This window comes from Schistocerca nitens, chromosome 4 (genome assembly GCF_023898315.1).
Source record: "Schistocerca nitens isolate TAMUIC-IGC-003100 chromosome 4, iqSchNite1.1, whole genome shotgun sequence".
NCBI lineage: Eukaryota > Metazoa > Arthropoda > Insecta > Orthoptera > Acrididae > Schistocerca > Schistocerca nitens.
In genome coordinates this window covers 780,351,154-780,423,242 of record NC_064617.1, presented here as the reverse complement: position 1 = coordinate 780,423,242, position 72,089 = coordinate 780,351,154, and positions in this window count along the sequence as shown.

Genomic DNA, 72,089 nt, shown 5'->3' with positions numbered 1-72,089 from the left:
TTCAAATCTTATACTGTTGCAATGAATTAGAAAAACGTTGTGCATAGAGTTTTTGACCTACCCTAATACACCCAGTCGTAGAGAGATCACTGGAAACGACAGAGGAGTTTTTTTTCCTGGTAACAATGATTTCTACACAAATCGTGTGAATGGCATCGTCTTTGTCTTCTTTGGCGAGTTTGACTACTCGGTCTCGCCTTCACATCCTCTCCTAAGAAACGGCTATTTTGCGAAATTTTCCCGTTACAGAGATCATGCTGGTCCTTCGCTCACGTCACTCAGCGTTTTGAAACTACATGATCGCGGTACTGTAACTACTAACTAATGCGCCAGAATTTTCAAATAAAGCAAATGTCCTCAACATTCTACATCTTTGCTATTCATGTCTATATACTTATTTCTCAATACAGTCACGCTGATGATGAACACGTTTCTCCCAATGGGAGATCAGTTTGGTGATATCGTCACTGTAGGAAGTCTGCCTTTGTTGACCGAGCCACAACCTCCCCTTTTCTCGAAGGCGTTCTTAAGGTTTTGGAAACATGAAAATCTGATGGGACCAAGTCAGGACTGTATGGAGGATGATCAACGACCCAAGGTGTCCGATTGTTGCAGATGTAGCGATCGCATGTGGTCTTACGTTGTCACACTGAAGTCGAGGGTGCTCCACTTGTGGACGAACTCGGTTTAAGCGCGTTGTTTCTGACGTGCCGGATAGTTATATTACACACCACCTTGTTACACGTTACAATGCGGAGGCCTCTTGCGGCAAAGGACTGTAATTATGTAGGCATGAAGAATAAAGATATAGAATGTTAATAACGTTGGATTTATTTAAAATACTTCATGAGTTTACATACACCAAATTCGAAGGCATTACTTTTCAGCACATCCTCGTACAAAAATGGTAACAGAAACGTGAAGAATGCTGGTAAGAATTTCGCATGTTTACGACACACAAGGACATAAACTGGCAATTACTACAGTATCAAGACCCTGTAGATTGAAAATAACTTCCTTGAAATGTGCTCCGCACACCTGAATGCGGTGCTTAAGGTGTCACGGTAAGGCTTCCCTAAAAGCCTTAACATATACTGCAGAAAGGCTCTTATTACATAGCTAATGGCAGTTTCAGTCAGTTGTGGAAGATCTTTCGCTTCACATAACTGTAGAGCAAGTGTTCCAGAGCTGTTGGAAAACCGAATGTTATTCAACACCTCTTTGGCCTGTAACCAACTTGCACACCACACCACAAAATTTTGAAATCGCCTGAGTCTTTTCGCACAAACGTCGTGGATTTTCCTAAGACCAAAACAAAATATTTTGCTTGCTGACGTATCTAGTCATGATCTGATGTAGTTTGCATCACAGCAAGTCAGCGGTGTCGGGAGAAACTGTTCTTGTCGTAAGAACATCTGTGCAGTTTCCGAGACGTTCCTGCCTTTCGATGCCTCTAACTCTTGAACCACATGCAGTTTCAGTTTATTCATTTCATACCCCAACCAGTAAGCAGCCCAACGAACTTGACGACAGTTGTAACGTTAGAGCGTGTCGCTGTGGTAAAAGTTTGGAACGTGTTCACGTGGTACGCGTACTCGCTCTCACTCCTCTCCCCTATCCTGGTGAATAGCAATTGAAAGTATTACTGGTGACCCTTCACTGCCTCATCCACCTGAAAATAGGGCACCTCTATGGTATAACCAAATGGCGACCGTTAATGTTATGCCGTAATTTCAGTTAAACCTCTTTCACAAACCCAGTTCGGATAAAGGATTCCACAGTCGCAACTCGGGTCTGAAAAGACCGCTGCTTCCTGATATATGAACTCCCTGATTTCTTCCTATTCACCGATGTATGCATTCGCAGCATTCAACGACCATTGGGTACAGATTTGCCACCTATAATTGGTAAACACAATACGCGCTACATTGTATGGCCTAAAATGTGAAACACTCAGATGATATGGGTGAATGTCGAGGTAGCTTCGTAGGCACGACCGTAGCATCTGACAGATGAGGCGCCTCACTGTGTGTCTCCATTTTATCATCTGTTGGGATCATGCAATAGTCAGAGTTGTGGGGCATTGGTAGGTGACTGTGGCCCGATATCTGATGTCTGACCACCACCATAGAGGATCTTTTTGGATGGCCATCCTTCTAATTGAACGTTTGAGGTGAAAGGGTCCTGTAGCCACCTTTCATTGCCAACTCTCGTAGTGGTCAAATCGGCAAAGAGGTTTCCGCTACTTGTGAGAAATCCACCTGCGTTAGGTTGGTGGCGGAAATGGCATCCTGGGGTTTTCCGGTCCACGCGGAGCGTGGAAGAGGCTGGAGAAGCGGGAGGCAGTCTGCCGCCGGTACGGGAAGCGTACACAGCTGTGCTCCAGTAGAAGAAGGGTGAGTTGGACTGACCGCGTGGCGCGTTGTCACATAGAGAGGGGAGCTTTTAGCTTTTGGTCTCGAGTTTCGTCTCATAAAGATTTATTTGCTGGGTTGCAGCAGGGAATGCAAGGCTTTTGTAAACTTTCAGTTTGATTCCCAATGCAGTCTTGACTTTGATCCGTGAGAGGAACGCAGCACAAAGGAGTTGCATATGTTGAATTGCCCTCGGTTCAGTGTGAATGTTTATGTGCCTACAACTGTGTGTGTATGCTTCTAATCTTTTTCGGATCTTGGTAATTTTTGTGTATTTGTGAATTTTCTTTGTCTCATGTGATTAAAATTTGGCCACGGTCCATAGAAATTGTCTCCGCGGACCGAGTGGGCACGCGAGTCTGTTATGAAACGTATAGTATTTCACAAGCAATTGTACATAGTTAGCATGCAACAGCAGTCTATAGCTGCACTACATCAATGTTTTAAGGAATAAATAATTTTGCCTTCAATCTTATCTTGTGTACCGATGTTACGTCGCCGTTACCTTCGCCATTTACCTTGTAGTTTTCCTTGTTGGCCCACCTATAGCGTTTCCATGTGCACAGGTGTAGTGATTAGTGTCATTTTTTTTATCTGAAAGAAGTGCTCTGGAATAGATCGTGTTTTCACGAATCTTGCTGCCGGCTGCGCTTACGCATGGTGTTCACGACCTATTTACTTTACTCAATATTTGATTCACGGGAAGAATGCCTGGATCATATTAATAACTACATCCCATTCTTTATCAATGACGTTACAATGAATGTTCTTTTGTGAGTTTCTCTTATTAATAAATTAAGTAATTTTCCGACTCAGTGCTACTTCTTCTTTGTCGTGTGGCTAGAGTTGGTGGCGACCCTATCTTTTATATTGATTTCAGTGTCAAGTAGCATTTTCTTATTCAAAGTGCGCGTGGCTCTTTTAGCTATCAGGATACATTCAAAGGGCGCTTCATGCTTCTTGCACATAGCGTCCTTTTATTCACGCACTTACACATGGCTTACCCTGCTCACGGATTTCGGTAAACCAGAGATCTTCTGATGCGCAGTGAGGATTAGTTATTTTCGGTTGGATGTACTAATTGGTATATTGTCTTTCTGTGATACAGAATTTACGTGAATTTATGATATAGGTGTGCATTTTATTACATGTTGTATCTTGTATATGTATTACTGTATAGATATTGTGATTTAGTATTCAATTGTGTTACAAGTGTGGGTTGACTCTTGTCCTGTGGCGTGTATCGGTGTCATATAGTAAATCTTGGGTGCTTTGTGGGGACTGTGAGTCCATTAGGAGACTTTGGCATTATTCTTGTTGTATTTTGGAGCACGGAGTAACTATCCTTATGATGGAGACGCGTAGCTGTTCAGGGAGCCGTGATCGGAAAAACCTGCCAGACAATAACCCTGAACAAGGACGAGGTCAAAACGTCGAGTCCGACCTGGAACGAAACGCGGAAAACGCAAGTACAAGTGTTGTCCATCCTGAGCCCGCTGTAGTGATTTCGAATCATTCGATAGATGCAAATTCATTACAGGCTATGCTACGACAATTACTAGACAGTAATAGGAGACATATCGAGGAAGTGAATAAAAAACAAGCAGAAGAAAATAGGAGACATAGCGAGGAAGTGAATAAAAAACAAGCGGAAGAAAACAGGAGACATATCGAGGAAGTGAATAAAAAACAAGCAGAAGAAAATAGGAGGCATATCGAGGAAGCAAATAAAAGATTGACTAGTGAAATAGTACAGGGTGTTGGGGAGAAACTGGCGATCATTGACCAACGCATCTCCGCCTTAGAAGAGGGGCACCAAGTCATTAGCAAGCAGGTGATGGAGCAAGAAGAAAGGTTCGCTGGGAATATACGTATACTAGCAGAACAATGCCAGAGTGAACGAGCGGCTCTTGAGTCCCGAGTAGGACAAAATTCCGCCAGGGATCTCCGCGCGTTAGCAGAACAATGCCAGAGTGACCACGCGGCTCTTGTGTCCCGAATAGAGGACCCTGCGGCTAAGTGCCCGGTCCATATTAGCGCGCAGGTAGAAACCCTCAGCCAGGCGATAATAGCTCTCGAGCGAGAGCAAGGGCTTAAGCAAACACAACAAGACACGGCCCACCGAGAGATGCGAGAAGAAATAGCCAGGATCTCAGACGCAGTGGCGCGTAAGTCTGACAATAATAGGGAAACGATTACCTCGTCATCAGCGGATGCAGACGAAATACGGTCGATAACGAAATGTCCGCGTGGACAGTGTGAAATAAAAATACAACAAAGAGGGGTTACCGAGGGAATATGTGAGCGCATGGCCCGTTTAGAACTTCACCTAAAAGGGTTAAAGGCCCATGAAGTTGAAAGAAATGAACGAAAGGGCCATTATTCCGACGATGATTCCGGGAACGATGGCGAATTTGATCATCGTTATGATCACGGATCTCGTACCAGGTGGGAACGGCGCGGATCCCCTCAGGAACGTTCGCCAAGGGAAACTCACGAAGTTGACTTTAAACATTTTCTGACCGTGAGGAAGTTTGAAGTCTTCCGTAACTCGGCTACGGGGATTCACCCGCGGGCCTGGTTACAGCAGTTCGAGTTCTCCCTCCCTCCTACGTGGCCCAGTGCGCACAAAATAGAGTATATGTGCGGCTACCTCGAAGGTGAGCCAGCGGCGCGGATGAGGTCAATTGCACGCAATTGCTACACTGTTGGGGAGTTTCGTCAACACTTCCTGTCGATATATTGGTCAGTGGCAGCGCAAAGTCGTGTAAAACATGGACTCATTATGCTACCAGAGTTAAACAGGTCAAAATTCTCCAGCCCTGTGCAGATGTTCGAGCACATGCTGCAGGCGAATGAACATCTTGACGATCCTTATGGACCTGTAGAAATTATTCGTATTTGCCTGGGGAAGTTTCCAATGCAGTTGCGGCACGTTATCCTTGCAGGACGATGTAAGGATGACGTAGAGGGGTTTCGCAATTTCCTTTTAGAGCTTGAGTGCGATGCGAATGGCACCACGCAGAATTACGGTCAGAGCGCCTACGAGCAGCGGCCGCGCGAGCGAAGCCGCAGCCGTAGAGGCAGGTGGCACTCCAGACGTAACGGGTCGCCTCAGAGTTACAGGGCGCGCGAGCGTTGGCAGCGTCGCGATTCCTCACGGAACGCGGGCAGAACGAACGATGCCAATCGTCATCATTCGCCGAGAGTAAATCAAAGACACCCCCGGGAGTTTAGAAGATATGGTAATGGGCAGAGATATTGGAGTAATTATAGCGGACCTAGGAACGATAGTCGCAACCGACCACAAAATAATTATCGAACAAGCGACAACAGGGGTGCTCTAAACAGTACGGGTGGTCCGCCAGTGGGTGTTGAAATTCGTTCCGCAAACCCGCTGCACAATCAGCCAAATACCTCTAATCAAAGGAATCAATGACTATTGGCTGACTCGGTTGGCGTCAACTTAATGAGGACCGGTGCTATTGATGATATTGATGTGCATTTGATAAAGGAAGGTGATATTAGGGAAGATTTGTTCAGGGAGGGCCACAGTATTGATGTGCCTGCGGTAAACCCAGTCGTGTCTGTATAGTACATTTACAGTGTATATTTTCCAATGTTTTGATTCACACTGGTGTGTTTAAAATTAAAGTGTATATTTTCTATGGATTGTAAAGGGTCCCCCAATACATGTGTAGTTATTTATTCTTCTGGGCAGAAAAGTGTAGTGTTGTGCAGCTTTATAACGTTTCAATGTAAATGATTATGAGGCTCAGATCAAGCGTTTCCTATTACAGTAAGATGACTTTTGTTTTTTGAAGACTAAAAAGGTATCGGACGTATTGACGTGGCGAGGAATTGGACGTAAGGTAATTCTTGTTGAGAAATTACAGTTGTAGTGTTCTTATTCCCCTTAGGTGAGCATGATTCAGTGAGATTTTTCAAATGTACTGCGATGTTAATGAAGCAACTTGGTGACTTGTAGGTGAAGGAGTTGTGTATGAAGGGAGAATAATAGTGTTTGATTTTCAGAGTTGCCATCTTATAAGATATTTGGAAAGTGTAACTTGCCGTCACATACTACTAGGTACGGTTGAGGACACCAGGGTGTGAAACCCCAGAAGATGTATATGGAAACAGCTTATAAACTCAAGCAGCTTGATATTTAATAGAGAATCAATGCGACTACCTCCAAGCTAAAATAACATGACGGTAGGTGAGGACCCCTGGGGACATGTGGTGAGTAAGTGTGTAATCATTATGAGTATCTTATGATAGCAGTAAGTTGGGTACTCATGGCCCTGGACAATGGATTTCTTTTGACAGTATTTTTTTATGTACTTATAGGACGAAGTGTTTATGTGTTTGCTAATAGGATAGGATGATTTTTATTTTCATTTTTATGCCCACTGACCTTTTGCATTAGTCTGATGAATAGATGTTGAAACATTTACCATTCCAGATGTAACTTGAATGAACCTTCTGTGTCTCATTAATCATAACTTTTATTATGCAATGTCCATAGAAAAGAAGTCTCGGAAATTTTTCACAGATCAGCAAACATGTTCTGCAAACCTTGGAGGAGCAGTCAATGAACAACGATATGGGTATTGGTGTTGAAGGAATATTTTGTTTATATGTGGGAATTGTAGTCGGACTATATGGTGATGGTGACTAGTACGAGCTGTGTAGATTGTGTGTGAGAGCGTAGTTAGGAGTAGGTAGAGTTTTGTGTCTGTAGCTAGCAGCGGCGCCAAATCCTATCCAAATCCTGACCAAACCTTGTACAAGATCTACCCTGAATGACTGACAGCAGATGTAATGCTGGAACTATATTTTATAAAAAGGATTTTTTTGTTTGTTTGAATATTGGTTATTTAATTTTCCTCATTGTTTTTTTTTATTAGTAATGTTAAGAAGGCCCTTTTTGTCAAGTTAATTTTGGGCACTATTCCATGTATTGATCAGGAGTGAGAAACTCCGAAGATTTTGTGGTAGTCGGTAGACATGATATTTTGTAACTATCTCTGTGAGCGCAGTTCTTAAGTGGGTGCAAGGCCGCCTAGGGAGCCTCCGCATCAGAAAGCACAGGGCTTGGTCCACCGGCAGGCGTTGCCGAACTCTGCTATCAACGGCGAAGCAGTGATGCGGCGAGCGGTCACAGCTGTTTCCCCGTCAGAGGGGAGGGGATGCTGGTCTTCCCCCAGGCGCAGGCTCACACCGGAGCCCGCAGGCGTATCACCACGGCAGCGCCAGCTGATGGCCGGCGTTCCACCCCATGCGCTAGTCATCTGACAAGCGAAAGGGAAAGTATGACGCACACCAGGCGAGGCCGCCGATCCCTGAGCGCCGCTACTCCAGACGGCTGCTGCGGTGAGGTAACGCCCACTGCCCGGAGGGACGCGGGTCCCACCACTGACGCATCAGCTGAGACGGTGCAAAGAGGTGATAAGCGGGTCTCAAGCTCGACACCCGCACGAGTTTACGTCGACCTCGATGCGACGCAGAAGAGCACGAGTCTCCCCATTGACACGACAGGAGACGGGGGCGTGTGTCAGTAAAACACATTCCTCCACAACACAGGGACAACGACCGCCAAGCCGCCTTCTCGATGATGAGGCAGGGCCCACAAGTGGCGATGTCCTGCAAATCTGCAACGCCGAACCATCCCACAGTATGGACGCATAGGGTGGAAACGGGCACGAGGCAACGTCGCAGGGTGCTGCCTAGGATGAGCAACCTGGGTTACAACGGACGTTACAACCAACGCCGCTGCGAACTCCCCAGTTCAGTGTTGTGGTCCCCTAGTAGCTTATCCTCCAAGTCGCCCTTAGAAGAGACGCCCACCCCAGCACCTAAAGAGAATACCCAGTGAAACAACCATGTGGCGAAACTGAAAGATGACAGCGTGTCAACGAGTTGATTTCTGGATGTGTTTTTGTACTCATGTCTTATTTTCCATAGGTGATTATTTACCAGCTGTCATACCATTGGGTTCATTAATGATTTTGTATCACTGTATTTGTCGGGAATATTGTATTTTAGCCGAGCGAGGTGGCGCAGTGGTTAGCACACTGGACTCGCATTCGGGAGGACGACGGTTCAATCCCGTCTCCGGCCATCCTGATTTAGGTTTTCCGTGATTTCCCTAAATCGTTTCAGGCAAATGCCGGGATGGTTCCTATGAAAGGGCACGGCCGATTTCCTTCCCAATCCTTCCCTACCCCGAGCTTGCGCTCCGTCTCTAATGACCTCGTTGTCGACGGGACGTTAAACACTAACCACCACCACCACCACCTATTGTATTTTGCACTTTCACTTGCATGTTTTTATATATGTCAGCACCAGATGATACTGCTTTTGTTCGTGATAATGATTTTGCATCATTGTATTTGTTTATATATTTTTATATCTTGTGTCCCTGTTCACCTATGTCTCTATGTTAACTTTTGATAGTTGGTTAAAGCAATTTTAAAATAATATCTCATGGTTGTGGTCGTAGTAGGTCAGATGACATGATGTTAGCGTAGTATATCACGCTTAATTTAATTTGTTCTGTTTGCTTTGCGGACCGCATGAGGTCACAATTATTGACTAAGGTCAGATAAAGCTCACTTGGATATAAGAGATTAATCAACTCCTTTGTGCTGCTGTTTACTGTTGCAATTGTTACTCGTTAGGGTATGTTTGTTTCGAAGGCTGTTGGCGAATCTCCTAGCATGGCGAGAAAATTCGCGGCACATTCTCCGGGACGTTTGGGGTGATGAAAGGGTCCTGTAGCCACCTTTCATTGTCAACTCTCGTAGTGGTCAAATCGGCAAAGAGGTTTCCGCTACTTGTGAGAAATCCACCTGCGTTAGGTTGGTGGCGGAAATGGCATCCTGGGGTTTTCCGGTCCACGCGGAGCGTGGAAGAGGCTGGAGAAGCGGGAGGCAGTCTGCCGCCGGTACGGGAAGCGTACACAGCTGTGCTCCAGTAGAAGAAGGGTGAGTTGGACTGACCGCGTGGCGCGTTGTCACATAGAGAGGGGAGCTTTTAGCTTTTGGTCTCGAGTTTCGTCTCATAAAGATTTATTTGCTGGGTTGCAGCAGGGAATGCAAGGCTTTTGTAAACTTTCAGTTTGATTCCCAATGCAGTCTTGACTTTGATCCGTGAGAGGAACGCAGCACAAAGGAGTTGCATATGTTGAATTGCCCTCGGTTCAGTGTGAATGTTTATGTGCCTACAACTGTGTGTGTATGCTTCTAATCTTTTTCGGATCTTGGTAATTTTTGTGTATTTGTGAATTTTCTTTGTCTCATGTGATTAAAATTTGGCCACGGTCCATAGAAATTGTCTCCGCGGACCGAGTGGGCACGCGAGTCTGTTATGAAACGTATAGTATTTCACAAGCAATTGTACATAGTTAGCATGCAACAGCAGTCTATAGCTGCACTACATCAATGTTTTAAGGAATAAATAATTTTGCCTTCAATCTTATCTTGTGTACCGATGTTACGTCGCCGTTACCTTCGCCATTTACCTTGTAGTTTTCCTTGTTGGCCCACCTATAGCGTTTCCATGTGCACAGGTGTAGTGATTAGTGTCATTTTTTTTATCTGAAAGAAGTGCTCTGGAATAGATCGTGTTTTCACGAATCTTGCTGCCGGCTGCGCTTACGCATGGTGTTCACGACCTATTTACTTTACTCAATATTTGATTCACGGGAAGAATGCCTGGATCATATTAATAACTACATCCCATTCTTTATCAATGACGTTACAATGAATGTTCTTTTGTGAGTTTCTCTTATTAATAAATTAAGTAATTTTCCGACTCAGTGCTACTTCTTCTTTGTCGTGTGGCTAGAGTTGGTGGCGACCCTATCTTTTATATTGATTTCAGTGTCAAGTAGCATTTTCTTATTCAAAGTGCGCGTGGCTCTTTTAGCTATCAGGATACATTCAAAGGGCGCTTCATGCTTCTTGCACATAGCGTCCTTTTATTCACGCCACTTACAGAGGGACTTCGGTCGTTCACTTATGTAATAAAATGGAGCACCTGTTGCCGTCATTTCGATGTTATTTACTAAAAGGCTACCAGTTTCCGTGATTCAGCATCATCTTCAGGCCTTAAATGACGCTGACGGCGGTAAACGATGTTGTGTCTCCAACCCTTAACTGTTGGAGACACAACTTCCTTGTTACAGTCTACGGAAACCAGTTCATAACTGTTGACCACTGATGGAATCGTGTATACAATTGTAGTTAATCCCCTCAGCGTTAGTTAAGACCTGAATATCGTGTACTGAATCACTGAAACTGATAGTCATACAATAAATAGCACAGAAAGGACGGCTGTAGGTTTTCCATTTTATTACAGATAAAGGAAGAGCTACTTATTGTCCACCAGACACATCGCAACCCTTCAAATCTGCGTCTGGCATCGGAGAAGAGGCATTGTACTCCTTGCAATATCCTGTGTCATGCCGCACCATTAGTCGGAGATTAGCAGCTTAGAAGCAAAAGAAAAGGAAGATTAAGGTTCAACGTTCCGTCGACATCGAGGAAAGAGTCGGAGCACTATCATGGGTTTTGTTAAAGGATGGGAAAGGAAATCGTCCGTGCCCTTTCAAAGATACCACACTGACGTTTGTCTGACACGATTTAGGGATATCACGAAATCATAAATCTGAGTGGTCGGACGCGGATTTGGGCCCCGTCCTCACGAGGCGTGTCCAGTGTGCGAACCACTGCATCACCTGTGAAGAATTAGGACATTACCGTGAGCTGCCTTTAACACCACAGCACAAACGGCATCATTTGGAATCGTGATGTTACAGGAAAGCTTGGACTGCTGATGAATGACTTCGCAGTGCGTTCAGCGAGGAGTCGCGGGCCTGCACGGCGGCGTGTATGGCGACGACCTACAGAGAGGTACCATTCCTCCAAAGTTTTGAAGAGGTACAGCGACGTCACTCCTGGCGCCAGACCATGGGTATCTGTCGGGTATGACTTAAAGTCACAGTGGTAGTGATTGAGGAGACTGTGGCGGCAGACGGAACCACTCGCGGTACCAAGTTTCAATTCGTCCACACGAGGCAAGTGTCTGCGATGCACTCCTACGGCCTGTCGCTAATAGAACATATGTGGGACCAGAACAGACCACAACTTCCTCCCACTGTCAGTATCAAGGATAATGAGGATCAGTTACCACAACTGCGGGCCGGCTTGTCTCGGAAAGGAATCAATGGCCCTATAACACCCTTCTCAATTTTGTCAGTGGGTCTGTCCAGGTCAGAAGCGGTGCAACGTCACAGTGGGGTCACACTACCAAGTTCTTTATGAATCACTCAAGTAACATCACACAACCTCTCGAACAATGAAGTTTCGTTTCGCATCTTCCATCCCTTCTAGAATTTTAACGTTCTTTGTCAGGCAGTGTATAAATGTGGAGTATTGTCTCTTAAACATACGTCCTGCTGTATGTTAACGAAACAAAGCGTTCGCACCACTACATGATCTCTTTTGTTTTATTCACAGAAATTTTAGACGCACTACGATAGCTACTCCGTAAAATGAAACGTTGACCTACGAACTTTGCCGCCAACGCAGGCGTCTACGACGGCTGGAGGATCTCCAGGAGAGGCAAACTACGCCAGAAGCGAGTTTGCTGGCGGCAATAGCGAGGAGACTTAGTGCTGGAGAGGAGCGTCGGCTCCAGGGAAGGCGTGGGCGAGCGCCGGGCGCACCGCTGCGATCCACCGCGCGCTTCCGCCCAGGGAAACAATGTAAGCGGAAGAGAATGCGAAAGAAAGCACAGCTACCAAGGAGCGCCGCGCCGGCTGCGCGAAATACACGGCTCGCTCAGAACACCCATACTGGCATCCGCCAGAACTATAATCTCTTTCGCCATTCTATCTCTTTGTCTTTCTCTCTGTCTCTCTCTCTTTCTCTCTCTCTCTTTCTCATCCTTCCAGAAGCATACAAAAATGCAAAACACTCTCAAACACATACACACGCACACGCGCACACACAGCTTCATTCCTGTCTACTTTCGCACACCTGTAAGTGTGGTTTGTATGCTGTGCAAAATTCGTCGAAGAATCTCACTACTTATTAAGAAAAGTGTACCTATAGCAACAAATGCAGCCAATGGTAAATGAAAAAAGGTGAAATACAAATGTAAAAGAATAAATTATTTTCTTATATTTTTGAACTTCCACCACCGTAAGTGTAAATCCTGAATCCTTTCTAGTCATTCTGACGAAGTTTTATGAATTTATTTTTAAAAATATCGACAGTGGAAATTAAAATGTCCTGTGGTGTCTCTCCTGCTCCAAGTCGTCCCGTTTGACGTCCTACCTCCCTTAAATAAAGTTTTGTCTGAAATGCATGATTTCCAAGTTACGACACATAATGTCATTTATGGTAGGCACTACATTACGAGCCAGTACAGGTGTTTGGCGTGTCGTGTTCGCGTGTAGCCTGTATATTGACTAATGGAGCTTTCTGAACGGTGCCCTTGCACATTTCAGTCCGTAGGTAAGAGTGCAGGACCAGTTGCTGGGCCCGCCAGATCACCGGATCTTAAACCCTGGACTTCTACCTTGGGACCGCCTCAAGGAGCCCGTGTATAGCGTTGCAATTGAGGATGTTGTATCGAACAGACAAAAGCTGTGCAACAGTGCAGAATAGAAGAACGGAGCCTGAAACAGAGATCCGAAAGAAGTCGAGCACGTCACTGTCTTCATGTACACTGACATCTTTGTGAACATGTCCTCGGGTAAATGTACAATACGTAACTAAGCTGAATTTCGGGTCCCTCCTTGTCGTTACTTTCTGAGAAAATTTTCTGTCTTGTGATCCCTACTCTACTGCATAATTCCAAAATAAAGCAGTTTCAGACAAAACTTGGTTTAACATTTTACTCTTATTTTGATGCATACATTACACCCACGAAGTATGTACACTTTTTCTTAATCGCCCTATATATGCACTGCCTTCGGATCTAAGCAGTATCGTCAGCCTACGTGTTTGTGGTGTCACCCTCGTGGTGTCGACTGAAAGCAAAATTACATGTTCCTCCATACCGCATTCGCACGACGCGGCATGGCAGAGGATGACGCGTCGGCCGGTTGATATTGGCCTTCAGGGTCTTGATGAGGAGCTCGTTGGACCATCTCATTATCAGACACTAAAACAACTATAAACCGACGTTTCAACCGCCACTACTGCGGTTCTCTTCAGGGGGATTAGACGTTAGCAGGTTTGGTGTTTTTTAGCTGCTGCCACTAATAGTAATAATAATTATTATTATTTTTTCTTTCCTTTCTCAGACGTTATGTATGGTTAAAAATGGAAAGTGACGCGGACCTTGATCAAGCGTGACTTCCTTTTAACTGTACGGTATATGTTACATTGCATTTAGGAACTTTCGGGTAATTGAACATGTATCAGTCATTACAGATTTCTGTAGTTGTATATATATGTTTGGATTTAGCTGTATTGCCTTGATGTACTGGTGGATATTGTGTGGTATGACTTCTGTAGTTGATAGTATAATTGGTATAATGTCAACTTTATCCTGATGCCACATGTCCTTAACTTCCTCAGCCAGTTGGTGTATTTCTCAATTTTTTCTCCCGTTTTTTTTCTGTTTATTTGTTGTATTGGGTATGGATATTTCGATTAGTTGTGTTAATTTCTTCTTTTTATTGGTGAGTATGATGTCAGGTTTGTTATGTGGTGTTGTTTTATCTGTTATAATGGTTCTGTTCCAGTATAATTTGTATTCATCATTTTCCAGTACATTTTGTGGTGCATACTTGTATGTGGGAACGTGTTGTTTTATTAGTTTATGTTGTATGGCAAGTTATTGATGTATTATTTTTGCTACATTGTCATGTCTTCTGGGGTATTCTGTGTTTGCTAGTATTGTACATCCGCTTGTGATGTGATCTACTGTTTCTATTTGTTGTTTGCAAAGTCTGCATTTATCTGTTGTGGTATTGGGATCTTTAATAATATGCTTGCTGTAATATCTGGTGTTTATTGTTTGATCCTGTATTGCAATCATGAATCCTTCCATCTCACTGTAAATATTGCCTTTTCTTAGCCATGTGTTGGATGCGTCTTGATCAATGTGTGGCTGTGTTAGATGATAAGGGTGCTTGCCATGTAGTGTTTTCTTTTTCCAACCTACTTTCTTCGTATCTGTTGATGTTATGTGATCTAAAGGGTTGTAGAAGTGGTTATGAAATTACAGTGGTGTAGCCGATGTATTTATATGAGTGATTGCTTTGTGTATTTTGCTAGTTTCTCTCGTTCTATAAAGAATTTTCTTAAATTGTCTACCTGTCCATAATGTAGGTTTTTTATGTCGATAAACCCCTTCCTCCTTCCTTTCTGCTTAATGTGAATCTTTCTGTTGCTGAATGTATGTGATGTATTCGATATTTGTGGTATTGTGATCGTGTAAGTGTATTGAGTGCTTCTAGGTCTGTGTTACTCCATTTCACTACTCCAAATGAGTAGGTCAATATTGGTATAGCATAAGTATTTATAGCTTTTGTCTTGTTTCTTTCTGTCAATTCTGTTTTCAGTATTTTTGTTTGTCTTTGACTATATTGTTCTTTCAGTTCTTCTTTAATATTTGTGCTCTACCGCGAAAGGCAAAGGTCCCGAGTTCGAGTCTCGGTCGGGCACACAGTTTTAATCTGCCAGGAAGTTTCATATCAGCGCACACTCCGCTGCAGAGTGTAAATCTCATTCTGGAAAAACAGATATGTTCCCTTTTCTGATTTTGCCCTCTAACCTGCGTCAAGCTCCCCCACTACTCCTTCAAACAATATTTTCAAATTACACTCAAAGATCTACGTCAACGTTTGAGAACCAGAACACTTTACTGAGAATTAGCACAGAAGTCCTGAATACTGTTCATCTACGTGTTCCAGGGGCTGTCTCATGCTTCATTCTCTCGATAAAGCGGACAAAGGAGTGATGCTGTGTCTTCACAATATTTGTAGTTATAATGGCCTTAAAAATTTCGTGGACAGTTCCGTGTCGAGCGATGAAGTTTGCGGCTGGTTATCGCTGGTAGGCGGCTCCGCTCTTATCGCAACTGTCTTAAGCAGCGTAATATACAACGGTAAAAATTACAGCCACAGCTAATATACACTATAAGATTTAAATTTGTCCTCTACACAATTCTTCGTAAAAAAAATTTTAATCTGTGGCTCCGTATTCTGATGGGTTGAAACGTCAAAAAAAGTTTTTGAACAGTAGAGCAAAGGAGTATCTCGCATGCAGTTTTGTATGGTAACGCGAATTCATCGTTTAAAGGTTCGACACTGCGATAGTCCATACTGAGTTTGTGAAAGTGTACGCCAATAACGTACCGTAACTTGACAAAATGTCTACATGACGCGGACACTTGAAGTGCGATCAAGCAAGTCCGAAGAAGGGTCAGACGTCTGTCTGTGAAGAACTGGGAATCTCAAGTCCATTTCTGCTCGAAGATCGACGTCTCATAATCACGGCGATGGTGGAACAAGTGAAAAATAGTCATGGATCAGTTTTCAACATCTAGTGTGACTTATTGAACCATACAAAATTCAGCGCTCACTGTATTCTACGACAGCTCAAATCCATTCTAAAAGTCCGTCGTCAGCAGCGGAAGGGTTGCAGCTTTATCAGACCGATCTTGATTACTTCTGTAAGACCCTAATCACTGTGGTGTACGACCATATGTACGATTGTGACTCTGAGACGAAGGTGCAAAGCAGGCAGTGGAAACAGGGTGGTGGGGGAGGGAGGGGTAATCAACGCTGAAAATGACGAAAACAGAACCACCGTCTGGCAAGATGGAGCTGCGTGTGGTAGTGACAGATTTATGCCGCCGGCCGGTGTGGCCGAGTGGTTCTAGGCCTTTCAGTCTGGAACAGCGCGACCGCTACGGTCGCAGGGTCGAATCCTGCCTCGGGCATGGATGTGTGTGATGTCCTTAGGTTAGTTAGGTTTAAGTAGTACTAAGTTCTAGGGGACAGTAGAGCAAAGGAGTATCTCGCATGCAGTTTTGTATGGTAACGCGAATTCATCGTTTAAAGGTTCGACACTGCGATAGTCAGTACTGAGTTTGTGAAAGTGTACGCCAATAACGTACCGTAACTTGACAAAATGTCTACATGACGCGGACACTTGAAGTGCGATCAAGCAAGTCCGAAGAAGGGTCAGACGTCTGTCTGTGAAGAACTGGGAATCTCAAGTCCATTTCTGCTCGAAGATCGACGTCTCATAATCACGGCGATGGTGGAACAAGTGAAAAATAGTCATGGATCACCACAGCTGTTAAGTCCCACAGTGCTCAGAGCCATTTGAACAGATTTATGCCCGTATGAAGAGACAAACTGTTACAGGAGCATACTACCAAAATCTCTTACTGAGGTACTTGGAGGGTGCCACGGGAATGATTGCAGTATGGACCAGGGACGAGGCTCAAAGCTACGAGATGGCTACAAATGTCGATTAAATTAGCGTGTGCGATTCAAGGCAAACATGAAAGAAAAACGTGTCACATGTTAATGCAGATTTACAGTCGCACTGCACTGTTTCACTTATATGGGCAACAAAATGTAAATTAACACACCCGTCTGAGAGCGCCGAACATATTGCTGTCCCACGTTAAAAATTCTTCTTCTTCACAGTACGACAGAGAATTATACAACTAAAGAACTGTATGAAATCACAGGATCAATTAACCTCACGTCCCGGGAAAGAATTTAAAAGCAGATAGGAGTTCTTTTTAATATTGACATAAATGTGAAAAATATACTCATTTTCTTTAAAGTTTGCTCTCAAATAAAGAACTGCAAAATAAAATGTATGCAGGTGAGGAAATGAAGGTAATCACAGGATGTCAGGTAGCAATTAATTAAAAATTGCTGATTATCGAGTTAATCAGCATATAGACTTCAGTGTTCCCTTAAAATTAAAGAAAAAAGCCCTAGCTAACTTTAATGTTTGCACTGTAATGAATATCTATTGAACGCAAACAAATTATGCGCAGCTCGACTTAAGCGAATGGAGAAGGACTGAAATGAATGATATTAACTACTTCATTGAGAATGACAGCAACACTATTCCGTTTCCTCTCTTGGCTTCAGTAGCAATATGTATAATTAACGCACAATAACTGTTCGTATTATAGTTTTTCAACTGTATATTTCGTGTGCTCAGTAATCTGATCGATCAGTGATAGAGAACTAGTGATATGGCGCTGGCTCTTTAGCGTAGCAAAAGGTGCGATACCGAAACTGAACAAAGAGGCGCTAGTTATTGGGACCTCAACTGATCCGTCTTCTTGAAACAGAACAAAATAACGCGTTCTACTCAACATTCGTAAGTCACTGAATTGCGTTCGTTTATTGCTAGCTCTAATACACTTAGTATCTACGTACAAACGCCGATGTGTCATTTGAGTAACGACAATATCAAGTGAAGCTGAACCCTTCTCCGATCACATAGCAGAAAGCGGCTGCCACTGACCTCTGCTAAACGCCACTACAATGTACAACAGTCCTTCTGATTTTAAAGCGTTAGCCATACTTCCCATGCTTCGCAAACACGATTACATTCATCAGCACGACAGCCGACAGGACTTCATCCGGTCAGGCGACATCACAGCAGATTCAAAAATTACGGAAATATCAGCGTACGGAGCATTAGTGAGCAGGAGATCTTCTGCAAACCCGTTATCAGCAACGGGAAGGATCACTGCAGGTATTATACTAAGTTAAGTCAAAAAGTAGTTTCACTTTCGTCGTAATCGTCTTTACGTTGGCAGTAGTATTTAGTGCGCTAGCCCCTTCACTTCGCTAGTGATTTATGAAAGGTAAACATGGCGTTGCCTCTCTTCGTTTGCAACATTGAACAGCAGCGTTCTCTTATCAGAATGTTCGTGATCTAAACAACCACCAGGAACTTCAATCTTCAATTCGTAGACGACATATAGCAAAATACAAGGACAATTTTTCACGATGCTCATTTGTTTACCAGTGGACTGCATAATTCGCGAAGGACGAGGAAAGAGCAGGACCATCCAATCTCATCCACCAATGATACCAACATTAACGAAGTTCGTGATCTGATTTTCAATGAGCGACGAGTGACTATTCTTAAAGTAGCAAACCATACATACGTTAGTCACTGGATGTGCAATCATTCGTAACAAGCTCATCTTACGTAAAGTCGGTGCAAGATGGAGCCCGAACGACTTCAGTGAAGAGCACAGGTGCAATCATGTAAGATTATTTCAGCAGCTACTGGTCTGTCATGCTAATGCAGAAATGTTTATGAAACGAATCATCAATGCAGATGAAACATGGGCTCATCACAACCAACCAAATAGTAAATCATAGAGTATGGGATGGAAAAACCCCGAATCGAGAGCCTAAATGACATTCAGGAGTCAACCGTTTGCAAGGACACTTAAACTCATAGCTTTATTCCGACGCTGAAGGGTCAATTCTGGAACATGATATGGCTCAACAGTCACATTGCTGTCTATTTTTCTGTCCAGCATTCCATGAGCTCCATTGCTCTTTAGAAGTGCTCCAGTCCCGGGAATTTTGTTGAAAATACTCCTTCAGCTGGTGACTCAGCTTTTTATAGTCTCAAGTGTGTGATGGGTTGGGACATCGTCTTGGATCTTACACTAACACACCATCGTCTCAAACAGCTATCTTTATCTGGACTGGATAACAGAAAAGAGGGGGAGGCATAGTTTTATATCTTACGTTAACATTTCATGGATCACATATAGCTATCTTCATATTGACCAGATAGACAGACCTAACCAAAAACAGCGACGCTAATACGTCCAAGGTATGATGCACCTGACTGAAATATTTAGGAAATAATCTAAAACAGCATCGTTAATAGATTCATAAAATATTACACCTAACTGACATATTTAGAAACGGTATAACGATCAGCAAGATCAATGGCATGAGGATGCAGAAGGCAATGGAAACGACTGCTTCAAAGACACATGATGTGTATCCACAGGACATGCGACATGTAAATGAGAAAGTATCATTCTGCTCTCGCCAGTGGCAAAAAGTTCGAAATAGTCCACCTTTCGAATATCCGACAGGGGACTGCCAAGGAGAAGGTGTCCATGAGGAAAAGAGTGAATAACTAACGAAAGGTAACGTTCTACGAGTCAGTGCGTGGAATGTTGGAAGTTCGATCCTTTCTTGCTCCAAGTCGGCCCTTTTAACGTCCTACCCCCATTAGATAGACATATCGTCACTCTGTAATATGAACTGAAACGGCGATGTGGTTTCCACTGTAACGAATTTTGATAACTGATAATCTGGGAATAGTCCTGCCGTAGGCGTTTGAGGCAAATAGAGAATTATGGTTATGAGGTGACAGAAAAGTCGGCCAATTATTTACGAAAACAAAGAAAGGAGAAGTACGGTTATTAGGCGACAGGAAAGTCGGCCAATTATTTATGAAGAGTGAGGGAAATGAGGCAAAAAGGCCGGCCGCTGTGGCCGAGCGGTTCTAGGTGCTTCAGTCTGGAACCGCGCGACCGCTACGGACGCAGGTTCGGATCCTGCCTCGGGCATGGATGTGTGTGATGTCTTTAGGTTAGTTAGGTTTAAGTAGTTCTACGTTCTAGGGGACTGATGACCTCAGATGTTAAGTCCCATAGTGCTCAGAGCCATTTTTTTAAGGCAAAAGGCGACTTGTAAGTCTGCTAATAAGTAGTATTTATGGGCAAAGTGCTTTCCGCCAACTAACTTATGACGTACAAGGGAGCAGACATATCGTCAACATAAGACACAAAACTGACATGGAAATGTCATGAAACACTAAAACTTAGTAAATAAGGTTTAAACAGAAAGCCATAAAATATGAAGTATAGAGAGTTATGACACACTCTGATCTTAAAAATGAACGGAATGTAGAATAAAGGTCTAGTCACGAATAAGGTAATAAGCTCCTACATATTACAGAGTCACATACTGCGTCTATGAAAGTAAGTAGAAAATACACTATCGTTAAATTAATACTGTTCCACTAGTACGGTTTGTAGTAACAATGGCACTCAAACACAGAAGGAATGAGTTGGGAAATGAGTGTGTGTGTGTATTATCCTTGAGGCAAGATTGTAAGAGGTTCTCTCATTGTATCTGTGAATCGCAACTGTAAGCCTCTATATGTAAGATTTAAAGAGCATAACGGGAGACGCCGGGTAGTGACGTGAGTCATTACCGAAACGGGTCTGCAGCAACAGCTGATGCGAGCAACCACCGAGCTCTTAAGTATGCGAAGGGCTTCACTGTTTAGTGAACACAGCTGAGATAAAAGCAAAAAATGATAATCCATTCTCATGATAGGATGTAAACACTGGAATTGTTGACAAACAGCAGAAATAAAAACAAAAACATTATGTAGTGCGTAATTATATTGTAATAGAATATCAGAAAATTTTTATTTAAAATTTATTTAAAGTTAATAGGAAACTAATTTAAGGCATTTTGTATTGTTATTTGGAACTTTACTGGAACTGTTGTAAGTAGAAGAATGGACTGACCATGGTTGAACTTACGATCAGTTGAGAAAGTCTGGAGTTCCACAAGGCGATACCACATCGTAGACAACAGGATCATTAATATGGATTGCTGTTGTGGGCTCCCTACATGTGTTATAGTAAAAGGTGTGAGTGTAATAATATCCCATCTCAACGTATTTGTGAAATGTATGGGTGTTGTGGGTGTTTTATTTGTGACTACGTAAAGTGGACGTCTGTATGATGCATTCAAATATAAATATGTTCGAAACGACATGGTACCAACCTAATAGTGAGGAAAAGTGGAAGGTGTACAGAATTACATGTAGACATTCGAGGGAGGACTGTACCCGCAGTTCACTACATGACGTATGGAAGCGTATGATAATGGAGGGTCCGCAGCTCGTGGTCGTGCGGTAGCGTTCTCGCTTCCCACGCCCGGGTTCCCGGGTTCGATTCCCGGCGGGGTTAGGGATTTTCTCTGCCTCGTGATGACTGGGTGTTGTGTGATGTCCTTAGGTTAGTTAGGTTTAAGTAGTTCTAAGTTCTAGGGGACTGATGACCATAGCTGTTAAGTCCCATAGTGCTCACAGCCCTTTGAACCATTTGATAATGGAGGAGTGTCGAAGGAATATGTACAAGAATTCTGTTCAGCAGACTTCGGCAATGCAGAGGGATGGAGATAGGATGCATTCCGTAACCAGCATATGCTCATGTGCATGCACAAACTGCAGAGATATTAACCATCAAGCATTCACTCTCCCAAAATGCAAGAGACGTCCAGTTGATGTCAATTCGCTTCGGTCTAAACATATTCATATACTCGGTATATACCATTGAAGACCATCCTGCAGAATGTGTTCTATCGATGAGTTATTGGTGTATGACCGCGAGGAGTTTAACAGCAGTGTAGTTTGCAAGCATACAGCCGAGGACTGCCCCCATAGCCTCCTACATGTGGAATGGAGGCGCTCATTAATGCTGGAATATATGAACAAAAATGAGAATACTGTCCTCCAAATAAATTCTTTGCAGTGAGATGCTTTAAAAATGCATTACCCATCTCATGGAGACATCTGCTACTGTTGTAACTGCTTGCCTTTTCTAAAACCTACATGTAAGCTCCTAGTCCAGAAGACGACTGCCTCTCATCCAGCAGAGCGAAGAACTGATCTAATTCACGAGTTCTCCGCAAGAGGGCACTTCGATAGCTCACGTGGTCATATCATTCAGCCAATAGGAACACAGCATCATGATTACGTAGTTGGCTTCTACGTATATAAGGAGGACTCAGCAGCTCCTCGATCTCTGTTCTAGTGAGTCAGTCAGTCAAGATGAAGCCCACTCGCCGCAGCAGAATAGGAGGAAGAAGTAGCAGAAAAGCAAGTCCCAAAATTATTATTATTATTATTATTGTGCCAATGGCACATTATGCTTATGAATATTCATCTTTGTCCTGTAGCTGCACCCGCGACGTCAGCATAAGCAGGTGCCAACCTGTCCTGGTCCTGTCCTTTAGATGCACCCATGACATGAGCATCAGCAGGTTCCAACCTGCCACAGTTCACACACGTGAAGACCTCAGACTCGTCCACGCAGGATCCTGTAGCGCAGCATCTCAGCATGCTGTAGCAGGATAGCGAGGTTTCAATGTTGGTGCTGGAGGCTACACTTGACGGAGCTTCACAGTACTGGGCTCCTTCATACGCACCACCCATTGATCATCGTCCAAGAGATTGCCGCCATCAGTGCAAGAACAGCAGGCTAACCTCACTGGTGGGGATGTCGTCAATGAGAAGATACCAACTGCCAGTGCACCTCAACATTTACTATTCGCCTCAAGATATGCGTTAACAGTTAGTGCTTGAAAATGTCTTGATGTAGGACTTGAAGTTTCACAATACGGTAGCCTGTCAACTGTTTTAGTGCTGGAAAATGTGCTCAAAAATATTAAAGTGAAATTTTCTGACTACGAGTGGCATGAACTGTGTCACGTAAAAACACATATCAAGAAACATATTTCTACCGAATATTATCCATCCCAATCCTTGCAGGACATGTACTGTGGCATTGTCCTCCAAATAAATTCTTTGCAGTGAGATGCTTTAAAAATGCATTACCCATCTCATGGTAACATCTGCTACTGTTGTAACTGCTTACCTTTTCTAAAGCCTACATTTAAGCTCCTAGTCCAAAAGAGACGACTGCCTCTCATCCAACAGAGTGATGAACTGATCTAATTCACGATGCTACACTAAGAATTAAAAGTGCGGATGGTTATAGTACTTTCATGCAGCACTCGACTGTTGATAACTTGTTCAATTTAGACATGGCTGTAACTAGTACGATGGAGAGACTAAATAGATGGTGTCCATACGTTCAAGCAGTATACAGTGATATCATTAACTGGCTTCACACATGTAGCATCCACATAGAAGATGTAGAACATTGTTTTAGTACCTGTATAACACCAGTGCCCAAGTCTTGTGCTATTCCTCGAATAGGTGTTGAAAATACTGATGTCAAATTTACTGATGGAATACTAGATCGTTGCAATGCACCAATAACATTACGAGATATACGTGCTGAATTTGAAGCGTATAAAAAGCAGCTTTTTTCTAAATACTGTACTTCTGCTGCACCATTTAAAAAAGAATCAAGTTATTTTTTCTCATGCTGATCATATTTTTAAATCTTTTTATAAATAAATATATTTATAATATTAAATTTGTGTTTGTGTTTTTATTTGTCAAGACAAAATGTCACCTACGTTAATCTATATGGCACCCTTCCCTTTAAATATACCACTTGGAGCTCATTTTATCGTGTAGCTGTTGTAGCTCAGTCGGTAAGGTGACTGCGCTATAGTGGCTACACACACACACGTATTGTTTATCATATAAAAGCCTATTGCACGCCAGGACCCAGCACAGTAGGTATCATGGCAGGCTGGATGAAACAACCTCGCCGTATGGACTTTGTTGTAGGTGACTGGTCCTGTGATGATGACCAAGACCAGAAGACCAATGAGAATCGACCTCTCCTTCCTGCAGCATACGAGCGATAATTGTAGGCCCTTCCAGCTGTGGTAAGACAAATGTCCTCATGGCTCTGTTAACGCACATAGACGGAGTCCGCTTCGAGCACCTTTTCGTCTTCTCCAAAACACTCTTTCAGCCCAAGTTCCAGTTTTGATGAAAATATTAGATGGAGTAGATGGTGTAAGGTACAGAGCATTCAGTGAAAGCGACGACATCCCCCCACCTGAAGAGGTAAAGCCTAACACTGTCTTCATATTTGACGACGTCGCTGTTGAAAAGCAAGATCAAATCGGTAAATATTTCTGCTTTGGCCGTCATATGGGTGGTGATGTATTTTATCTGAGTCAGACGTATTCCAGGATCCCAAAACAGTTGGTGAGGGATAACGCCAATCTCATTATAACATTCAAACAAGATAATCTCAATTTAAAGCACATTTACCGCGCACACGTAGGGACTGACATGTCATACGATGAATTTGTAAAGATATGCACTGATTGTTGGAACCACTCACAATACAGGTTTCTCGTTATTGATAAAACTCACAAACTGAATGACGGTAGGTATAGAAGGAACTTCCAAGACTTTCTCCATATATAAACGTGCAAAATAGCTTAGTGCGTCTTGACACTACAGCATGGACAAATTCGCACGCATGGCGCATGCTCAGTCTGAGAGGTTAGGTGTGCAGAGACAGAATGCTGGCATGTACACCGATATGAAATTTAATAGTCTTGAGGCGAGACTAGTTAAGGTTGTAAGGGAATTAAAGGACACTCAGAAACGTCTTGCGATTAACCAAAACCGGATAGAGAACAGAATTAGCGCACTTGAGCGGCAGGTAGAAGCCGAGGCTGTTGTTATTGAAGCAGGTAGTGTGGGAAACAAGAAAAAGAAGAACAACAAAGCAAATACAAAACCACGTGATATTCAGAGCTCTGATTAGTATCCTTCGAGATGTCGTCAAAGCATAAAGTCATTCAGGCGCGCAAAGCAGTTCGACATAAACTACGTTTGCTTAAGTTGGGACATATCGATCGCGAGCAAACACTAAAAGAAACTTTTAAACCTGTTACCGAATCTACCACCAAGATGTCTTCGCGTGATAATGATCCAATCGAAGAATTCACCAACCAGTATCCACCCGTTAAGATAGAACATTTGGTGTCAGTAGGGAGAGACCGTACATGCTAGGCTCTCAAACTATAAGTTTATCCGATACCACAATACGCATCGGGGATACAGAGTTTAAAAGAACGCCTGGCTTAATGAACCTAATATTCTTAAGGCCATCAAAAAACTTAAAATACTCTGCCTATGATCGCAGAGTCTATCGTGAAATACTTCACTTGACTGATCTGCTTAAAAATCATGACGGAACACTGAGGAAGCCGGAAAACTCTAAATACACGACCATTATGCAACCTTTACTGAATGAACAACCTAAAATCATCGGTGAGGATTTAGACTTACAGCATAAAGGAGTGAGCAATCAAGTCCCGCAGTATATATATTACGAGGACCCCGATGAACTAATAGACAGACTTCGACTGTTGATGGCTTCGGCTGTTGCGGGCAATACAGCTCTTTCGAATGAGGTTGTTTCGATAATCTCTGAGCTTCGAGAGAGAGGTATCATCGAATAAGTATGGAGACAGTAGTTTGAGAACTGCACAAGCCAGCATGCAAAACATACCCTCGCAGGCATGGTATGATTAAAGGGCTGGATGACTTGTGGCAAGCTGATCTTGTATATAGGAGTCAATATTCACATGATAATAATGGATTCAAATACATTTTGATGGTTATTGATACATACTCCAAATTCGCATGGGCATTACCTAAGAAAACTAAAGCTAGTAGAGATGTTGCTTCGGTGTTTCAGCGTTTTCTACAGACAGGAACGAATCGATGCCGGGACAATCTTCAAACCGATCACGGTGGCGAGTTTTACAACGAACATTTCAAGACTGCTAAGGAGCGGTAAAGGATACATCACTGCGCTACATTTACCGACCTGAAAGCTAGCATCTTGGAGCGTTTGAACAGAACAGTCAGAGCTCAAATGTGGTTGCGGTTTAATCTTCAGGGTTCATACAAGTGGCTAGATATCATCCCACAGATAATTTCATGGTATAATCGAACCAAACATAGTACAATTAAAATGAGGCCGATCGATGTTCGCGATAATTCACTCATGGACACAGTATATTTCCGCATTAAAATGTTGGACCCTCGCAAGGGACGTTCAAAGTAAGCGACTTAGTACGTATTTCAAAACAGAAGAAAGCGTTCGAGAAATCGTACTTACCAAACTGGTCCACGGAGATATTCACAGTATCCAAAGTGCAGAGAACGAACCCTAGGACATATATCTTAAAGGACGTCAAGGGTGAAGAAATTGCAGGATGCTTTTACACGGAGGAATTGCAGAAGAGTTCTGAACCAATGTATTTCTCATCGAACGCGTGATAAGACGTCGCGGGAATAGAGCGCTAGTTAATTGGTTAGGATTTCCATCATCAGAAAACAGTCGCATTGACGCCGACAAGTTGGTATATAACAAGGACCTCTATCTCCTCAATAGCGTACCATGCACGATAGGAGGCACATCATAATAAGAGATGGAGGTGGTGTTCTCGACAAATTGCCTGTTGAATTACACGTCTCTGGATATAATTTGTGTGGTCCTGGAACAAAGCTTCAGAAACGCCTGGCACGTGGTGATCAAGGTATTAACCTACTAGACGAAGCCTGCCTTGAGCACGACCTCGCATATGCTGCAAATAAGGATCTCTCAACACGCCACGTCGCCGACCGAATATTAGCAGATAAAGCCAAGCAAATAAGGCGAAGAAAAGATCTCGGAATAGGCCAACGCTTTGCTGCATTCGTAGCTCATAAAACAATGCGTGGAAAAATTAAGTTGGGCTTGGGGATGATGAATTTCAAACGAATTATGAAAGCAGCGCGAACAGCTTTGAGGACGAAGAACAATAACAACAAGCCCGGTTGTTTTAAAAACTGTATTCTCACTTCGATGTGTGCAGCTAAACGTGTGTTGAACGGTGGGACCAAGAAGAAGAACGAGAAAAAGACTTCAAGAGTCCTACCACTACCAAAGACTTCAGGTGGAATTATCCCGTTCCTCGTTCCAGCCCTTGCAACCCTGTCCGCTGTAGGTTCGCTTACAGGTGGGGCCGCAGCTGTCACCAAAATGATGAAAAATGCGCAGAATGCACAGACCCAACTAGAGGAAGCCAAAATACACAATCGCGCTATGGAGGCAGCGGCCATCGGAAAAGGTCTCTACTTGAAACCATACAGGAAAGGACTAGGTCATTTCATAAATAAAAGAAAAGTCTTTTAGTTATCCTACCCTACCGAGCGCTCACGACTAAAGATCTAGATAAAATTCTTAAAGAAAAACTTCACATTCCCGCATCCCGAGGGGTCTTTATGCGCGATACATTACCGAAGACCATGTGGTGGACTAATGAGAGCGGAATTGTAAATTTAGATGTTGCTGGTGGTCCAGGGACCTATTGGGTGGCGTATGTTAAGAAAAGTGCAAATACAATGCAGTATTTCGATTCATTCGGGGATTTACAGCCACCTGAAGAATTACAACGATACTTCACCAGGAAAGGACGCGTCTTGTTCAATTTCCGGCGGAATGCGCGCTATATTTAGACCGATAAGTCCCGAAAGTGCGCTATCTCATGTCCTTGTCAGAGCAGGTGTGCGACATATAAAAGAGATGTCATTGAACGGATGACTATCATTTCATGTTTACATGCAATTTTGTACAGTCTCACTTTAAAAAAGCAAGGATCAGTATTACGTGCAAATTACTTTCCACCGATTGATTTAAGCGCACGGGTGTGGAGGTTTGCGTAAATTGGTCTAGAGACATGCAACAGTATTCCAAATATCACAAAGAGCAACAACAAACTTCATCTTGAAATTGACGTCCGGAAGGAGATTCTACAAATATAACCTTGTGCCTGCGATATTGATGATTTAAACAAAGTCTTAAAACAATCAGGAAAAGGTATTGAACTACGGGCGAACATTACTACCCTTAAATCCGGAATACGGACAGAGAGTGCTACGATTGACTTTACACAGAAAGATTCAATAGGTCCACTGCTAGGTTTTGCATACGGTCATGTTCTGGTGAAGGACACCACTAAATTTTACACATCGAATCAAGCTGTAGATATACTTCCAGTGAGCACAATCCACGTTGAGTGTAATATTGCCACAAACTCATACCTGAACGATAAGTTGATTCACTCAATTTACGGATTCTTTCCTACAGTCAGTACAGGGTATAAAATACACTGCTGGCCACCGTAAATGCAACACCAAGAAAGACAAGAGGTAGCACAACAAAATTTATTTTGTAGATAACATGTTGACCAAGTATCAAATGATTACGTCTACAGACGTCTGTGACATGTGGTTCCTGCCAGAATCAGTAGCCAGAGTAGCCGCCATTGTTGGAGATCACCGCTGCCACACGTCTCGGCATTGACTCAAAGAGACGTTGGATGTGTTGCTGGGGTTCAGCAGCCCAAGCAGCTTCCACACGTTGCCAAAGATCATCTGGTATGGCACCTGGGGATGTAATCTGGGTCACTCGTTGAGCAACCATGGACCACATGTTTTCTATTGGCGAAAGATCCGGAGAGCGAGCCGGCCAGGGAAGCACTTCAATCTGGTTATTGACGAAGAACCTTTGGACAATGCGTGCCACGTGTGGTCGCGCATTATCCTGTTGAAATATGGCTGTGGCCGAGCTCTGAAGGTAAGGAAGGACAACTGCCTCCAGCACCTCGGATATGTAGCGCCGGCTATTTAAAGTACCGGCAATGCGTACTAGAGGCGTGCGAGAGTAATATCCAATACCGCTCCATACCATAATACCCGGTGCAAGACCAGTGTGGCGGTGCATAATGCAGCTGTCCAGCATCCTCTCTCCACGGTGTCTCCACACTCGAATCCGACGATCGTGGTGCTGCAGACAGAAGCGTGCCTCGTCAGTAAAGACAACGTCATTCCATTCTGCCGTCCACATCCGTCTGTCATCACACCATTGGCGACGGAGACGTCTGTGGTTCTGCGTCAATGGTAGACGAAGCAATGGACGTCTTACGGGCAGACCACTCTGCTGTAAACGGCGTCGAAGAGTACGCGCAGACACTGGATGATGCGTTACAGACGCAATGTGCTGTGCTATGGTTCGAGATGTCACTGAGCGATCAGTCACAGCCATGCGCACAATTTGCCTATCAGCACGTGCAGTGATGCACCGAGGTGAATGCGATCGACCACGTCGGTCCGTCGTACCCTCCTGCATCCAACGGTCACATATCCGCATTACAGTTGTTTGGTTTCGTCCAACACGACTAGCGATTTCTCTGTATGATAATCCACAATCTCGGTAAGCCACTATCCTTCCTCTGTCGAACTCGGATACTTGATCAAACGATGTTCGCTGTTGTCTACGAGGCATAACTGATCGTCTTGTGAAACAACCACAAGGTAAACACACGTGCCGAACGTACACTCGTCGAAATCGCCAAGCCTTAAATGGCGCTATGAGGTGGCGCCACAGGCGCGCGTGATGTGCGTCTGTGCTGAAATTCTAATCAGTTTCATATCTCATCGCTGCAAACCCATGGTGTAAATTTCACTTGATTCAGATGCTTCCTTCAGGGTGTTGCATTTACGGTGGCCAGCAGTGTAGTTCAAGCCCCCACAAACGCAATATATCTCGTGGTGACAGGTCAGACATTGGACTACCTAGAACTGCGTATTGTGGACCAGAAAAATCAGCTTATTAACTTTAGAGGAAAAGAGATCATCGTATGCTTGCATCTAAGGCGGGATGGGAACAAGGTATAAAGCTAGCACACTGAGCTCACAACCCATCAGTGCATCACGAAAGGGCAAGGTGATAACACGCCTTTATTACGAATTCCTCATTTCAGTAGGTTAAAATCGCAGAATGACGTCGCTCAACGTCACTCAGTCAGTAGAGTATGATGACAGGATTATACGTCATGAATACCACTCACACAAACCCTATGCATCAAGCACATTAAACAAAAAATGATGAAATTAGGATTGTTATCCAGCATCAGGACACGGTAACACTGCCTTGCAAGAGCATCCTGTATCTGGATTTCACGTTTAAGAAAGCTGATGGGGCTGCGGTAGCGCTCTCGAAGCTCACTCGAAATGCTGCAGCATTCCTGTTTCAAGAGATACGTTATGAACTCAACGGAATCGAAATCGACAGCACACACAATGTCGGTATTACATCAACACTTAAGATGTATGTTTCAGCCTCACCCTCTGATTCAAACAGCTTGGAAAGTGCTGGGTGGTTCATAGATGCGCCGGATGGTGAGAGAGGAAACAGCCGATTAACCGTGTGCATACCAGTAAAACTGCTTATGGGTTATTTTGAGGATATGCAGCGAATAATTATCAGTGCTAAACAGGAACTTATTTTGGTGTGGAGTGCAAGTAACATGAATTCATTCTCTCAAACAGCTGCAGAGAATGTTCAAATCAAGATTAATAGCATAACATGGAAAATGCCTCACATCACTGTTGCCGACGAGGAGCGCTTGAAGCTCTTAAAAGTTCAGAATGCCGGCACCTACCTACCACTAACCTTCCGATTCTTGATGTTTTCTTTCTGTGATACCTACATCCGTAGAAGTAAGTTTATTGGTGGTACTGTGCATTAAGCGCATTCCACTGGAGCTGTCTGATCCAGTTTACTTGCTTCCACCTCGCCTGCTCGGCGATGCGTCTGCCGTTGAAAGTGAGAGTTGTGGGGCGCGCTGTGTCAGATGTCTGTCATTTAAAGTGACAGCCAGCAAGCGCTAGGGGGCTGAAAGAGAGTGGCGGTGTCTGTTCGTGACTGGCGGACGAAGTCCACCACAAGTCATTCAGAATTCATGTGTGTCTTTAAAGCAGTGCACTGTGGCTGTGTGCAGGTTTTTTGCATACATTTATCATATTTTTTTATAAAAAATGATCATGATTGAGGGTGAAATAATAAGAAGATTGGATATTATTTTTCACAATAAAATAAGTGAATTTATTATTCAATTCGGAATTTTTTACAGTGTTTGCGAAATATCAGTACAATGATTCACTTTTTCACATTATACAATTTTACAGATACATTATTTCTTTTCACTTAAGCAATATGAAATTTCAGCAGATAGGTGTTTTTACATCATTCATAAACATTGTGCCGATATATATATATATATATATATATATATATATATATATATATATATATATATATATATATATATATAATTGAAAATACATTTCATTCAAGTAAGTTAGTCCAAACTTTTTTTTCCACTACAACAACCAGGTGAACATATATTAGTCGTTATAAACATTTTTTCCAATAGAATTAACATACACTCCTGGAAACTGAAATAAGAACACCGTGAATTCATTGTCCCAGGAAGGGGAAACTTTATTGACACATTCCTGGGGTCAGATACATCACATGATCACACTGACAGAACCACAGGCATATAGACACAGGCAACAGAACATGCACAATGTCGGCACTAGTACAGTGTATATCCACCTTTCGCAGCAATGCAGGCTGCTATTCTCCCATGGAGACGATCGTAGAGATGCTGGATGTAGTCCTGTGGAACGGCTTGCCATGCCATTTCCACCTGGCGCCTCAGTTGGACCAGCGTTCGTGCTGGACGTGCAGACCGCGTGAGACGACGCTTCATCCAGTCCCAAACATGCTCAATGGGGGACAGATCCGGAGATCTTGCTGGCCAGGGTAGTTGACTTACACCTTCTAGAGCACGTTGGGTGGCACGGGATACATGCGGACGTGCATTGTCCTGTTGGAACAGCAGGTTCCCTTGCCGGTCTAGGAATGGTAGAACGATGGGTTCGATGACGGTTTGGATGTACCGTGCACTATTCAGTGTCCCCTCGACGATCACCAGTGGTGTACGGCCAGTGTAGGAGATCGCTCCCCACACCATGATGCCGAGTGTTGGCCCTGTGTGCCTCGGTCGTATGCAGTCCTGATTGTGGCGCTCACCTGCACGGCGCCAAACACGCATACGACCATCATTGGCACCAAGGCAGAAGCGACTCTCATCGCTGAAGACGACACGTCTCCATTCGTCCATTCACGCCTGTCGCGACACCACTGGAGGCGGGCTGCACGATGTTGGGGCGTGAGCGGAAGACGGCCTAACAGTGTGCGGGGCCGTAGCCCAGCTTCATGGAGACGGTTGCGAATGGTCCTCGCCGATACCCCAGGAGCAACAGTGTCCCTAATTTGCTGGGAAGTGGCGGTGCGGTCCCCTACGGCACTGCGTAGGATCCTACGGTCTTGGCGTGCATCCGTGCGTCGCTGCGGTCCGGTCCCAGGTCGACGGGCACGTGCACCTTCCGCCGACCACTGGCAACAACATCGATGTACTGTGGAGACCTCACGCCCCACGTGTTGAGCAATTCGGCGGTACGTCCACCCGGCCTCCCGCATGCCCACTATACGCCCTCGCTCAAAGTCCGTCAACTGCACATACGGTTCACGTCCACGCTGTCACGGCATGCTACCAGTGTTAAAGACTGCGATGGAGCTCCGTATGCCACGGTAAACTGGCTGACACTGACGGCGGCGGTGCACAAATGCTGCGCAGCTAGCGCCATTCGACGGCCAACACCGCGGTTCCTGGTGTGTCCGCTGTGCCGTGCGTGTGATCATTGCTTGTACAGCCCTCTCGCAGTGTCCGGAGCAAGTATGGTGGGTCTGACACACCGGTGTCAATGTGTTCTTTTTTCCATTTCCAGGAGTGTAGTTTGTTATGTGTGTGTTATGTAATTTATTAACTCATATTATTATTATATCGAGAGATGTAGTACATTGCGATGATAAATGAAAAGGAAATCTTAGGCGCACATGGGGAAAGTTCACATAATGATAAACGATTCACACATAAGAACAGAGATCATAAGAATTATGTACATCAGAATAAGTCAGAGATTCAGAGATTCATCCCTATCGCTATGACTGAATTAATGTGAACAAGAATACTATGGTACACTTCACGACAAAGAAATGTATCAGCATCAACTTGCATATCAAACTAAGCTACGCTGGAGTGAAACACGTGCAAATGCTGTGAATATTCATGAACAAAGTAAATGTATCAAGACTTGTGAAAATTTCTGAAGACAAATGTAAATCGTATGGCCACAAATAGCAATAAATATCACGGTGAATTAAGAATAAAGCTGAAATTACCACCACGTGGTGTGAACAGAGCTACCCAATCTTGGAACTGAAACAAACTGAAAAGTTGGAGAAATAAAACACATGCACACGAGAGAAGTTCACACATACATTCCATTTAAAAGAAAACCCAGATAATTGAATTTTAAATCTGTGCTGGAGTAACGAACTTTCTAAGTCACGTGTTCTGGTTGCACAAAGCAAGGATCGGAAAAACTTACCAAATACAGAAAATATACCATGACTACACCCTGAAAAGTATAAGAAATCTATTAGGAAACTTGCAAATTAAGTAGCACATCAAACGTGCACGTCAGTTACAACAGCTACACACCATCACCCAATAATACGCTCACCAGCGCCAAGTCACTCTTAATAGTATCGTTTTCACTCACCAAAGGTCCAATCGCGAGAGTCGAGAGCACGCCCTCCCTGCAACGATCTTCCCCCAGGTAGCCGGAAGAGCCCAAGGGGGTTCTTTCCGCCACTAACTTCACTACTGTCAAATGAGTACCGAAAGAGTACAAATCTCTATGCCTAGTCTGAGAAAGCTACGTTGTCTATACTGGTGCTACCACAGCAGCCAGCCAAATGATGTACTGCTGCCGTATGTAAGACAAATCCAACATGCACCCAAAGTTCTCATTCATACAGATGATAAAGAGAGAAAGGAAATTTGCGAGCACAGAATGTGGATATATACATAGGGTTGGGTGCTTACTGAGAAAATTGAGACATTAATGTAAGTGTGTACCAATGAGTAGGGAAAAATACGAAGCACAAAACTAAATTATGAATAACTGAGCGCGACAGCACAAGATACAAGTTAAATAGTATGAAACGAATCTAACAGATACACCTCATAACCCCTACGTCCCGTGAAAAATATTGTGCAGAGAATGTAATTGCCACGCTAGGAGATTATCAAGCACTCTTTAAAGGAAAAGGAGAAAATGAAAGAAACAAAAGAACAAGGTACAAAACAACAGTCCAAAAATAGACAACTTATGAATAAATAAGCGAAACAGGCAACAAATTTTAAGAAGCATATTCAGTAATCTAAAGCTGAAGTATGTATGGAGAAAATGAATCTACTCTGTGACACTGAAATGTACGTAGTTAAACATTTATCTTATTTGATCACTAACAAAAAAATGGTTCAAATGGCTCTGAGCACTATGGGACTCAACTGCTGTGGTCATAAGTCCCCTAGAACGTAGAACTACTTAAACCTAACTAACCTAAGGACAGCACACAACACCCAGCCATCACGAGGCAGAGAAAATCCCTGACCCCGCCGGGAATCGAACCCGGGAACCCGGGCGTGGGAAGCGAGAACGCTACCGCACGACCACGAGATGCGGGCGATCACTAACAGTAATATAGTGTTCAGTTCACGAGTTTAAAAGATGAAAAGAACGTGAATGTGACTCTTAAGGAGCCTACCAGGTCATGTTCAGTCCAAGAGCCAAGCAAATAACTCAAGTATTTTCTTAAATAAGAACATAATGAATTAGATAAATATGCAAGTGTCACAGAAAAGAAATTGTTTGTGTAGAACATGAATGGTAGTTATAATACATTATAGAATGCAACACATTAGAATAAAAATTCAGGCTAAGCAAAGATATGAACAAATCGGTTATAAAAGTACTTACTGATTACAGAGGTCAATAAGCTAAAAAGAATACAGCAAGTTGAAAGATTATCGTGAGTATTATAAAAATACGACTAAGTAAGAAATTTGTTCATGGCACCGTTGTGCACAGTTTGATACCTCGCATAGGTAATACATTACACATGACATGGTAGTAGTGTCAAAAAATTATTTGAAACAAAAATAGGTTTACATTGGAAATGTATTATTCAAAAGTTGTTCCATTGTCGCATTTTCTTGAAATTGTTGGTGAGACGTTTCTGACACGATGGTGCATAATAAAAAAAAGAAAAAAAAGATCAGATAATAAGCAAATTTTAAGATATCTGTTGGCCATGCCCAAAGTTCCAACAGATCATGAAATGTGGAAAATGTGGTTTTTTGATGACTCATTAAATTTAATCTCTATGTCATCATCACTTTTATTGAAGACTTGCTCATAGGTTTCGTTTACATCGCACAGAAATGAGCATTGGTTATGTACTGTTATTACACTAAGTTATCGAACTTTACTGAAGTCCGAAGCAAGAGGATCGCGCTCTTTTGGCAGTTCATGAAGTGTACATTCGGTTTCTGCATGCGATCTCACTGCTCCCGTCGCCTCCGTCATCAGTCATGTAACTCATGGTCACGTGGTGTTCCGACTCCATGCGTCGCCAGTGACGTCGCATTTGCATCCATCTTCGACCGTCTGTGGTATCTCTGCGCAAGAAAGACACGAACTGGCTCTTGTGTGTCGCCCTCGGCAGCAGAGACACCGATCGAGGTGCAGTCGCCAGTTGATATAGCCGCCATTGAGTGGCACGCCCCCTCCGCATAGAGCGCGCCGAATTTGGGTGAGTGTGTCTGCCTTTTGACATCTCCTCCTGCGGACAAGAGCATGGTCATAGTCCTCGGCTCGGCACATAGCCGCGACCCTTTAGTCTACCGCCTTTGTTCGGCACTGGGAAGCGTTGGCAACGGGTGGCAGTGGGGGAAGGGCTGAGTGGCCTCTTCTTACAGGTCTGCTTTTGTCGCAGCTGCACGGAACCCGCCCGCTATTAGCGCACCTGGGAAATCCCTCGTTAGCTGCAGATGCCATGCTCTTAACCGCAGAACCTCCTGCAGATGCTGCCAGCTCACGAAGCTCATTCAAACTGCACTGAGAAACATCTCACGATAACATTATATAGGCATAACAGAATTAACAAAGGAAGTTTCTGCTAGTGACTTAAAACTAATACATGAGAAACTGCCCCAAAAATTACTTTAGAGGGTAGGCCTTCTTAATAAAATGTAATGAAAGAAATAATAAAACTTATATGAATAAATTATCATGCTTTAAAAAATATTTCAAAGTGAAAAACAAATGAATTTACATTTCACGAGGTTACTTGTATGAGCAAAATGTAACCGAGATTCATATATAAGCTATTTCAACATTACTGTAGTGAGACTCAAAATTTAGACAATCAAGTGAATTCTTAGATAGTATAGGTAAAACATATTGTTCATATTGAGAAACTGGTCAAGGTATGTCTTGCACAAGATTTGGTAAGGAAACGGAGTGGATTCGCTGTCGCTGATACCTACAAACTCAGAGCATTATTTATCACTAACTCCATTCCCAAACACAACGATCTGCAGAATTAGGACAATTTACTACGAACAGATGTAACCACCATGATACCCATATATAAACAAAGATACTAATACCAATGCTACCATAGTTTGTTTGACTGTTCCTCTGTGGTGTGCTCGTCTGTTTGTTTATGGAAAACTGCTGAAACATCTGTAATTAAACATCTTGCAAACATTACGGTTATTCAGATACAAAAAGAATTCATACACGTCATACATGGATACGTCATACATGAAGTCACACAGAGACTATGTACCACATTGAAATAAAGCAAACTGCAGAAAAAACATAGAAATGAAAAGCACGTACGTCAGCAAGAAGACACTGATTATTCAGACAAGCAGACAAACACAAAATTTATTGCTCTGTGTACCTAGAATAAAATGAGACTATTTGAAACATCGCTCTTAGGGTGAATCACAAAATATTAATGACACTTCACTTCTGAAATTAATTCACAGAAACTAGCAAAGAAACAAAATCAACAGATACTATGGGCAAAACCCTGGTGTCACCCTGACACACTCTGTGTCTACCGGCGCTCTGCTCATTCACTTAATGGTTACACATTCGAAATATAATGCAGGCGCTTCGACATTCGTATCCGGAGCGCCTCATTTCGAGGTAGAATGCGTTTTATGTAATACGGATCAACTCTTTTCGTACTATCGCGGCTCCTTTTGTTTCACATCTCCCACAAAATCAAGGGATAGTGGGTATCCAAACTTGAGATGAATGTACTGCCCGTATTCCGGTCTCTGTAATTAACATATTAGCTGGTGGTGGCAAACTTTCAATACTGTTACAACTCCAAATCATTTCCTACTGTGGCGTAACTGAAAATGAAATGTTATTAACCTTCATTCACTCAAAGGTGTATAAAATAAAATTATCCTTATAGTGTGAACGGGACAGAGGGTTACCTCATCAAGGAGGGGGGTCACACATTTTCGATCCCGTTTCCATAAAGCCTCTGTAATGCACCTAGCATCAGCAATATGAACGGAATACAACATGATAAATTCTGGGCACGAACCATCTTTTTCTAAGGTCGGCAACCAAAACCAACTACACATTACCGTTATTCATATAGGCACAATCTTTTCATTAAGCAGCGGCAAAAACTAATCGACTCAAATACAGTAACCTCCGAGACAAGAATCAGTCAAGTCTTGCGTAACCCTTCCTGACTACTTCCCAGCTGCACTCAAAAACTACAAAGCAAAAAATCATCCCATAGGGCCTCAGCCTAAATGAAAATTAACGATAAAACCCATTTATCCATCTTTAGAGAGAATTTATTAACCCATAATGCTTCAAGTCATCTCTTAAAGCAATAGAGCCACAAAACTCGGAATATCACTCTCACCACATACAAGATTCACTTTAAACAACCGAATTACGAATATTCCTTCGTTGTACAACTTCGATTGTATAGTATCACTCGTGAAGACAGCAAAACGTCCTTTACCGGCAAAGATCACCACCTCTGAAATTCATAATAATTCCTTCCCTGTAGAGAGTATACGTCCGTTAGCCTCCTCCAGTGTCTTGCCCTCAGCATCTGACAACACAGACCAACGAAAAAATTTTTTTGAAAAACTTCCTTTACTTTGATAGCTGTTCTTTATAGATTTTTATGAGCTGAATCGAATCCAGCCTTAGTTGTTTTGTCACCCATAGCTTTCGAGCAGTATACTTTTCATTATATAGTATAAAAATCCTATGCTTTACGGTAAATGGGGAAATTAATGAAACGCTTTGTTGCAACATAAGCATGGTTTGCATTTACAGTAAGCTACTTGAAACAATGATATAACAAAGGTTTCACTTGTCAGCTGGAATTCGTTTGTATTTCCTTTCTCTTTTTTCTTTGAAGCTTCTTGTGTAGCTTTTTCTACGATGAGTCGCTTGTTGAACTTCTCTGTGAAGTGAACAACAGTGGTTCCCCATCATGTTGGTGTTTCAGCAACCTTGGTAGCGTTTCTCCATCACTTTAGTGTCCTGGTGAAAACGCTCTCCTTGCTCCTCACTAACGTCTCCCATATTGTCCGGGAAGTAATCAAGGTGACTGTTCAAAAAGTGAACTTTCACGCTCATTAAACACTCTAAAATTTTAAACTTCTTTAACAATGTAGCTATAACAGAAACATATTCTGGATCTTTTTCAATTCCTAAGAAATTTTAACGACTTGCTTGAATGATACTCATGCTTCTTGCTCATTTAAGGTCATTGTGGATTCAAAATTAACATCAAACATTAATTTTCTAATGTCAGGTCCGACAAAGACGCCTTCTTTTAGTTTAACTTCTGAAAGGTGTGGAAACTTTTGGCAGAGATAAAACATGGTCCACCTTTAGGTAAAGCCTTTACGAACTGTTTCATTAGGCCTAACTTTATATGTAATGGTGATAGGAATACGGTTTTTGCGTAGAATATTCTTCTCACCAGGTTTTAAAGACTCCCTCACAGGACAGTTCTTTCTGCACCAGTGTTGATCCTTAGCCCTACTGTCCCATTCACACAAGAAACATGGAAATTTGGTAAACCCACCTTGCTGACCAAGGAGCATGCATGTTATTTTTAGATAGCCACATATCATCCAACAATGAGCATAATAGCCTATTTTATTTAGCACTATTTCTAGGTTTTCATAGCTTTCTTTCATATTTACAGAATGTCCAGCAGGTACAGATGCATACATGCTACCATTGTGTGATAAAACAGCCTTTAAATTAGTTATGGATGAATCAATAAACAGCCTCCAGTCTTCCTTTTTGTATTCAATACCAAACTCATTCATCAAACTGGGAATGCCTGAGGAGTACACTAAATCACCTTCTTGTTGAAAAATTTTGGGAAATTGCTGCTCTCTCTTTCTATAAATGTGTATGCTGGTTCCAACTGCCAATAAGTTCTTCTCTCTTAATCTAGAGCCAAGCAATTCAGCATTTTCTTTCGTTAAGCCCAGATCCCTAACCAAATCGTTAAGCTCGATCTGAGTAAACAATTTGGGCTCTAGGCTTTCTGTATTACAATGGAATTCATTATTATCTGGTTCATCTACATCACATTGTACGTCAGAAAATACTTCTGCTGGAATATAATTTAAATAATCTGGTGGTTCAGGAACCGACAAATCTACACCATGGCCTGATGGTCGGACGGCGGACGGAAGGTTAGGGTAGCTTATTACTTCCTTGTTTTCAGAATTATGACCGGTAAAATCAACACTGCAAAAGTAGCAATCTTCAGAATGATTTCTTGGCTCCCTCCAGATGATAGGAACAGCAACTATAAAGGCTTTTTTCTCCTTTCTGGACCATTTTCTCAGATCTTCAATACACACATGCGGCGCCCAAGATTTATCTTGATCACCAAGTTTAGAACCAAATTATGGCAGATAAATCTTTTTCACAAAGTCTATAATGGTTATTTGATGTTTTTTAATCGCAAATTCGCCAAAAATATAACAAAAACTGTCACCAAAATTTTTACAACCACGATTAGACATTTTACTGAGCACATGTACAGGAAATGGGAAAGTGAGATTAGGTTGACAGTAGACAGTTAACACAAAAATTGATTCCACCTTTTTGCCGGAAAATGTTCTTCAGCAGTGCTGCCAACGTCATTTGCATTCATTAAACTCCCTTTTCAAATTATTTTAGTAACATAAAAGCTGTTAAGTACCTTAAAAATCGCTTAATTTAATAAATTTAACTATAAAATTTGAAGAAATGGTGGGTGATACAGTTTTTTAAGTATCGTATTTGGATTTCCCACCCTAAAAAACATACGAATAAGGTATATACAGCAAAAAAGTTTTTCCATCGTTGGCCTGTGTAATTATTCCTCAGTCCGTCCACTAGCGCTCGTCTGATTGTGTTTGGGGTTTCCTGGCCTGATCTCGACTCTGAGAGGGCGACCTGGTACACTACCGTTCGTACGCCTTTCTCCCTAAGATTGACTGCGGTTCTGAAGGTTACGTCATTCATTATCGTTTCTGTTATCCTCACGGTTCCCGTAATATTTTTGGTTCCAGAAATGTTTTTGTTACAGTAATTTTGTTGATTAACATAACTATACCTATGTCCTCTGTTATTATTACGCCATCTCTGTTATGGCTAATGTGTTTCAATCTCGTATTAGTCTCGCCTCCGCGGTCGGTCCCGTCTTCTGTTTTCGCTGCGGCCGCGACTACGGTCGAGACGCCTCTGTCCATGCGTATATGATCCGCTATACTGTGCGCCATCGCCTGCATCGTACTCTTTAGTTCCTGTAGCACGGTTCTAAATCTCTCTACGTCATCTTTAAAGCTTCCTGCAATGATGATGTGGCGCAAGTTCATTGGTAACTTCATAATAAATATGCGAATTAGTTCTGCCGGTCCGTAAGGATCGTACAGGAACTGATTTTTGTATAGCATATCTTCGAATAACTGACCCGGGCTTCAAAAGCCTACATGACACAAGTTGGGCATCAAAATTATCCCGTGTTTGACTCGGTTCTGGGTCGCCGATAGAACTACTGGAACTCCTTGACAGAGTTGCAGTCGCCTGCTGCTGCCCTCATGCGTATAGCTGGTTCACTCTCGAGGGGCCCACACATGTATTCAATCTTGTGAGAATCCAGCCGGGCCGGAGGAAGGGAAAATTGGAACTGTAGTAACCAAGCGCTGGGAAGAATCCCGTTTGGAGCGTTTCGAAACACTTCGAGCTTTCTCGCCAAAAGGAAATGTTTAAAATCAAATCTGTGCATTTCCTCTCATGGAAATCGCTAGCGAGCGCTCCCATTTCGCTTGCTTGTGCCCCTATTCTCTCCCGAATCAGCACCGTGTCCAGAGTCCCGATCTATACTCTCCCGTCTGTGTTTACAGACACGATCGCTAGCCTCTGCATTCTTCCTAAGGTTCTCTATATGCACTATCCGCTCACACAATTCTGTCGTAATGTCCCTATGTCCCTTCCCACTGACCCCCTTGAGTTTTCAGTGGTGATCTCCTCCCTACTGCCTCAGGTATGCTGATCGGTGCCTTCTTGTCGTAATTGCCGCTAATGAACAAGACTCCTAACTTTCTAGCCATGCTTGCAATCTCGGCTTCCAAAACCTGGATCGCTTAAATTTTAGCCACTAATGCGCTACGGTATCTGTAAAGTCGGACTTCCCACAAGCGTCCGCAGCTCTGCATGTTCGTGCTTACACGACTCAGCTACTGCACTGAAAGACGATCTTAACTATCTTAAGTTGTTCGCTTGAGTGCAGCTGCCCCTCTTCCAACGTGCAGACAAGCTCGTCAGGGATTTGGATCTGTTTCTTAAATTCCGCTGCTATATTGTTTTTCATCTTTACTGCGACACCTGCCAGCTTCTAATCCATGTCCTCAGACATTTTCTCAGATACTTTTTTAATGCTTTCTTCTAACACCTTACGATTCTCCTCAGACACTGTTTTATTACTTTCTTCTAACGCCTTACGATTCCATGCAGACAATATTATTACTAGATCTCTCATATCGAACTGACAGTTTACTACAGGGTTGATTGGTGGCTCAGCTGTACTTTCTCTATTATTACTTTTCGAAACGGAAGTGGATGGTGGCTGTTTGTTTTCAGAACTTACATGCGTGGTATTCTTGCTAAAGACTCCACTTGAAAATTGTTTATTACCATGCCCTACATAAGAAAAAGACAGAATACCTCCTACTACAAAATCAACAGCCAGAGACGACTACATTCCTAAACGAACAGTCAGAATGTAAGTTTCACACATAGTCTAAATACAAATATCACACATAACCTGACACATGAAATCGACACACGCAATATATATCCACACACAATTAAACGAAGAAAGGGTTCCCGAACTTACAAAATACGTGTATACATCATACAGAACATTGCAACACCGAGTCAAGAACAACGCTGAAATGTCATAAGAAGTGGCCTAGCGGTTCTAGGCGCTTCATTCCGGAACAGTTCGACTGCTACGGTCGCAGGTTCGAATCCTGCCTCGGGCATGGATGTGTGTGATGTCCTTACGTTAGTTAGGTTTAAATAGTTCTAAGTTCTAGGGGACTGATGACCTCAGATGTATAGTACCATAGTCCTCAGAGCCATTTGAACGATATCATAAGAAGAAGTCGTCTCAGAACAATGCATAAGTTGTTTGAGTACTAAGGAAAAGAAATTACGATTAGTATAGCCTACCTTCTGATTGTTTCTCTACAGCTCCAGTTATATTCACATGCAGGGTCGCCATATAAATGTTTATTAATGGGTGAAAGTTTATATAAAGAGTTACTAGCAAACAGAAACCGGGGGAAGTTACCCAGTGTGAAACTATGCAGTGTACTGTAAGTTTCGTGTGCCAAAATTTTTTTCTGGGTCGCCACCCAATTTAATTAAAATAGGGAAAATTTAATATAGGAACTGAATTAATCATTGAACTGATAAGCATAACTAAACTGTTAATATTAATATAAAGATCCAAGTGAATATATGGAATAAGCTTCTAACACATGTGAGACTGGTTCTGATCTATCTTCCTACCACAGCTGCACAAGGACGCTCTGTGAGTGTTTTAGGAATTTGGTGTTGAACCTATGGTCTGCAAGATAGGAAGACACCATTACACGCATGCAGAATTCAGAAGAGTGCAGCAGTATGGACAGTGATGTAATCAGACAATTATCTCAATGTCTGTTCCACTACAATCCCTGTAAATGAAACGTTGTTACCTACAGAAATTAGTGTGCAGGTTCAGGCATAACTATATTTTAGGAAAAACGAAAATCTTCCATTTCCTTGTTAAGGTTTAGTTTTACTCTAAGTATGACAACAATGTTAGAAAAATTATGTACAAGATGGTAAAATATTGATACTGGGTGTTCACAACTGTGAAGCGAAATTCCTAACTTTTATAAGGTTCTTTAATGTTAAGATGGTTGATGACCATGTCTGGGGTCGATAAAAATACAAACAAATTAAATCCAATTGGGGCCAGAGATATCAATTACACTAAAATGCACAGTGTAAGTACCCAAAATTGAATGGGTGTCGGTAAAGAGGAATCAAAAAGAAGTACACAATCAAAACAATTCATAACTCTACAGTATTTGATCAATACTTTTCGTTAGATCAGACATCTCACATTTCTGCTTCAGTTAAGACCAATAATCGTCCAACAATCATGAATATGTTTAACTACAGGTCATGGTTGAATGTACAAAAATTAGGAGAGACGGAGTGTATCAGCGGCGGCAGTGGTGGCTGTTGGTGCGAGCTGTGAATCTAAGAATCTATTCTAAACCTCTCTTGACTGCTAAACACCAGTCTGATACGCTTCCTACATCTTGTTATAGCTCCACCCACTAGAGTTTTTGTAACCTATCATAGGCATCGTTTCTTTTGTATGGCAGAGTTTAGCTTCTGCTATGTAATACTGAGATAAACAGCTTTTCCTTTCATGTGAGTTTTAATGCAGATGGCTACAGTGAGTCACCAGTGTTTCGAGTTGGGTCTCTCCAGACGTTTATATGCGATCTCCAGCAGTGCTCCTGGAGAAAGGCTTTCCAAAGGGTCGTCATTAAAAGTAAGAACAAGGTCTGCTTTTGCTGGTGGCCTATGCAGTGGCTGTAGCACCTTGCTGTGTCTGCTACCTACCCGGGGTGAGGGTTTCAGCCGCGCAAGACGGCATACCGTCGTAAAATTCTCCTTTCCCTCAGAGCTGAATCTCATAGCTCAGGTCAGGGAAAATACTTGCATGCAACTACTAGTGTGAGAGTTAGCAATTTATATTAACGAAATGTCGGTTTGTTTATTTGCTTCACTTTGCCTATCAATAAAATTCGTACATTTTCACATAACTATGTCATGTGACATATCAAGTTAACCGGAATTGTTTCAGGAATTCAATGCAAGGTATGGTATTTGACTGACATCTTACAAGCTTAAGGGAACAATTTAAGTACAAACATTCAACCAAGTAATTCAGAGCAAGCAGGAGCTTAAGACTAAACAAAAATAATAAGATAAATAGACAAAGTCTACACTTAAAAGGAATGACTTTACCGCTTCGGAAACTCTAGGTGGGAAGTATTTAAAATAATTTTACAAAAGGGGATGGGTTTGTGTGAGAAACAGTCATCACTGCTTAACATAGTGCATTAAAATAAATCCCCATATTAAAATTTCACAAGATAATTCTAAACTATTATCTGTCACTGCATGTTACATAATTTATTAACTTCTATCATTATTATCCGCAACCAGTGATGCCGGTGGGCTGAGGACGACACGGCGGCCAGTCGGTACTGTTGGGCCTTCATGGCCTGTTCAAGTGGAGCTCAGTATATTATTTTTACATTGATTGCTGTGGTACAATGCACTAATAAATGAAATCTTCAGTGCACATGGGGAACATACACAATTCACACACAAGAATAAACATGATAAGAATTTTGTACATGACAGTAAGTCAGAGACTCAGAGGTTCGTCCCTGTCGCTATGACTGAATTAATGAGAATAAGAATACTAAGAAACACTTTCAAAAAAAAAAAAAAAATCTGCATCACCTTACATATCAAACTAAGCTATACCGGCGTGGAACACCTGCAATGCCATGAATATTCATGAACAAGAGAAAAATTATTAAGACTCACGAAGACTTCATCAATATACAAGTAAATTGCATGGACAAAAATAGCAATAAAGTATCATGCGGATTTAAGAATAAAGCTTATTCAAGATGGTATTGAAATTGCACATGGTAAAATACCAACACATGGTATGAACAAAGCTACCTAATCTTAAAACGGAAACAAAATGAAAAGTAGGGGATATAGAACACATACCCGTGAGAAAAGTTCACAGAAACATTCCAGTTAAAACAAAAGTCAGACAACTGAATTCTGAATCTCTGCTGAAGTAACGAACTTCCTCCACTACGTGTTCTGGTTCCACAGAGCAAGGATAGGAAAACGTACTAAATACAGAAAATGTACCATGACTGCACCCTGAAAAATATAAGAATTCTATTACGAAACTAGCAAATGAAGCCGGCCGGGGTGGCCGAGCGGTTCTAGGCGCTACCGTCGCAGGTTCGAAACCTGCCGCGGGCATGGATGTGTGTGATGTCCTTAGATTAGTTATGTTTTAGTAGTTCTAAGTTCTAGGGGACTGATGACCTCAGAAGTTAAGTCCCATAGTGCTCAGAGCCATTTGAACCATTAGCAAATGAACTAGCACATCAAACGTGCACATCAGTTACAACGGCTACACACCATCACCCAATAATACGCTCACCAGCGCCAAGTCACTCTTAAGAGTATCGTTTTCGCTCACCAAAGGTCCAATCGCGAGAGTCGAGAGCACGCCCTCCCTGCAACGAACTTCCCTCATGTAGCCGGGAGAGACCAAAGGGGTTGTTTCCGCCACTAACTTAACTACTGTCGAATGACTACCGAAAGAGTACAAATCTCTATGCCTTGTCTGAGAAAGCTACGTTAGCTACACTGGTGCTACCACAGCAGCCAGCCAGATACTGTACTGCTGCCGTATGTAAGACAAATTCAACATGCATACAAAATCCTCATTCATGCAGATGATAGAGAGAGAAAGGAAATTTGAGAGCACAAAATGTACATATATGTACATAGCATTGGATGCTTACTGGTAAAATCTACACTTTAACGTAAATGTGTACCAGTGAATGGGGACAAACACGAATTACAAAACTAAATTACAAATAATTGAGTGTGACAGCAGGAAATACGAGTCAAATTGTATGAAACGAATCTAACAGATATTTCTCATATAAATTAATTAATAATTTGGGTGTGAAGAAACATAAAGCTAATTCCAGTTGAAAGGTCTCTGTTGGATTCCTTTCATGTTAATTTCTTAAGTCTGTTGTCATTTACGGCATAAATTCCTTTTCTAAATTTACTGTGGTGTTTCTGACTATCTGGGAGGAGACTGAGCAGTGAAACGTGTTACTTTTACACATAAACAAGAACGATCTGTCACACCACTACACTTTAAAACACAGTTTATATGTAATTCATGTCACACAGTCTCATACGGAACCTACATCTGCTTTCTTTTATATACTGTATATGATAAAATACTGTCATCCCCCTTCCCTTCTGTGTGAGAGGATGAATGAGCAAATGTATTTGTAGTTGCATACTGGATGGTAGCAGGCAAGCCTGTCGGCTAGAGAACAGTAGGACCAACGTCGGAACAGGTAGCTACGCTTTCTAAAAGCAGAGAGGTTTCTATGCTTAGTATGGTCCTGTCCGTCCCTTGTCATGTTGGTATAGGAAGCTGCCTCTCTGGTCACTTCCGTTTGTATTTGGAAAGCACGCTCGGTAGGAGCGCAGGTCAGTCGGTCCGCGGCGAGCGTCTGAAGTGGTAAGATCTCCGGCTAAGCGCGTGTCTGCTAAGTCTGCAGGACAATGGATTTCTTAAGTTCAGCCTAACTGAAAATTTAATCACCTTTATTTCAGGTTTATCTCTAAAATATCTAATGTTATCTTAAATTGCAACGCAGTGTAATTCGCGTGTGAAGTTCAGAATATTTTCCGGTAGTTGCTTTGTCACTACTTTGTGAGTAAAGTGGAACCACGTGTTGATCAGTAACTCTAACTAAGATCATCAATCTTAGATGCGAATGCTTGTGTGATTATAACGTCTCGTCTTGACAATATTTTTCAATATAGCAACTTTTCTTTATGTTCAACCCACGTGGGGTGTACTTTGCGAGACCAGTACCACGTGCTTATATAACTGTTTGACCCATCAGGTTAATAGTAAGACGATAGTAACCAGTTCAAGGTTTTTCTTTAGTAAATTGCGTTTCGATGTAATTTATTTTAATTATCAAAATTATTGTGGAGTTACACTCTTTGTGTAAACCAAGTTGACCACGTGAAGCATGTGGTGAAAGCATCAACGTAGCCCTCAGCTATTCTTTTCGGGAAGAATTCACAGAGAGTTAGTATGAATTTAGTATACCAGTGTGTGGTAATTACATGACGGACAGGATTGCGCTACGAACGTAACTTCTTTGGGTGAAAATTGAATCGGTTGGTTGTGGTTAATTTCCTCTTGCATATGTTTCAACGTTCTTTGTGTGTTATTTTATGAATGCAGTGTTGTATGTAGTCTCCCAATCCTGGCTCCCTATTTGATGTGTTCCGTAAGATTACAAACTCACATTTTCACAGTCCTAAATAAGGCACCAGCTTAGTTATGACTCACGTTTAATATGCTGAAATCTCAATGATCAATGTTAAAATAAATTTCCAAATATAAACTGATTTATTTCTTTTTATTTAAATTCTCTTTTATATATATATATATATATATATATATATATATATATATATATATATATATATATATATATCACCGGTTGTCGTATGACTATTAAAAGATTATAATTAATGTTAGTCTGGTTGGGAATTCGGTAAGCTAGACTGGATGCCTGGTGAAACAGTTGCTCAGTAATGCGAGGTTAACTTCCCCAGACAGCTCACAGCTTTAACCTGCTTTTATTGTCTATCAGTACAGATTTCATAGCAAATTAAAGTAACAACGTTACACAGTTGTGAAAAATGATGATGAATCACAAGTATAGTGAAATGTAAGGCTCCTGAAGAATTATTAAAAATTTGCTCGTTCCCAAAATTGATAGTTGTTTGCGAGAACATCCCAATTTTTTGAAATCGCTGAATGAAGATGTGTAATATTTCTGGCTTAACAACCTTCGTATTGAGCAACAAGAAGCTCTTCTTAGAGCAGTTGAGAAGACAGTAGTAGGAAGATGACGTAGTATGGTGTGAGGTACCGATTACAGATGGTTTGTGCAGTACACATATCATGAGAAAGACCACCTAAATTGTGTTCGATCCCCGAGATTGGCTGCTGTGTTTGGAAGCAGGCGCGCCAACAATATACACTTCTGTTATTAATATTATAAAAACCAAACCGTGAATCTACTTGCATGTCATATAAAAGTATCTCTCAATAGCAGGCTATCGTTCCATTACTTCAAAAGATTTAATTACCTACAGAACAATAAACAATTGCTGAACAAAAGGGCAGACGAAGCGCTTCAGAGATCTTGGAATCGCGCGTAACTTGGATGGCGGGGGAGGTGGTTCGGCTGTCAGATCAGAGCTCGATCGGCAGCCATTGATATCAGAGATGTTGTCTGCCGCGGTCGGTATCAGTTGAGACATAATTAGCAATCTCTGGTTTGAAATGTAAGGGCTCGATCGGCAGTCGCGGAGGACAGACATGTTGTATGCCGAGGTCGGTATTGGTTAATCACCTAATTAGCAAACTTTGCTTTTTGCACATGTAACTGGGAACTAGTTCGATAGTACTTTGCAGGCACACAGTTCATTATGTTGTTTATTCTCCGTGAAAGTGTGAGAAATGTAAATTACTTGTGATTCATAAAGTGAACTACAATTGTGCAGTATCTCATATTCTGCTAATAAAAAGGGCGTGGCATCCTGCTTAAAGAAACCAATTCAATATGTAATTATATATGCATTAACAGTTCCTCACTAACATTTATTACAGTCTCATGATAACGTATTCACGCCCTATGAGCTGTTTTCTGCATAGGGGACACCAGGTATAGAAAAATGCAGATTGCTGTACACTGTACACAATTTATAGATTTCACATTGAATTGTGGAAGCCACTAGGCACCTCACGTGTACTGCAATCTTAGTACAAATGAGGTCAATGACACGTCATCTGTGGTAACAGAGAGGAGGTATGACGGTGAGGACATTTTCGAGGAAAGAGATTTAGTGGACAGACATAAATCACTCTCGCTATCTCTCTTACCCTTTCACTTGCCGTAGTGTTCACGACTGTTTCAAGCCTCCAGCGAGTCACTCAGCGGAAGAATTTACAAAGAAGGAAAGAGCATTTTGTCAGTTTTCTAATAAAACCCATTACAAGTAAGTCTGTAGCGATTTGGAAAACAGATCAGTCGGTAATGTGAAAATTGGATGTGTAGGATTCGTTCACCTCCAGACAGCCCGCTATGTGTAACAGGCGTAAATACACTAAGCGCTGCCAGCAGCCAGCAGATCATTGATCTGGCAGCTAGCAAATCATTGATCGATGGTTTAAAACTGAAATTTGTTGTGAATGACCCAGAGGTAGTCAATCTTTTGAGTCTCCAATCACTACGTCACACATCAGCTGGTCGCCTGACATTGAGGAGCGCAAGGAACAATCCTAACGTTACAGTTGTCGCAATCAATAGTTCTCATTCCTTTTCGAGACACCCTTCAATACCTCAAGACATCAAAAGACAATACGTTACCAGTGTGAACTGGCAGATTCCACAGATGAATACAATGATCATCCCATTGAGCTACCAACTGGAATGGATTACTAGAGTAAAACTGTAATGGATACTGCCCCGATGCGGTTCTCCGCACCACAGGCGATACTGCGTTCGAAATTCGGATGGGTCCTTAACGGAATCCGCCCAAGGATTTCCCTACAGTAAGCCATCATTAACGCCGTTAGTAATTCATTCAGTCGATCACTTACAATGCGGTTTGATACATCTATGATATGCGCTTTTGGGACAAATCAATGAGTGCGACAGATTCAGAACCTCTTGTGGAATTTCGCACTTTCTGTTCTATCCACGATCAGTGAGGGGTAGTCCCTCTCCCATGGACATTGACAGTTGTTTTTTCAAGCAACATCTGTATTACTAAAAACGTTTCTTCACTTTACAGAGACCACAGGCGAAGAGCAATGTCCTCACCGCTGCCTACTATACACAGTTGTCAAGTAACATACGAAAGGGATACGTCGTAATGGCTCCTCCATTCCACCCTCCCAAAAAAAAAGGAAACGTCGACAATTATTTGATTTTTAAAATAGTGTAGAGAAAGAGACAAGGAGCAGCAAGTGAAGAGTCGCATTCGATGTAGTTCGCACGAAAAGGGCTCTCCCTCACTTCATGATGTCTTGGAGATACGACGTAACCTTTTTCCTGATGTAACTGCAGCACTAATGCGTTTTCGAATTAGTGGTAGTTTTATTCATTCGTAGATCTCGTTTTACAAGGATGTAGGACACGTCAAAGTATTTACAAGATTAGATCAATTTAAAATAACCCAATTCGTATACACATATATTTACAGAGTTCTAGTTAGAGACAATCATTAGATTTACTCCTGGTATACAATACGGTTTTTACAAATAACTTATTAAATAATGTAATGCCACACTGTTCTCTCATATTTCACTATCAGTCACTGCACACACTATACACACATGATTTCATAACACTTCACTCACTCCACACACACACACACACACACACACTGGTGATATGTGGGCCATTTTCTGTACCACAGCTTCGCATTTGCTATCCTGAAAAACTGAGTCAGCATCCTTTCATAATGAGTGAGGTGTTGAGCTCAGAAAGAGGAAGATGTTTCAGTATTGTGCTATGCATATCTTGAGGGTAAGTATTTCTAGAAAGGAAAAAAGAAGGAAAAAAACATGAAGTGAAGGTGTTATGTGGAATGTTGGATGTTTTATAATCATTATTATTATTATTTATTTGCATAACATTTTTTTATCAAACCCATACTCTGTTTTATCTAAGTAATCCATCAATGTATAAAATGTATTGCATAACAGGTACCTTTTAGCTTCCTTTTTAAATAAGTGTATTTTTGCAATTTCTTTGATCTCTCTTGGGAATTAATTGTACAGTTTTATTCCTTGGTACAAAATGCTGTATTGAGTTTTATGTTTATTTTTTCTTGGTAGATGTAAGTTGAGACTATGTCTTGTTGCATTGTCATGGGCAGAGCTATTTGTGCAGTAACTACCAATGTTATTTTTGATGTGTACAACTAACTGGTAAATATATTGACATGGAGCAGTTAAAATCCACAGTGTATTGAACAGATCTTTACAATGAGTCCGACTAGTATTTTTGGTTATTATTCCTATGACTCTTTTATGGAGTCTGAAAATTGTGTTCATATTTTGTGCGTTTGTTCCCCCAAAAAAGAATACCACAGCTAATAATTGATTGTACAAATGAATAATATGTAACTAAAAGACACTGCATGTTACACATGATGATAGGATTCTAAGGGCATAACATGCAGATGACATTCTGTTTGCGAGTACCTTTGTGTGTTCACACCACTTCAACTGAGAATCAATATTCATTCCTAGAAATCTTGCATTTGTTACACCGTCTATAGAGGTGCCATCTACATTTAATTTAACATTGTCATTTTTCCTCTTCAAACCGAAATTCATGGCATTAGTTTTCTTTATGTTCAATGTCACTTTATTGCTTATTGACCAATCATAAACTTCCTTGAGATATTCATTTGCTTTCTCGGCAAGGAGTTCTCTTGTTTTCTCAGTGACCATAATATTGCTGTCATCAGCGAAGAGAATTTTTTCACCATGAGTAACACTGTTGGGAAGTCATTGATGTATATCAGGAACAGTAATTGTCCTAATATGCTACCTTGTGGAACCCTTATATTAATATATTTTGATTCTGATAAGTGTTCTACTAAATGTTTAGATCTATTTGAAGTATGTGTTATCTCTTTGTGCACTATCTATGATCGAAACCAGTCATTAGCTACCCCTGTTATTCCAAATGCTTCTAATTTATTTAATAGAATATTGTGGTCGACTGTATGAAACGCCTTAGAAAGATCCAAAAATGTGCCAGTGACACACTCATCTTTATCAAGAGCATCAAGTACAACTTTTGAGAATTCTACTATGGCTGACTCCATGTTTTGGCACTTCAGAAACCAAACTGTGATTCCTGAAAAGATTGTATTTATTCTGGTAATTCATTAATCTGTCTTTCATAACTGCTTCTATTATTTTTGAGAATACTGACAGCAGGGAAATGGGCTAGTAATTTTCTATGTCTTGGACATTGCCTTTCTTAAGCAAAGGTACAACACTTGCCTGTTTTAACTGCTCTGGAAATGTCGCTGGTGTGAAGGATGCATTTATTATATTAGTCAAGGGGCCTTGTGTAATACAGATGCATTGTTTCAGTACACACATTGGTACTTCATCTAAGCCTACTGACTTTTTATTATTTAGTTTTTGAACAGTTTTATTGACTTCATTCTCTGTGGTTGGTAGTAACATCATTGTATTTAGAGCAAAATTATTTACAGGTGTTATATTTGTTTTGGGGAATTTTTGCTATAACTTCTCTGCAATTCTTGAAAAATGCTCGTTTACATAATTTGCTAAGTGTTGTGGAACATTTATTACCTTATCTCCCTCTCTTAGCAGGATGTTATTTTGCGTTTGTTTGCCTCTCCCCCTTTCCTTTTTTATAACATCCCAGAATGCTTTGCTTTTATACTCTGCATTATATATTACTTTGTCATTAAATGCCTTTTTTGCAGCAATCAGCACCTTCCTATATATCTTTTTGTATCTATGATAGAAATTTAAGAATTCTGGATCATTGCGAATCCTTCTCATGGAAATGAGGTGTTTAAGTGTTTGGGAGGACTTCTTAATACCTGCAGTTATCCATCTGTTTTTGTGAGATGTTCATACGGACATGCATACTTTTGGAAATGTCTTTTCAAAGTTCATTTTAAACAACGTGGAGAATTTAGAGAATTTTATATTCACTTTGGTGTCCTTTACACTTCATCCTAAGTTTGTTTTTCTAGTTCTTTTGAAAAATATTTTATTTCGATTTCTGGTAGATGTCGTTTTTAGGCTTGTAGTTTAGGGAATGATTCGATGCCTGATTTTACTGTTGTTATTTGACAGAAATGGTCTGATAGTCCGAGATCTTTGTTAGTTACATCGCATTTTTCCCTGGCCATATTTATGGCTACATGGTCAATTACAGGTGCAGTTGTTTTAGTAACCCTTGTTGCACTATTGACTACAGGGACATGCCAAAATCTTGAAGGATGTTTATGAAGGTGCTGCTGGATTCATTTATGATATTAGTGTTAATGTGAATGTCCCGACACAGAATTATGTTGACCTTTGTACTTCAGACTTTATCTAGAACTTCTGTTAATTTGTTCCAAATATTGCACACACTACCACTGGGAGATCTATACACAAAGAAAAGCGCTTTGCATTCGGTGCAGGTATTACTCAGGCCATTTTGCAGTTGATTCTCAATATAGAAGGTTTTTTGGAATGGAGACCATAATCGCGGAGCAAATGAAACAGTCAGCACACCAAGGAGAACTACTCACCGACTCAAACGACTTCCCTTTGGGCTAGCGGTAGGCTGTCCTACTTTCAGCTGCGCTGAGGAAGTTTGCAGGCATGTAAATTACCGGTCGCAGTTTTCCACCGCAACTGCGTTATTAGACGACAACACTTACATGGATGACTTTGCAGGAGGCGATGAAGAAAAAAAAGAGGAGTGATAAGACCTTACTGCGAACTGACTCATGAGTCAAATCAAGGGTATCTGTAGGTTGGAGGTCGGTGCTCGTGACGAAGGTGTCCATAATAATGAGACATCTATTAACATGGAAGGTAGGAAGAGGGTACCTGAATATACATGAAAGACAAACCTTTCATGGTTAAATGAGCTGCGTTGCACATTTGTGACAGGTGAATAAACATTAAATAAATAACTTGGCCATTTTTATCTGTTGCCGAACGGATAGCAGTAGGACGTAAAAACGGAAATTTGCGGGGGAATACGTAAGCATGTGCTGTGGTAAAAATACTGCGTTTATTAAAGGTCAAATGAACAAACTAATAAGCTAAACAACTAATAAATGGGTAATAGTGGCTGTTCTCAACACTCTCAGCTGAGTTACAAAATTACACTTCCAATTGCGTCTTGGAGACCCAGCAGGATTCATCGTTAATTAATAATTAAATAAAAATCAGAGGAATCTTTCAGTGGTGACATTCACGCACGTATAGAGATTCAGGACAAATATACACTCCTGGAAATGGTAAAAAGAACACATTGACACCGGTGTGTCAGACCCACCATACTTGCTCCGGACACTGCGAGAGGGCTGTACAAGCAATGATCACACGCACGGCACAGCGGACACACCAGGAACCGCGGTGTTGGCCGTCGAATGGCGCTAGCTGCGCAGCATTTGTGCACCGCCACCGTCAGTGTCAGCCAGTTTGCCGTGGCATACGGAGCTCCATCGCAGTCTTTAACACTGGTAGCATGCCGCAACAGCGTGGACGTGAACCGTATGTGCAGTTGACGGACTTTGAGCGAGGGCGTATAGTGGGCATGCGGGAGGCCGGGTGGACGTACCGCCGAATTGCTCAACACGTGGGGCGTGAGGTCTCCACAGTACATCGATGTTGTCGCCAGTGGTCGGCGGAAGGTGCACGTGCAAGTCGACCTGGGACCGGACCGCAGCGACGCACGGATGCACGCCAAGACCGTAGGATCCTACGCAGTGCCGTAGGGGACCGCACCGCCACTTCCCAGCAAATTAGGGACACTATTGCTCCTGGGGTATCGGCGAGGACCATTCGCAACCGTCTCCATGAAGCTGGGCTACGGTCCCGCACACCGTTAGGCCGTCTTCCGCTCACGCCCCAACATCGTGCAGCCCGCCTCCAGTGGTGTCGCGACAGGCGTGAATGGAGGGACGAATGGAGACGTGTCGTCTTCAGCGATGAGAGTCGCTTCTGCCTTGGTGCCAATGATGGTCGTATGCGTGTTTGGCGCCGTGCAGGTGAGCGCCACAATCAGGACTGCATACGACCGAGGCACACAGGGCCAACACCCGGCATCATGGTGTGGGGAGCGATCTCCTACACTGGCCGTACACCACTGGTGATCGTCGAGGGGACACTGAATAGTGCACGGTACATCCAAACCGTCATCGAACCCATCGTTCTACCATTCCTAGACCGGCAAGGGAACCTGCTGTTCCAACAGGACAATGCACGTCCGCATATATCCCGTGCCACCCAACGTGCTCTAGAAGGTGTAAGTCAGCTACCCTGGCCAGCAAGATCTCCGGATCTGTCCCCCATTGAGCATGTTTGGGACTGGATGAAGCGTCGTCTCACGCGGTCTGCACGTCCAGCACGAACGCTGTTCCAACTGAGGCGCCAGGTGGAAATGGCATGGCAAGCCGTTCCACAGGACTACATCCAGCATCTCTACGATCGTCTCCATGGGAGAATAGCAGCCTGCATTGCTGCGAAAGGTGGATATACACTGTACTAGTGCCGACATTGTGCATGCTCTGTTGCCTGTGTCTATGTGCCTGTGGTTCTGTCAGTGTGATCATGTGATGTATCTGACCCCAGGAATGTGTCAATAAAGTTTCCCCTTCCTGGGACAATGAATTCACGGTGTTCTTATTTCAATTTCCAGGAGTGTATACTGAAGAGCCAAAGCAACTGTTACACCTGCTTAAGATCGTGTAGAGCGGCCGCGAACACGCGGATGTGCCGCGACACGACGTGGCATGGACTCGACTAATATCTGAAGTAGTGCTGGAGGAAACTGACACTATAAATCCTGCATGGCTGTCCATAAATCCGTAAGAGTACGAGGAGGTGGAGATCTCTTCTGAACAGCACGTTCCAAGGTATCCCAGATAAGCTAAGTAATATTCATATCGGGGGAGTTTGGTGGACAGCGGAAGTGTTTAAACTCAGAAGAGTGTCCCTGGAGTCACTCTGCAGCAATTCTGGATGTGTGGGGAGACGCATGGTCCAACTGAAATTGCCCAAATCCGCGGAGAATGGATATAAATGGATGCAGGTGATCAGGCAGGACCCTTACATATGTGTCACCAGGCTGAATCGTATCTAGACGTGTCAGGGGTCCCATATCACTCCAACACTCCACACGTTCCACACCATTAGAGAGCTTCCGCCAGGTTGAACAGTCCCCTGCTGACTTGCAGGTCCATGGATTCATGAGGTTGTCTCAAACCAGTACATGTATATCCACTCGATACAATTTGAAACGAGACTCATTTGACCAGGCAGCATGTTCCCAGTCAACAGTGCAATGTCGGTGGTGATGCGCCCATGCGAGGCGTAAAGCTTTGTGTCGTGCGGTTATCAAAGGTACAGGAGTGAGCCTTCGGCTACGAAAGCCCATATCTATGATGTCTCGTTGAATGGTTCGCACACTGACACTTGTTGATGGTCCAGCACTGAAATCTGCAATAATTTGTGGAAGGGTTGCACTTCCGCCACGTTGAACGATTCTCGTAGTCGTCGTTGGTCCCGTTCTTGAAGGATCTGCTTCCGGCCGCAGCAATGTCAGAGATTTGATGATTTACTGGATTCCTGATAATCACGGTTTTTAGATTTTGGGTCATCAGTCTTCTGACTGGTTTGATGAGGCCGCCACGAATTCCTTTACTCTGCTAACCTCTTCATCTCAGAGTAGCACTCGTAACCAACGTCCTTTATTATTTGCTGGGTGTATTCCCATCACTGTCTTCCTCTACAGTTTTTGCCTTCTCCAGCTCCCTCTAGTACCATGGAAGTCATTTCCTCATGCCTTAACAGATGTCCTATCATCCTGTCCCTTCTTCTTATCAGTGTTTTTCACATTCCTTTCCTCACCGATTCTGCACAAAACCTCCTCATTCCTTACCTTATCAGTCCACCTAATTTTCAACATTCGTCTGTAGCACCACATCTCAAATGCTCCGATTCTCAAATGGTTCAAATGGCTCTGAGCACTATGGGGCAACTTCTGTGGTCATCAGTCCCCTAGAACTTTGAACTACTTAAACCTAACTAACCTAAGGACATCACACACATCCATTCCCGAGGCAGGATTCGAACCTACGACCGTAGCGGTCACGCGGTTCCAGACTGAAGCGCCTAGAACCGCTCGGCCACTGCGGCCGGCGCTCCGATTCTCTTCTGTTCCGGTTTCCCCATAGTCCATGTTTCACTACGACACAATGCTGTCTCGTGACGAACATTCTCAAAAGTTTCTTCCTCAAATTGAGGCCGACATTTGATATTAGTATACTTCTCTTAGTCAGGAATGCCTTTTTTGCCATAGCTAGTCTGCTTTTGATGTCCTCCTTGATCCATCCGTCATTTGTTATTTTACTGTCTCGGTGCCGGCCGCAGTGGCCGAGCGGTTCTGGACGCTTCAGTCCGGAACCACGCGGCTGCTACGGTCGCTGGTTCGAATCCTGCCTCGGGCATGGATGTCTGTGACGTCATTAGGTTAGTTAGGTTTAAGTAGTTCTAAGTTTAGGGGACTGATGACCTCAGCTGGTAACTCCCATAGTGCTTAGAGCCATTTGAACAATTTTGAACTGTCTAGGTAGCACAATACCTTAACCTCGTCTACCTCGTGAGCATCAATCCTGATGTTTTCTCGCTGTTCTCATTTTTACTACTTCTCATTACTTTCGTCTTTCTTCGATTTACTCTCAACCATTTCTCTGCACTCATTAGGCCGTTCATTCCGTTCAGCAGATAATGTAATTCTTCTTCACTTTCACTCAAGATAGCAATGTCATCAGCGAATCGTATCATTGATATCCTTTCACCTTGAATTTTAATTCCACTCCTTAACCTTTCTTTTATTTCCATCATTGCTTCCTCGATGTACAGATTGAACAGTAGGGGCGAAAGGCTACATCCTTCTCTTACACCCTTTTTAATGCCAGCACTTCGTTCTTGGTCTTCCACTCTTATTATTCCCTCTTGGCTGTTGCACCTATTGTATATGACCCGTCTCTCCCTATATCTTACCCCTACTATTTTCAGAATTTCGAACATCTTGCACCATTTTACATTGTCGAACGCTTTTTCCAGGTCGACAAATCCTATGAACGTGTCTTGATTTTTCTTTAGTCTTGCTCCCATTACTAACCGCAACGTCATATTTGCATCTCTCGTGCCTTTACTTTTCCTCAAGCCAAACTGATCGTCAACTAGCGCATCCTCAATTTTCTTTTCCATTCTTCTGTATATTATTCTTGTAAGCAACTTGGATGCATGAGGTGTTAACCTGATTGTGCTATAATTCTCGCACTTGTCAGCTCTTGCCGTCTTCGGAATTATGTGGATGATGCTTTTCCGAAAGTCTGATGGTATGTCGCCAGACTCATACATTCTACACACCAACATGAATAGTCGTTTTGTTGCCACTTCCCCAACGGTTTTAGAAATTCTGTTGGTATGTTATCCATCCCTTCTGCCTTTTTTAGATCTTAAGTCCTCCAAAGCTTTTTCATATTCTGAATCCAATACAGGGTCCCCTTTCTCTTCTAAATCGATTCCTGTTTCTTCTTCTATCACATCAGACAAATCTTCTCCCTGATAGAGGCTTTCAGTGTATTCTTTCCACCTATCCGCTCTCTCCTCTGCATTTAACAGTGGAATTCCCGTTGCACTCTTAATGTTATCAGCCTTGCTTTTAATGACACCGAAGGATGTTTTAACTTTCCTGTATGCTGAGTCAGTCATACCGAGAATCATTTCTTTTTCGATTTCTTCACATTTTTCATACAGCTATTTCGTCTTGGCTTTCCTGCACTTCCTACTTATTACATTCCTCAGCGACCTTTATTTCTGTATTCTTCAGTCTCCCGGAACATTTTCGTTCTTCCTCCTTTCATCGATCAATTGAAGTATTTCTTCTGTTACCCATTGTTGCTTCGCAGTTACCTTCTTTGTACCTATGTTTTCCTTCCGAAGTTCTGTTACCGCCCTTTTTACTGATGTCCATTCGTCTTCAAATTTACTGCCTATTTTGCTATTCCTTATTGCTGTGTCTATGTTGTTGTTGTTGTGGTCTTCTGTCCTGAGACTGGTTTGATGCAGCTCTCCATGCTACTCTATCCTGTGCAATCTTCTTCATCTCCCAGTACTTACTGCAACCTACATCCTTCTGAATCTGCTTAATGTATTTATCTCTTGGTCTCTCTCTATGATTTTTACCCTCCACGCTGCCCTCCAATGCTAAATTTGTGATCCCTTCATGCCTCATAACATGTCCTATCAACCGGTCACTTCTTCTTGTCAAGTTGTACCACAAACTCCTCAATTCTATTCAATACCTCCTCATTAGTTATGTGATCTACCCATCTAATCTTCAGCATTCTTCTGTAGCACCACATTTCGAAAGCTTCTATTCCCTTCTTGTCCAAACCATTTATCGTCCATGTTTCACTTCCATACATGGCTACACTCCATACAAATACTTTCAGTAACGACTTCCTGACACTTAAATCTGTACTCGATGTTAACGAGTTTCTCTTCTTCCGAAACGCTTTCCTTGCCATTGCCAGTCTACATTTTATATCCTTTCTACTTCAACCATCATCAGTTATTTTGCTCCCCAAATAGCAAAACTCCTTTACTACTTTAAGTGCCTAATTTCCTAATCTAATTCCCTCAGCATCACCCGACTTAATTCGACTACATTCCATTATCCTCGTTTTGCTTTTGTTGATGTTCATCTTATATCCTCCTTTCAAGACACTGTCCATTCCGTTCAACTGCTCTTCCAAGTCCTTTGCTGTCTCTGACAGAATTACAATGTCATCGGCGAACCTCAAAGTTTTTATTTCTTCTCCATGGATTTTAATAACTACTCTGAATTTTTCTTTTGTTTCCTTTACTGCTTGCTCCATATACAGATTGAATAACATCAGGGAGATGCTACAACCCTATCTCACTCCCTTCCCAACCGCTGCTTCTCTTTCATGCCCCACGACTCTTATAGCTGCCATCTGGTTTCTGTACAAACAGTAAATAGCATTTCGCTTCCTGTATTTTTCCCCTGCCACCTTTAGAATTTGAAAGAGAGTATTCCAATCAACATTGTCAAAAGCTTTCTCTAAGTCTACAAATGCTAGAAACGTAGGTTTGCCTTTTCTTAATCTTTCTTCTAAGATAAGTCGTAAGGTTAGTATTGCCTCACGTGTTCCAACATTTCTATGGAATCCAAACTGATCTTCCCCGAGGTCGGAGTCTAACAGTTTTTCCATTCGTCTGTAAAGAATTCGTGTTAGTATTTTGCTGCTGTGACTTATTAAACTGATATTTCGGTAATTTTCACATCTGTCAATACCTGCTTTATTTGGGATTGGAATTATTATATTCTTCTTGAAGTCTGAGGGTATTTCGCCTGTCTCATACATCTTGCTCACCAGATGGTAGAGTTTTGTCAAGACTGGCTCTCCCAACGCCGTCAGTAGTTCTAATGTAATGTTGCCTACTCCTGGGGCCTTGTTTCGACTTACGTCTTTCAGTACTCTGTCAAACTCTTCACTCAGTATCGTATCTCCCATTTCATCTTCATCTACATCCTCTTCCATTTCCATAATATTGTCCTCAAGTGCATCGCGCTTGAATAGACCCTCTATATACTCCTTCCACCTTTCTCCTTTCCCTTCTTTGTTTAGAACTGGGTTTCCATCTGAGCTCTTGATATTCATACAAGTGGCTCTCTTAGATAACTTTAACCATATCCCTCCATTTCTTATTACTTCCGTATCCCTCTACTTCGCGTATTGATTCTTCCCGACTAATGTCTTAAACTTCAGCCTACTCTTCATCACTACTATATTGTGACCTGAGTCTATGTCTGCTCCTGGGTACGCCTTACAATCCAGTATCTGATTTCGGAATCTCTGTCTGAGCATGATGTAATGTAACCGAAATCTTCCCGTAGCACCCGGCCTTTTCCAAGTATACCTCCTCGTCTTTTAATTCCTGAACAGAGTATTCGCTTTTACTAGCTGAATTGTATTACAGAACTCAATTAATCTTTCTCCTCTCTCATTCCTTGTCCCAACCCATATTCTCCTGTAACCTTTTCTTCTACTCCTTCCCCTACAACTGCATTCAAGTCCCTCATGACTATTAGATTTTCATCTTCCTTTACATACTGTATTATCCTTCCAATATCCTCATACACTTTATCTCTTCATTTTCAGCTTGCGACGTTGGCATGTATACCTGAACTATCATTGTCTGTGTTGATTTCCTGTAAATCCTGATAAGAATAACCCTATCACTGAACTGTTAACAGTAACACACTCTCTGCCCTACCATCCTATTCATAACGAATCCTACTCGCTGCTGCTGCTATTACACTATACCCACCTGTCCAGTAATCCTTATCCTCTTTCAGTTTTATTTCACTGACTCCTACTATGTCTATATTAAGCCTTTGCGATTTCCTTTTCAGATTTTCTAGTCTCCCTACCGTTTTCAAGCTTATTACATTCCACGCCCCGACTCGTAGAACGTTATTATTTCCTTGATTATTCAATCACTTTCTGTTGGTAACCTCCCCTTTGGCAGTCCACTCCTGGAAATCCGAAAGGGGGACTATTCCGGAATCTTTTGCCAATGGAGAGATCATCATGATACTTCTTCAATTACAGGCCACATGTCCTGTGGATACACGTTACGTTTCTTTAGTGCAGTGGTTTCCATTGCCTTCTGCATCCTCATGCCGTTGATCTTCGTTGATTCTTCCGCCTTTAGGGGCAGTTTCCCACCCCTATGACAAGAGAGTGCCCTAAACCTCTTTCCGCTCCTCCGCCCTCTTTGACGAGGCTGTTGGCAGAATGAAGGTGACTTCTTATGCAGGAAATCTTCGGCCGCCAATGCTGATTATTAATCAAAATCTAAGCAGTGGGGGTATTCGAAGCCGGGACCGAAGACGTTTTGGTTGTGAATGAAAGACGCTACCCAAGTCGACGAGTGGATATACTCACGGTACACTCGGGAATTCCCACTTCGTCGGTACCTCGGTGATGCTATGTCCCATCGCTCGTGGGCCATCTGTAATACCACGTTCAAACTCAGTTAAATCTTGATAACCTACCATTGTAGCACCAGGAGTGTTATATAGGCGTTGCCGACTGGAGCACCGTATTCTGCCTGTTTACATATCTCCACATTTGAATAAGCCTGCCTAAACCAGTTTCCTTGGCGCTTCAGTGTAACACTAAAGAAAAACTTCACCAGTATGCACGTGGTTGACCAACGGCCATTCGCTTGGCTTCAGAGCACAAAGAAATATAACAATAATTCATCGATAAGGATAAACTGTTAATAGTTGCAACATAGAAGAAATTCAGAAACTAATTAGAAGCTTTACCCCGAGAATCAGTAACTGCGACATGTAACGATTCTCGCACTCCGCAAACACGTAGTCGTCACAAATAAAAATTCTGCATAAAAGAAGGGGTAACATTCAGAATAGCTGACCAAATTGTACAGGATACTGTGAGACATGATCTGCGAACTTATGGCTCTCTGATCCGTACTTAACATGGCTGAGGCGACAACGACATGTGGAAACTAGATTGTGAACTGAAACCGAAATTAGCAAAGTTTCAGAAATCTATTGAATTATACTGTACTCGCGAGACCAACAGCGAACTACATCAGACTGTTCCGTAAAATTTCGGGCGTGCAGTCGTATAAATTTAGCTTCTTCTTCTAATATTTCGGCTGAATACCGTCCAGCCATCTTCAGAGTGAACCGAGCTGACTAATGCTCCAGCACTTGTTCCTCGAGGACCGAACCACAGCGTCTGCATCCAAAGATACACAAGGAACCAGAGACGTTGACAGGCGGCAAAGGGGTGTAACATATGCATGGAAATTAAATCTATGGCTGCGCAGTCGATCCACACGGTGATATCGATTTGTCACGGAGAGCTGCACTGTCGGGCGACGTCTTTGTGATTTAATTACAGAAATTGTCGGATTCCATGATTTGTCCAAGCTGCCTCACAGTTGCAAAATGAGTTAAATCCAGATTAATCAAAAAACTATAGGTAAAACAAAGTGCTGAATAACAGATGAAAATCGCTTGACTATAATTGAGAACTGAACTTTGTACAACCCAAATCAGTTAGTCTATGGCAAAAACGAAAGAAATAGACGTTATTGAATAGTGAATGTTTGATGGAGAGCAATTCAGAGCAAAACTGACATTTGTCTTATTTATCTCAGTTAATTCATGGCGAAAATAAAAAGAAACACAATGTTGGAATATAATTTGTGGTGGCTCAGTGACTTGATGTCCACCCTGATTGCTGAGTGGTCATTGTGACGGATTGCCGTCCTATGGGCTCGCGTTAGATATGCGGCTGGGTCGGGGATTTTCTCCGCTCAGGGACTGAGTGTTGAGCTGTCTTCATCATCATTTCATACCCATCCGGCATAGGTCGCCCAACGTAGCGTCGAATTTGTAAGACCTGCACCAAGACGGCCGGACCTGCCCCGAAAGGGGCCTCCCGGCCAATGACGCCAAACGCTCATTTCCATTTTCAGTGACTTGATGTTTCATTAAAAGAAAGCCTTGAATATCAATTTCGCGGCACGCGAGATTGACATTTATCGCAGCATGTACACAGCAGACATAGAGGTAGCACTTTGTTGTGAGTCCTTCTGTCGCATCCCGGCACAGCCTCACTATACCAGAATGAAGTAAGTGCGAACTGCGTAGCGCAATCGGGACGTTAACGACAATGGGTTAGTTATAAATTGCTGTCAAACTTTATATCGGAGATGAGAGGGAGAGAATCTCCCTGGTTTTAAGCAAATACGTTTCCTGAAAATACGTTACAGAATTGCAATAGCCAGAAAAGATTGATTAGTTTCTAACACGTTTATTCTCACATATACTTATGTGAGGTGTTGGACCATAAACCACTTAGTAAGATTCAGTCTGTTTATTCGGACTTGCTACTTCACAGCTAATTACCGGTACATATAAGAAACAAGTACAAAGCAATCACTTGTTCTTGGTTAGCACTGAAACCTCTCTAAGTAATTGAGACAAAGACTGACAGCCTCTGTTCAACACTATTCCAATGAAACTCTAAAAGTCCTACTTGACTCGCTGTTCCTGAGTGTCCACCAGAGTCTATCACCGTCTTCTCGTAGTTGTAGTCTTTATCATCTGTATCGGCTGCTATGGGCCTACTCGGCCCCGCTGGCGTCTCGCTACGGAATCTCCAAACTGCCGGCACTGGCTCTGAATCTGCATCTGGATCTCTGCTTCTAGCTATTCCGCAGCCTGGCCTTTTATTTCGTTCCTCATGTACTTGGGTGCACACGAGTTAATTTGTTTCACACGACCCTTTCATTTCTAAGTGATCGGAATGCACAAGAATGCCTATGGTTCCACACGACACTCTCGTTTCTAATTGGTCGGCTTGCGCAAGAATGCCTTCGATTCCACACGACACTTTCGTTTCTAGCTGCACACAAATTAATTTGGTTCCACACGAGTCTTTTCCGCACGTGACTGACACTCTCTCTTGCTGTATTATCGCCCTGGTGTTTGCGTCTTCCATTGCGCTAGTTTGATTCATGCTGCTTCCTCTGGCAGGAAGACAAATACTAAGTTATTCGATCAACAAGCCATACTTGGCAGCCTCCGCCACTTATCTTGTCCCTACGTCCTGGTGGACTATTTCTTAATGTCGACTGGCTGTTTGCCTATGGAGCCTGGACTCTTATTATGGTCACAAAAGCAAGAATAAAAATTAAAATTTTCTACGGTCACAACACTTCGTCGGGGTGGAGAGAAAAAGAAAGGGGAGGAGGGGTTCATCCTCGCAGCTGTTAAAACTTTCAAGCCCTGCAACCTTGTCGACTTTTGGTCCACGAACAAGGGCCACAGTTACTCATCCGTTACATTGCTGCAGGGTATCATTATCGGTAATAGTAAAGTTAAGAACTCCACCACAGAACACTGATGGACCATACAGGATGACTTGCGCACCTACGTAGTTAAGAGGTATTACTAGCAATATTGTCTATTGCTTTATAAACTGTAGGGCGGGTACACGTTTTTCTCCTATAATATCGTGGCATCTTCCGTGTGAACGGCCCAATGCTGTTGCTCGAGCGGCTGCACGAAGACTGACGCCTTCTTACCAGATTCATTACTTATATAGACAAAACTGTTGCATCCTTGAGCCCCTGGTTCTCGATGTACGCTTCGCGGTTGTTGGCTGACGCCACTGGTCAGAAATTTTCTAAGTCAGATTCGTTATCCCGTACGCGTGCCGTAGTAATACTAGCAGCACGTGCCTCATTTCGCTTGTCATGTTTGTAAACACGGAGAGATAAGCGGTTACGTAATGACCAAGGTCACCGCTCACACAGAGTATCTCGCATGTGGCTGATGGAATATTGTAATTAATAATTTTTTGTGGTAAGGAATAGGGAAAAGAAAGATTTTATTTAATTTCTATAATAATGGGTAAGGTCACCGACGAGTTTAATTTTTTTACAATTGTCAGCACCTTTAACCCATACTGACACAGATTCGGATTCATTTATTTTACGATGATTCCTGGTCCTAGATTTTCAATTTCTGTCAATTTTGCTATTAGATTTTCAATTTTTTATGGAAGGTTGCTGCTTTTATGCCCAAGACGCGACCCATGTCTGATCCAGTTCCGTAGCCCTGTCGATAACGACTCCTGTGGTCCCTCTTTTGCTGCTGGTACGTATGCCAAGTGATGTCCCCATTATAGTAAGTGCTCCGTGGCAGGTTCCCGCGCAAGGATAGCACTTAATAAGCTCTTCGGCGTGTCCCCCTCGGCAGCAGAGAACCTTGCCCAGCCTCCGCGATGTTTTGCGTCATCTAACGACTCGGGATGGCGCCTATCATGCAATGTGCTCTCTCTCGGTACACCGAGTCTTGCGCAGTGACACGCTTCTTGTTCAGTGCACAGGTGAGTCTAGTTGACCCAGACGCTCTCCGTTGATGCGACGGGTGGACGGGTTGTGCAGAAGCACTGTCCGCGCCGCTGTTGGTACGTGTCAGACACGTTGCTGGCGCCCCAAGGATGCGCAGAGTTGGGCGTCAGTTCACCTCTCCGGCCCGGCGCAGTGAAAGTGTGTCCAGGTAGACAAGGCCGCTGTTCTGCCACAGTAAGAGGTGTGGTCGCTTGCCACTTTCGATCCCGACAGCCGCTGTGCTAATCCGTTCGGGCGGACCGGCAAATGGCCGCGGAGCTCCCCATTCACTGGAATCGCTGAGTGCTGCATTGCAGTGGTGAAAGACAGCGCCGCCTACGTTGGACTTCCGTCTGCAGCCTCGGCTTGCAATATCAGACTGGACTTACAGATGAAACACGAGATAGATCTATATAAACAAATAGTAATCCGTACTTTAGGTGGCAAAAGACAGATAGAACAAAATAAGCAGAAACTAAACTAACCTATTGCGTAATGAGAAAAACATTGTAGTACATTGCCCTAGAAATGTGCCATGAGAAACAGAATAACTTCACAGATGAGAAGAATTAAATGCCCTCGATGTACTGTTATGTGGTGTGGAACACAATAACATTACCATTCAGTCTACGTACCAGAATGTGGTATGAAATAAGGAATTACTGCAATGAATTTACAACGAGACAAAATTCAATAAGATTGAAGTTCAACTCTAAACTGTGTATTCCATTGATTACATGTTTACATAGCAATTGAGTGAGGCACAATGTCTCTTATTTTTATAAAGGGACGTGTCCATGGACTCACGAAGAAGGGAACAGCGATATTTCTTGCATGCATGGCGTCAGTTGTTCATCATTAGTTCAGACTAAATACTGCTAACTACACATGAAACACAACACATACTGATTAGTACTAGCTACTTCTGTGAGTATACATATGTAACACAACTTAAGTATGACATAAAACAAATAGTATTTAATCCCAAGAATTTTATGATGTGTACAGTTACACAACACACCTGTAGTGCGGGTAACACGTACTACCATTCTTTCTGGCCCGAACTAAATCACCTGCTACCATTACTCTTTGACCATGGATTCGTCTCTGTACGTCGCTGGTCGTTGAGATGCTCGTGGATTCAAGTGCAAATGGTGAATGAGCGATAGAATCATGGCAGCATGATCTCTAACTTTTCTTTAAGAAATAACATATATTCCCAGAAGTAACATATATTCTACTGCACAAAGAGTGCAAATGGAGTAAGTGCAATGATTAAATTTAATGTCTCCCCAACATCTGACGATTTTCTTCCTTGCAGCAACTGCTCATTCGAGGAATGGCCTTATGATGGAGATGTGGTGAAATCTTTTTGGTCGTTTTGATCGCTGTGTCTGTAACTCCAGCGCGTTGGAATGTGGAATGCGCCTAACCCGATATGGTCCATTGAAGATACTGAACTTTTTTTTGGAAAAGGAGGAATATTTATTTGAGAGCGTATGGTTTCTGATGAGGACCTTTCGTCCTATTTGAAAAACAATTCTCCTAACATTCTTCTTATACGCCTTTTTTGTAGCCTCGGCAGCCTGTCTCATTTTCTTCAGCGATAAGTCAATGATTACTTGACGCTGCAGGCTCCATTCTTTCGGCCAAGAAACTGCGTCTTTGACCTTACTGGGCAGTTCACTGTGTTTCAGTACCAAGACCTGGGGTAGCATGGTTGATGAACGAGGCAGTAGGTCCTGAAACTATTTTAGGTGCGTGTCCCAGGTTCTATGATTGCTGTGACAGTAAACTTTGCGTAGTTTTACAAGTTCCCTATTAGGCGTTACAGTTCGGTTGGTACACTGAAATGAATATCGGCTTTACTCTCCGACGCCTCAGCATTTGTGGCCACTCTTTTGAGCGAAACTGCTACCCATCAGTGGTGTACCTTAGGTATGTGGCGCCCTGGCAAGAATTTAAAATGGCGCCCTCTAAAGAACCCCCCAGGAAGCAAAGAATGCACACCCTTATCAATACAAAGAGATTGATATTTTCCCTTGTCCCAAGAAAATGTGAAGGCATTTCTTGGCTACTTTATACATGCAGTATTGTTAATTTAAAGAAATTCAAGACAGAACGAAACTAATTAACAGCCCAGAATCAAAGGTGTTATGAAGGATTAAGAAACAGAAACACACATTTAAACACAAAAACTTGTTATATTTTACAAAGTCTATTTCAAAATACATTGAGTTGCTAGGAATACCTATATCAGATTTAACTTAACGCTGCTATTAATCTCAGTTAATCTACTTAAATGCTACTTTCCTGGCTTTGATTTTCGCAAAATTATCATTTAATTCCTCTAAGTTAAGTTTCGCTACCTCTTCATGTTCAATCAAAAAATGGCTAATTTTACAAACGTTCCTGTCCCTTGGATGAACTTAAATAATTCTTGATGAGCTTTATTTTACGGAAGCTTCGCTCACAAGAGGCCACTGTAACAGGAAGCGTTAAGTAAATTCCAAGAGCTATTTGGATATTCGGATATATATCTTCTAAAGAAAGATCTTGAATCTTTTTAAGAATGTCAAGTAGTGTTGCTTTTTCAACGTCGTTAATGAGTTCTTTAGCTTGCATTCGAAAAAATTCCAATTCTCGTGACAGCTCAACTACATCTACATCGTGTGAATATTTAATCACAAAATCTGCAGCATGTTTAAAAAGAACATCAATTGGCTCTTTTTTTAGAGCTTCTCCCGTTAGAAAATAAAATTCTGAAGATATTGAAACCATTGCCTCATACCTCTTAGTGAGTTCTGTCAGGATTTGATCATAAACCAAATTTATTTCCATCTGAAACTCCTGTTTTGAGTAGAGATAGTCATCATGAATTTGTTTCTTTGAATCTGAAAGACGTTGGGTTATCATCTTCCGTCTTTGTTCAGCAAAATTATCATCGATACCGATTTCTTGCACTTGCTTTGTTGCATAGTCGATTACTGGACCAATACGTTCATCTCGGATTTCCTGAATCGTATTTGACAATTCCTTTATCACTTGCTGAGTTTATCAACCAAGACTAGAATCCGTTCCCACAGATACAAAAGACATAGGAATATGAGCCCCCACTCACGTTTCCAGGTTCCATTTGTCTTGGTTAATATCAGCCATTTCCTCCAGACTTGCATACAATTCGTTCAGTGTTTTTTTTAGCGGTGACTGCTCTTCGTTTGGTTGACCACCTAGTGTCACAATGACCCTCCAACGTAATGTCGAAGATACTTATCACAGCTTGCCACCTTCCTGTAGAGCCACTGAAGAAAGTAAATATCTTTTGAACTGATCAAAAAAAAAAATCATCAGAGGCGAAACAGCGGCAGCATCCGATCCGATAAGGTTTAAACTGTCTGCAGCACATGGTACAAACCGAGCACTATCATTTTGCTTGAGAATCTGAGCTTGCACACCGATATATTTTCCAGCCATATTGCTGCCATTATCATAACCCTGACCTCTGCAATTATCAATACTTAGCCCATCTTTTTTAAGTTTTTTTTAAGAATCTCCACTGAAATGCCTTCATCTGTTTTTTCATTAGTGTTGATAAAGTCAATGAAACTTTCTTTAACTTGACCCTTCCCATCTGACAAGTCAACAAATCCAATAACTTGGCTCATTTGCTCAATGTGAGCACTGTCTGGTGTGCAGTCAAAGATGATCGAAAAGTATTTTCCATTTTTTATTTGATTCAAGATTTTCTGCCTCACGTTACTTCCAATTAAAATTATGAGCTCATTTTGGACTTTAGGGGAAAAGTAACTGAGTGCCATTTTATTGGCTTTAAAGTATGCCATATGTTCTGCTAGTTTAGGATGATAGTGATTTATTAGTTCTAATCTGCTTAAAAAAAACTCCACTACTTGACTCGCCAATGATTTCTTTCTTTGCTGTTCCTCGAAGTGGTAGATTATTCTTAGCACAAACTATAATTACATATATGATTACTTTCAGTATGTTCCTCCACTTCTCTACCTCCTTCTGAATACTTTCTTGAATTTCATCATCTACAGTTTTCTTTTGTTTTAGTCGGTTTTGCAAATCTTTCCACTGGATACAACACAACCTGTGACTGGACGAGTTTTCGTGATTGTAAATGAGAGGGTTTAAGTGTTTACACTCATTGAAGCCTTTATTAAAATCTGAAAATGAAGACGACTTTCCATGATGATCCTTCCCAAAGAGGAGACAGGGAAAACAAAATAGAGAATGTTCCGTCTGCCTATAAAGTAACCATTGTCTTCACACACGTTCGCGATGTGTGAGCTTTTAGTAAAACCACTTGCCATCAAAACGTCTATCTCCACCCGACACGGGAATCTTGAAGTTTGATACGTCAACTATTTGAGGGCCACGTACAACCAGCACAATTCGAATACTGTCAGTAATCAATGGATAGCCAGGCCATTTTTTTGTATCATTAAAAACTATTTCACCTATTTCTGATGAACAGTCTTCTTCTAGTCCAGGTAAATCATGACAACCAACTGTTGATCCTTCCTCATCTAAAGAACCATGTGTGGAAGATTCGTACTCTTCATAGTTGTTTTCTGAAACTGGTGGGGCTATATAATGGGAGTTGATGGTTGTGGTTGGTTGCCTTCATTTGTATGTGGATGTGTTTCCGTATCATCAGATTCAAAATCGGCGTTACTCTCATCTTGATATGTTGCAGTGTTACGTGTGTCCACCTCCATGTTGGGTTTTAGCCAATTTTTCAAGTCTCCTGAAAGGAGAACTGCAGTTCTTTCCTTTTCTTTTCTTAGTTTTTTAAATGCACTTCCAGGTGGTTTTTTAGGTCCCATCTCTTTGTTGTATGAAAGGAAATTTTTTAACCTGGAATGAAATATAAATGGAAATATAATGAAGCTATACACATAATAATAACATACCATATGAATAATTTATAATGGGCCACACACAAAAGAACCCTCTGGGCTCAAGTACCACCAATTGGCTCAAACACTCTCCCCAGGTCAGGCCGAATCTAGACGAGATAATCAGACTTGTCATGTCGAAACTTGCCTTGATTTCTGCCACTTGCAGTTGACATCACTTAAACCCACATGCCAAATTTCAGCTGCTGAGACACAGTGGAAGTTACCTAAAAGAAATCACGAAAGCATTTATTTATCGTGTTGGCGCTTACAAGGAAAGGCCGGTCCACACGTTACGATTTGTCTGCACAGATATCTGCGCAAATGTGTGAAACATAGCTGCAAATCACATTGTAGAGCGTACCCAGGAGCCGATATAGACTCAGATCACAATTTAGTAATGATGAAGAGAACCGTCCGAAAGAACCAGCCGGGAATTAAATGAGATACCAAAGCTCTGAGGAATGATGAGACGCGTTTGAAGATCGCGAAGGCTGTGGATACTGCGGTCGTGAATACCAGAGTAGGAAGTTCAAGTGAAGAAGAGTGGACATCTCTAACAACAGCAATCACAAATGTTGGGATGATGAACACAGGAACAAGGAAGGTAAATACGAAGAAGTCATGGGTGGGGAAATACTTCATCTGATCGATGAAAGAAGGAAGTATAAAAATGTTCAGGGAAATTAAGGAATACAGAAATACAAGTCACTTACGAATGAAATAAACAGGAAATACAGGGAAGCTAAGGAAAATGGCTGCAGGAAAAATGTGAAGAAACTGAAAATGAAAT